We start from the raw sequence: 72,089 nt of genomic DNA on the forward strand, positions 1-72,089 counted from the left end.
GTTCATGGATATTTCAAATTCATCCACGTTGTGTTATGAGGTTCAATGATAAAACTACACTTATAAAGACAGACCTTATTACAAATAATAAAACAAAAAGTTAAACTGTACTTTATAAGCAATGATACCAGGGGAAATGTAACATCTGGGATAAAGAAATGACAGAATTACAAAAAAGCTTTTTCATATAATGTGTCAACTTCTCCCACATTCCCTTTTTAAGTACTTAAACTCTTTAATATTTTTTCGATATCAATATTGGTCTAATGTACAGAATAACTATAGATCATATATAATACTGACTAATTTAACTAAAAGCCAAAGTAAATCTTCACATAGAGAGATTTTTAATTAGATGTTTGGTTTATATGTTCATATTCTTCAGAGCTAATGTTCTGAACAGCATAAATATTCTCTCATGAGACTTCTCAATGGAAAGGATTAGAGCATGTTTTATAAATATCAGATCCCACAACAACCTTATGATAATATTTTTTGTGCCTTTGCAGATGAAGTAAATGCATATAAAGTATGTCACACAGGAAGTAAATGACACATGATATGGAATTCAGACTGCTAGACGCTGTCAGATTAGAATCTTTAAAAAAATGTGCAGAAACCCAATTCTTAGATATAGGAGAAAAAGAGAGTGCCAAAACAAGCAAATAAATTTGAAATACTATAAGTAAAAATGCTGGGAGGGTCTTTTTTTTCTTGAAATTCAATCAAGATTGTATGATTGCCTGCCAGAACATAATGTTTTCAGGTCAATAAAAGCAGAATAATTTCTCACATGAATGGAAAAATCAGAACAAGATAACAGGATAACAGCAACCTTCAAAAATATTTTTACCAGATATCTCATTTAGTCCCACGTTATGTTAGCTCTTCTAGTTTCTGCTGCTAATAATCACAGGATACTGACATGTGTACAACTAGTTTCTGCCAATCCAAGCAAACTGTAGTAAGCATGCTGTAATTTACAGTTCCAAGATGTTGACAGACTGGTTCACAAGCCAACAAAACATTACTTTCTTTTGCAGCTTCAAAGCCTGAAAGGAGGACACTGAGTTCTCTGAAAATCAGTGGGGTGCTGGAAAGCTAAGACATAAGCTAAGCTGCTTGTTACAAAGATGCTGGCCATCATTCCAGAGAGGATATCACAGATCTAACCCCAACAAAACATCTGGCAACAGGAATGTTTTCTACACAGGCTGTGAAAAAGTAGGCTGAGAAAATTTTTGTTGGGGGCCTCAGCCTGGCGTCCAGCTGTGTGTCATTTTTGTGCACTACTAGTTATATAAAACAGTAATATTTTATTTATGTATATGGACTATCTAATGCTATACCTTGTACAAGTGTTTTCTTGGTAAGTAAGTCTTTTTGAAATTTTGGTATTTTGAGACAGCGTTTAGAAAATTCTTCTGTAATTATACTTCTGTCAACTACATGAGGTAGAAATCCTAAAAATCTCTCCATTTGATATTGAAACTCTTATCTGGAAAATGCTGAATTTTTGCATGTGTAATCGTGTCTCAAATCCCAAAAAGGACAGATAATATGTTCATACTTTCAGATTACAAATCTTACTTTTTGAACCATGGAAAAACATTAGCTGTGATTCTAAGCCTCTAACCTCAGGACAACAGATGACAAAGCTAGGACATCACAGTGCAGCACTGACTGTCTAGTGACAGAAAATATCTGGCTCTAAAAGAAAATCCACAGTACAGTTATGTTTGCTTGGATGTTTTAAATACAAGGAATGATCTCTGTGGGTTCTGCTGTATCCTTCTATTCAAACAGAACAATGCCACTTGCTGCAGCAAGGCTGCTCTCCAGCTCCCACAGATCTGCTCAGCCCATCCATGGGCCCAGGGAGGTGCCCAGTGTCCGGGGCTGAGTCTGCCCCAGTGCCCCTAGCTGGGCCACTGGGAAGGCACTGCCTGACATGCCTTGCCCTGACAGACCCTGATGGAGACTCCCCACTCCCTGACAGACCACGGGGCCACCAGTCCTTGCAGTGGCCTGAGGGTCTCTCTGGGTGTTTCACAGTCTTAGACGCTTGGGCTGGTGGCTCTCTTTCCCGTCTGCAACTGTGGAAAGATGTCCTGCAGGTAACATGGTGAATGTGATGTGGTTTAAGCTCTGCATAGCATACTACAGTGACTTTCTTTCAAAAGGGGACAACCCTTCTTAAGTGGAAAGTATACAGAGAGATACAATACAGAAAATCATAACAGTTACCAGCCCAAGAGGTTGGTTTTCATTAATACAGTGTCTGGTTTTTATCACAGCTATTACATTAGCACCCCACAATCTACTTGCATCCTGTTGGCTCTACAAATAGAGCTCTGCAGATGTTTGCTATTATCCACAATTTAGAAACTATTTCACCAAAGAAAAGAAAAACCCTGGGAATTAATCACCCTCTTTGTCAAACAGCCCTTGAAGAAGCAAAAATGTCAGAACCATTGCAAAGAAATAAAAACGTGCCTGAATGTCCATCTGAAACAATATAACACTGTTCTTATAAAACAAAAATTAATTTCTCTTTTTTTTTTTTCCACCATGCAAGCATATTACATCCCCTACTACAGTATATCTATAAATTCCCCCCATTAGAAGAGGGAGAAAGAAAACACACAGATATTTGGTGGTATATGAACACATGCAGACCTACAGTAACAAATTAATCTGTTCAGATTCGAGAATGGTGGTGGTCATCATATGCATAGTGACATAGAAACATGAATGAACTAAATGGGATTATGTTTGTGTGGTTAATGAGATCTATAGGTATTAAAATTACAGTGGGCAGTATTAAGAAGTTATTTTACTTATATCTAATCTGATATAGCACCTTAGCCGGAAATTGCAAAGTCATTTTCCATCTTAACTGTAGAAAATTTTAACCATGGAGTTGCCAAAAAAAGACTAAGGAAGCTACAGAGCAATTTCTCCTGCAGATGTTGAGTAGTGTCTCATTGACAATGCTTTCTGCATATGTGAAATGCAGCCTAGTGAGGGGAAAAATCAGATTTTTCACAGTATCAGGATAACAACATATAAGAAAATATTTAAATAAATTTGACTTTTTTCTTTTATTTTATTTACAATTGTTTCCTTAAAAATATTTCAGTCTATTTGCCCTTTACACAACTGGAAAATTGTATCTACGCAATTTCTAGTCTGCATTCTTAACACACAGTTAGTTGTGAATAGTTACTGACTACTTTGTCTGGTAAGATCAAATAAAATTAAAATCCAAGTTCTAATACAAATGCTTGCTTATTAAATTTTATGTCAACAGCTCTGGTATTTGTGTAGATTTGCTACTGAAGAATAATTATGAAAATTAAATTGAGCACATAAAATAATTCAGAATGGTTAAAAGTATATTTTAAGAAAATTTATTAAAACTGAAAACTATTAATACCTCATTATTTATCCTATAGTGAATGCAATATTTAAGAATTGCATAATCAGAATCTACTAGCTACTATCTACTAAAGCTGCTTGATTGATTTCACAGACATAAGTAATTTCTTCAAATGAAAATTATGTAAAATAACATCATTATTATTATTAGCTGGACTCTGCACCAGCATAATGTCCATGTTACAGAGTAGGTGCAATAAGAATGAAGGTGTATCCAGCAAAATGCAGTATTTCAGACAAGAATATGTAGTTTTTATACTTCAAATGTGTTTGTTGCTAATTTTGAGATAAAATATAGGTAAGGTCTAAACATATGCTGTGACTATTTTCAAGGCAGTGTGGTTATCACAGGAGAAGAAACCTTTGGCATCATTTAAAGATTTTTCTCTTTCCTATAAGACACTCCTGGTTCCTACTAACAATGCAGTGTATTTCCCAAGCATTTAGTCAAATGGTTACTTCTTACAATTAGTGATTTTGCTAGTTTTGGCTTTTGACATGTTTTTTTCAAGACCCTGGGTTGTCTCTTAAAGCTGCAGTGCATAAACACCTCACATTCTTTTTATGTGCCTCAGTTACCCAATCTTTAAAACAGGAAAATGCTTTAAGATTTTCTGAGAATTTTGCTTTATAGAATCTTCATATTGTTACTTATATGGGAACAAAGGGGGAGGGAAGCAAGAAACTTGAAAAGCTGAAATATTTCCCTTCATCTAAAGAACTGGGTAAACCTGTACACTTTATTTTATCATCAGAGAGCAGGTATATCTTGATTAATCAAAACGTTATATGGAAGTCTTAAAAATAAAAAAAGACAGCCTTCAGCATGTCCAGACTATCTGTGGAGAGAACCCCTCTTCTGTAAAGGCTGTATCTCAACTATATCTACTTGTTACTGCACCACCATGTGTCAGCTGACTAGGACAGGATTTATCCCAGAAGTCCCTTTGGTGGCACTAGTCACAGTAATCCTCTCCACCAACCTCATTTGTCCCTGGGCCATGACTGGAATCTTTATGTAATGTGCAGCACACCAAATCCAGTCTATTTGCTTCTTGACCTCATGGCCATTACAGATCTGCTCTGGTGTGATGGGTGATGGGCACTGTCTGACACAGGGCACTGCCCAGGGAGGCACCAGCAGCAGTTGGCACAGAAGAGTGCACAGAAAAGGGGGGACAGATGCTCTGCTGAGAAGCGCCTTCCTGTGCTCGGCAGCATTGGTGACATCCCACAGGGCATAGTCCCCAAGCTCTGCTGGAGGAACTGCTCTGGCACAGCAGAGGCCTTGAACCAGCGTGAGCTCCAGAGGACCTGTAGCTCTGCAGGGATGTGGCTGCAGGGATGTCTGGGGCCTCTGGCTGAGGTTGGAGCAAGGAGAGCTGGGCTCCTTGCCAGCCTGCTCTTGTGACCAAGCAAAGTGGCTGCAGGAGGAGGTCACCAGACTGTGTAACATCAGAGATTATGAGAAATAGTTTGGTGTAAGGGCATGTGGAAGGGGAGAGCACCTGATTCACTAAAATCATCATCGGATCAAGAACCTTTTCAATGCATTGAGTATTCTTTACTTGATAATGACTAAAGGAGAAAACCATAAACAATAGTCCACGGAGACACAAACTTGGTCACAAAAGGGGTCAACAGAGACAATGCCAAGGACCAGCCTGGGACAGAGATCCTTTTCTGTCTTGGCACACTGGGATGGTCCTCAGTGGCTGGAAATGGTGGAGGTGATGGTCACTTATAACATCCCACAACAACAGGATCATCTCCAAGACCCTGCAGCTTCAAGAACCTTCAACAGTAACGAAAAGAGCGCAGGTAGACTCTGTGCTTATCAGCCTCCCATGAAGATGGAGGCTGGAAGCTGGTTACTTCTGGCACTCAGAGGACGGTTCCTGCTCCACTTTCAGATTTGCGACTTTCTGACATGCAATTGTCATCACTTACATGACACCACCCAACCAGACAGTCATCAGTATGACGAAGAAAAGCTATGTAACATTGTTCATCAGCAGGGAACCATAGCTTTAGTAACAATTTAGTTTCATCAAATACAGACAATAACTGAAAAGTCTGAAAGGGGAAAGATAACTATTTAATAGTGCTAAGAGGTAAGGAAACTTTTTTTTCTTTTTAACCAATAAAATCTATTACGAAAGCATCTGGTGTGGATTCAGACTGTATGAGGCATGTAAGTCGTTCACTCCCTACCTTGGGGGGACATTCCCTTATTAAGTGAGTGACAGTAATGGAAGCTTGCTCTCCAATCTGGATTCTGCACAGTTCCATCAAGTTAAAGAAGAACTTCTTGCCAAACAAATTGATGTAAATTCCAAAAGTATTATTTCTTTGTCTGCAACCATCTTTCTATTAAAGAAAAACAACACTTGCAAATACAGGCATTCAGTTTTCTAGGCCAGGTCTAAAAATTGTCAAGATGTACAAGTAATCCTTGTTTAAATTACTCTCAACCAAGTCTTCAAGAATTCACTAATTACTTCATCCATGCATAATTTCAACTTTTTGCCTGTCTCCTGACTCAAGTTACAAGGTTTTTATTTGCCAGGTAACATCTGCTGCACACCAAGAATACCTCTAAATTTATCTGACCACACTATTACTAATGTGCTTTGACTTAAATTACACCAGCAGCTATGTTAACTAACATTAATTTAAAGCATATTTTCTTTTGTTTTCTTCTTCTTGCCTCCTATATGCTGAATATTTTTGCTATAAAAAGATGTGGCTAAGTTAGGAAGAAAATACTGTTGAATAACTCTTTATATTTCCTCTGGATCTCCCTAAAATACTGTTAATGTGTTCTAGTTCCTATAGTCATAGTGTCGGGGAAGTATTCTGGCAGCCAGCATAAGACTGAAAATTAAAGTATAATAAAGCTAAATGCAAATCTTGCAGAGGACAGGTCTCTACAGTTTCATACATTTCTTTTACATTAATTATTCCTTGAAGTTTCAAAGTATATCAAATCAGCATGGCAACATACAGAAAATCACTGCACTAAGCACAACAGAAATTCAGATGTGAAAACCACTCCTCAAATGAAGTGTAAATGTAAGCATTGCAAAAAATTACTTCAAAATGTCTGCAAATATTACTTTAAATAAAAAATGACTGCATTAATTAAATGACTTCATGGGCGCAAGTCTGATAACTACTGAATGAAAAAAAAACAACTCAGAAAGATAATCACCAATGAAAATAATTGCAATGTCAATTTTGTTTCCTTACAGTAAAAGCTGTAAAATCACATTCTAAATTTGGATAATAATGTCCTTATGTTATTTGTATTCCTTGAAGTGAACGGAATGTATTTTAGGAGCAAAAATTCATTTTGACTCCCACCCACCCCCACCCTTACTAACATATAGATACCTAGTATTTAAAATTTACTTAGCAGAACATGCCCATATGGAAAAAGTGGATGGAGATTTTTATTTTTTTTTTACCTAAAACCGAAGCCTAGCTGCTGGTTCAGAAGGCTGTGGCTGGACAACAGCACCTGTCCACCTAGTTGCAGCAGGTTATGTCCGTGCCCAGCTGCATTACAAGAAGGTCAGGAATCTGCTGGAGCTGTCTGAACAGGTCCCTGCTGTGGGTGCATGTCAAGGGCTGCTGTGGCGGGACAGCTACAGTCATGGAAACTGGAAGAAGCTGCTGTATCACCAGAGGCATTGCATCAGGACCTGATCGCCACTGTCTGCCTGACAGTCTGGGAGTGGTTAAGAAGAGATCTAACGATAGTATCCTCTGTAACTACCTATTATGCTGTGTAATTGCCTGTAATCGTCTATTATTTAAAAAATGACGTATGCATGAAGTATTATTAAAACTTTTCTATGGTAGCATAGTCCTGTTCTTGCCAGTGTTTCTATTGTAGAAAGCATTTCCTTCATATACTGACATGTTGATCTGAACATTAAACTGGTTCTGACAGAACCTTTTGGTCATTATTTCAGTCTCTTAGAATAAGACAAATCAGAAACAGAATATATAAACTGAATACTGAAAACATGAAAACCAAATATCTATTATTCTAAAAAATAAATTCTGGAAGAAATATGTTTTTACTCCACTTAGTCTATAATATGCTCAAATCTCTCTTGCATACAGTTCTGACAGGGGAGATTCTAGAAAAATAATCATGATCAGCCATGAGAATCAACATCTAGTACATGTTGGATAATGTGTAAGTGTTCTCAATTTGATTTTCAAATTATATAGTACCATAACGGAGGAGGTTCTAAATAAGTGATATATAAATGATAAAGCAAATCCAGCAAATCCAGAAAAAAAAAAAGAAAAATGTTGTTTCTGTAAATACACCCAAAGACCACCAGGTGTCTCTGTAATAAAAGGAATGCATATAAATATACAAAAATAAAAATATAATGCTAAAGAAAAAAAAATTTAATCTTCAACACACACACACACACACACACACAACCCTCCACCCAAACAAACAAACAAACAAACTCAACAAAACCCCCCAAAAGAACCAACCAAACAAAAAAAGCCCCAGACTCTAAGGATCAGTTCAATTTTAAAAACTAAAGTTATATGGAAAGGCAAATTGTTAATGCAGGACCAGACAAGTCCTCCTGCCAGTGTCAACAGTATTAGTGCGATCAAAATTATGTTTTTAATTCAGATTCTACTTCATGTTGCACCTTGCAAAACCTGCAAGCATTCTCATGCAAGGCACGTAAAAAGTCCCCAAAGTGTACCAGATCATGTGTTCTTCTAATTAAACATGAATTTATTTCAGTATAAGTTTATTAGTACTTTGAATTTAATTATGATTCATGAAAAATGTGTTACTGGTTAGTTCATTTTATGGCACAGACTTAGATACTGACACAAATAAGCTGGTACAGACCCACTATCATAGGTGCAGTCACTATAGGAAGATACTAAATATCAGTACAGCTTATTCTTGTAGTAAAAGAGAAATAAAGAACACTGATATCAACTATTTATAGCAGCATATTGTGCATTAAAACATTCAATACTGAATGATGCAATTACTGATGATCTTGTTTGTGATAGTACTGGTATTACACATGAAGACAAAAACTTCTGTTGCTGGCATGTAGTTATACAAGTGCATAGATGTGTTTTCTAAAAATATAACAACAGGGTAAGTGTTTGTTCACAAATGTGCACTTATGTCTTTTGAATTAAAGTACATATCCTCCCTCCTTCTTCATTATGGTAGTCCATGTGGTTCATATGAAAAGCTATTTAAGTAATATTTATTCAGATTTTTGTTCTGCTTAACATGTCTTGACACCAGTTCTTAATTGTGAGCGCTGTTATTTTAACTTTTTGATAAAAGGTAAATACCAAGGAGGTGAATACTCTTGAAATACAGAACATCTGTTCCTTATGAAGTAATAGGAAATATATTTTTCTATACTTTCAAAAATCTCTTTTAATTTTGAAATTACTAAGCTAATTCTTGGACTACTTCTACTAAAATTAAAATATATATTTTCCCACACTTTCTCAGATTTCACACAACTGAAAGGAGAACATGAATTGCTGAAAAACTTTTTGTATAAAATCTTTGTGTAAATGTTCAGAAATGCCATTTTGATGTTTACAAATTTCATATAATAGCAAATATATTTAGTATATAAGATACAATGAAATAAAAATATACAGTAAAATTTATATAAAACAAATATTAATATATACCCCAAAATAGTCGCATCATTGAGGGATGCTACTGGCGGCAAAATTAGAAGGCATGTGAATTTCTTGGTTTGCCTTCTTCATTAGATAGAACCTGTTGTCTTTTCCACATCTCAGGTTCTTGACTTTTCTTAACTTCTCTTCTTCCCTTCCTATCATAAGCTCTTGGTGTGGGCCACATTATTAATTGACCACCAAACCTACCTCCAAAACTTTGTCCGTATCAGAACACTCTTCCTCTGTGCCTCCTTTTCTTGTCCAAGCTCTCATTTTGCTTTCTTTCCTCTTTTTCCCACATCTTTCTTCTTTCTTTCTACTCTTCCATCCCCTTTCTATATTTTTAATCTGATCCTTCCATACAACCTTTCATGCCTGGCTGGGCAGTGCTGGGAAGTCTCCTTTAGTATGGTGTCATGGATACATTATCCACTGTATAATAATAAAGATGTGTAAAAGAATTTTAATAATCTAAGTATTTTATTTATGAAAATGTGTATTGAAATCAACCTTGATATTCTGTTTACAAGGTAATGAATCTTAGACAGAAATTTATTTGAAAGAGATTATTTCTCTTAAAGCAAAAGTACACACGTTCCAGTAAAACTAAGTCTGCACTGTATAATTTAGATGGAGCTACAGGTAAACCATCCTTTTCCCTGCCCTTCATACAGGTCAAGAAGAGTGGACAGACTGCTCAAACAGATAAAAAATCTTGCAACAGCAAAATTGCACTGTAGAACCACCTTCAGCAGGCCATGGGGCAAAGCTTGGAACTTGTCTTTGTTGAATTTCCCTGTCTAACAGGTTGAAAAAAAAAACCTACTCTTTGGTACAGCAGGACCATTAAATCTTCCTACACTATATGGATTGGAAGGAATCTCTGAACCCTTGATGTTCAGTTTCCAATGTTTCATTGATTACTGATCTCCCTATAATTCCCACTTTTTCCTGCAGTACCTCTCAGGATTTCAATAGTATTGTGCATATACCAAATCATCCCTTTTCTACAGTAAGTTCTCCAGTGAATTTAGGAATTTAGTAATCTATTAACAGTAATACATTAATCCTGTATCTTTTTCAAATGAAATATTCATAGTAGAAATAAGAGAAACACAAAAACCCCTTGACATTTCTCTAGACCTCATCCATTATTATCCAGTTTATTTGTTTTGCATGTTATACGCTGTTCCTACAATACTTTTACTTGGCTGCAGAGCAAGAACTATCTTTTATATACATTTTATGCAGTAAAGTTTCATAAAAAACTGTATAAATAAATATAGCACAGTGTTGTGTATGTGGGTGTACATAAATTTAATTACAAAGAAGTAAATATAAAGTGACTCCTTCAATTTCAAGATAAAATATTTCAAGAATACAGGCTCGTACTCTATTGCAGAAGACAACCCTGGCTTGCCAAATGCAAAAGCTTAACAATCATATTCCATTATTTGCAAAGAGAATAAACTTCAAAGCTAACAAATAGGATCTAGAGGAATTTATTCAAATCCATACAAAACTATATAAAATGTTTATTTCACTTCAAAAGTTATTTGAAGCCAACTATGAGCTGTCTGAGTAAGAAAACAGGATTATACCAATTTAACAGTTACTTGGCTATCCCCATTTTCTCCAGTATGGATTTTCTACTAAAGGACTGATGGAGTAAATTGTTCTCATTGTCTCAGTCTAGACAGCAGCTAGATTAAGATCAAAAAGATGCCAGCTTTCATTTGATCAGGCGTACAGACGGTATTTAGCTAACTGTGGTATACAGAAAGTGAAATGCATGAAAAAGAAATTCTCTGCTTTCAATGAATAATTGTAACAGTTTATCCACTACAGATGTTAGGAACTTATTAGCTGGGGGGGGAGGGTGATTAGGGGGAAAAAAAAAGTGAAATATTCTGCATAATGCTGTATAATCCCTCAGTGAAATATGGGTAAGAAAAAATATGTCTACCATAGGCCAGAGTCAGATACCTTAGAATTCTAATGTGAGCTATGGCATATACTCTCAGGTCTTGACCTATTTCTCAGTCAATGGACTTATGGAAGTTAGCTTTTCCAATGAATGGACAACTCTGGGAATCATTTGATGAATCCAACATACTTTACCCACAAAACATTAATTGAAGAGGAGGTCTTTGCCAGACTAGGTATGGCCTAGTGAGGAAGGTAATGAACAGCCAGGAGGAGAACATGTATCCACATACATGTAAATACTAGCAGGTATGCACACACACACATGCATACAGAGGCAAATTCTGTTTCCAACAACGATCTCAAACATTTGCATGTACAGCTGAAGAAAGTAATTCTGCCATAGGGAGAAAGGTGTATATAAGAACTTAGACTGCAGGAGTCAAAACTGAGAAGGAACAGAACATAGAATCACAGAATGGTTGAGGTTAGGAGGGACATCTGGAGGTCATTTGGTCCAAAACCCCTGCTCAAACAGGACCATCCAGAGCTGTTTGCTTAGGACCACGTCCAGGTGGCTTATGAGGTGGAGGACTGGTAGGCAGTGCTCAGTCACCCTCACAGTGAAAAAGTGCTTCCTGATGTTCAGAGAGAACCTTCTGTGTTTCAGTTTATGCTCATTATCTTTTGTCCTGTCAGTGGGCACCACCGGAAAGAGCCTGGCTTTGTTCTGTTTGCATCCCCCTTCAGATGCTTATACACATTGATTAGGACCCCCCAAGCCTTCTCTTTTCCAGGCTGAGCAATCCCAGCCCTGCTTTCACTCAGCTTTTTAAAAAACCTTTCACAGCAGGATTCTTTGACCTTTCAGGACCTGCAGATCTGCACTGACAGAGAAACGACGTACTTGAAAACAGGAAAGACTGTAACAGATTTGTACGAGGGAAGCTAAAGAAAAAGTTACAGACACAGAGTAGCAGGGAACAAGTGTTTCACACACAAGCTGAAGGAGGGCTGCTGACACCGCAGCCAAGTGGTGCGGGATGAGCTCTACCCACGGCAGAGAGCGGGCAACATGACAGACGGCACACGTGTTCCTGCTCAAAGGAGGACGTGGTTTATTTTTTGCAAGGAACCAGAGCATTGATCCAACGGAACGAGTCTCCCCACCGGGGAGATGACAGCGTCCACCCGCGCCGCGTCCCGGCCCCGTGTCACGGTGTCACACTCGCCTCCCCGCTCGCTGCCTCCAAGGGCGCCCTTCGGCGGCGCGGAAACCCCCGGGCCGGGCCGGACCGTGGTGGTCACCGTGCCCTCAGCCAGACCCACCGCCCTCGCCTGCGTGAAGCGCCCCCAAAGCCGCCACCACCTCCCGCCCCTCGCCCGTGGCCTCCGCGCGTGCGCCGTGGGGAAAGGTCGGCGCTTCCCGTTCCGGCCGTGCCGCGGCTCCCGGAACATGGCAGCGGCGGCGGGCGCGCGGACGCGGGGCCTCCTCTGGGCGGCAGGTGATGGGCGGGAGGCAGCAGCTCCTCCGGGCTTGGGCGGGGGGGATAGAGGGAGGTAAAAGCGGTGAGGCTGGGAGCAGGGCGGCAGGGGCGAGGCGGGGCGAGGCGGGCTGGGCTGTGGGGAAGCGCTGGAGGCGAGAGGGGCCAGGGTCGAGGGAGGAGGGGCGGCTGTCAACGCGGTGAGCCTGTCACTTGGCGTGGGTGAGAGCCCCGGGGTGACTCGGACATCACTCACGGAACGCTTCTCCTTGCCTCGCAGTGGTGGCACATGTGGTGGCGTCAGGCGCGGGTTTTGTGAAGGATCTGGATGAGTCGTAAGTACTGGGGTGTCCTGCCCTATGGCCTAAATAGTGCTTGTGTTCTTGTGGGGAACATGACCCCAGACTTTGTGCATAGTGTGCTTGTCAAGAAAGCTGCACTGGAAAAGTTTGCCTTTTTCTTAGCAGTAATGGCAGAAAGACTGTGGCCCGAAGTATCATCGAATGTTCTGTGTTAGAGAGAACCCACAAGACTCTGAAGTCGAAATCCTGACCCTATGCGGGATAGCCCCGAAAATCACACCATGTGACTGAGTGTGTCCAAATGCTTCTTGAACTCTGTCAGGCTTGGTGCTGTCACCACTTCTCTGGAGAGCCTGTTCCAGTGCCCAACCACCCTCTGGGTGAAGAACCTCTTTCTAATATCCAATGTAAACATCCCTTAACACTACTTCAGACCATTCCCTCGAGTCACCTCAGACAGGAAATCAGTGTCTGCCCCTCTGCTTCCCCTCATGAAGAAGTTGTAGACCATGATGAGGCCTTCCCTCAATCTCACCTATTAAATAGGTTCAGTTAATGAACCTGAGGAACAATTTAATTTTTCAGGTGTTTTTAAAGCTGTTATTGCAGGTAGTATTGCCAGAAATGTTCTTGGAGTTCCTTGTTCTTTCTTGCTTTTTGGTAGTGTAAATACAGTGGTGTATTCGTGCCTGCCCCAAGTAAAAGCTGATTGTGTTTAACCAAGTTCTTCATTAGAGTTTGCTGCATGGCTGCCGCAGGGGGCTGGGAGAACGAGTATAAGTGCATTCATGCATGGCCAGAAACGGAAAAGAGAAGGAGGCTTGGAGGACTAGTTTGTGGCTGCCAGTTACATTCCAGTGTAAAAACATGCCTTTACAGCAGAATTAGCCCTGAGACTGGGTAGGAGTTGAAATGGGCAATCCTGCCATTAAGCTGGTTGTGTAGTGTCATTGGTCATGTACTGCCTTGCTTTAGCAGTTTGGTGGTTACGTAGGTGCTGTTGCCCCAAAAAATTACCTGACATAAATTACATGACTTGTATTTTCAAGGATTGAAGATGGGCTAAGTGAATGTATCTGTGCTCCTGCATCACATTCCCATATCATGTTTGTACAGGCGTGAATTTAAATGCATTTGCTGTTTTGGAGTGAGAAAACATAAATATGTGGTCACATAACTTTTTAAATAACCCATAAAAAAAATTCTGTTTTACAACACTTGGATTTTTCAACTACAAAACTACAGAGATACCTGTCTTTACAGCTGGGAGTAAGAATTGATGAGTTGTTCAGGACAGGGTTTTTTTTGTGTCTTTTTTTCTTTTTTAACTAATTGGCAAATGGTGAAAAAGATCAGGATAAGAATTTAAAAAAAAAACAAACCTGGAAGCAGTGACTGGTGAAATTTCAAATTTTCCATTTGATAGATACCTAAACTTAATGGACTTTTTGCTGTTGCTGAAAGTTTTGGGTTTTATTTGAATTCTGGTAGTTGTAAACAATGCCAACTAGTATAAGATGTGTGTCCCTTTCCCAAGTTTGCAGGATATGGGAAAAGAAGTCACAGAGCAGAACTAACAGAGGTACAAGGTAGTCAGTATCACCCAGCTGGGCTATGGAAGGGATGCAGAATAAAAGCTGTGGTACCTATTGGCTTGTGCTGCTGATCTGCTGCCTCAGATCAGTATTCATCTTGCAGTGTTTGTGTACTTCTTCTAGTGTGATAATGAAGCAGTTAAGTAAGCTAATTAAAAAGGGAAATATTTTTCTCTCTGTGAGGATGTACTGGTGGCTCAACGCAGGATCAGAAGCATAAGAAACGGTGCAAAGGGAGTAAGAAGCAAGACAGCAAGGAATAAACACAGCAGCTGTGTTGATCGAAGGCCCTCGTAACTGTGGGCTTGGTTTTCAGTTTTGCTTCATGCTGGTTTCTTTTAACTGTTCATGATTAAGTGAGGTGCTTGGTTTAAGTGGAGGTTGACAGAACATTTGATCATGTAGTTTGGAAGAGGTATGTATTTGAGACAAATAATTTTGATTCAAGGATGTGCAACACCTTTCCATCACTGTGATTGTGTCTCTGTCAGCTGACAGGGGATTGATTGCACAACTCATTTAAAAAGAGGCACTGAAATGTTACAACTGAAAATATATTTATAGGTCCTAGGAATAGCACCTTCATAGAATGCTTGAATACTCTTTCGTACAGAAACTTCTGTTTTTGTTCAGCAGTATATTGAACCTTCTTAATATTGTCTAGTAATTTAATCATTGACATTACCAAAACTACAGTGAGTTTTGATAGTTGGGTTTTTGTCACACTTGAAATTTTAGTTTCTGTAGCAGTTGATTAAATAGGTGCTTGTGAATGAAATTTATTATTGTAAAAACTATGGGTTTTTTTATGTTACCTTAGGCCAAAGTTATTAGATTCCATTGGAATATTCAGCTTCCAGACGTTTCCTTTCTTTTCCTTTTTTCATTACTGTCTACTGGTTTTGTAAGATTTTAGTCTACCTTTCTCAGTGCTGTAATGTTCTTTGCAATCTCCTGTAACAGTTGTACTGTGGCAGAGGGAGAACAATTAATTGTAAATTCTTCTTTTACAAAGCAAAAGTGATATTCTAAATTAAAGCACAGCCAGGATCTTATGATTCAGTAGCTGCTTTCTGCCTCTTGCATCATAACCAATTATTTAACATTGTAATTGGAAGTTAGCTGTAGCTCTGTTAGAGTTCTCAAGAGATGCCAGACTCTAACTGTTTTTTTTCATTAGCTCTATAGCATTTAGGGTGGTGAAGTAAATTTTTAGTGAGTTGCTCAACTAAGCAATTTTGTGACTTAAAAATGCTGCTTTCCTAGAGCAGTTTTATGTTAGTTGCTGCAAATACCTTTCCTGCTGTACAGGTATTGCAACCTTGTTATGCCATCAATAAAAAAGGCTGGAATTTACCAGTGAAATGCTGCATTTCTAAGTTTCAAGCACTCAGCATTGTAATTAGATTGTATTCATGACTTCTGAATTATTTCTTTCAAACAGCAAGCCACCATCAGCATTAGTATTTCTTCAAGACCATTATGGATTATTACAGGTTCAGCTTTAAATGAAATATAATAAATATTCTCTGATTCTGCTTACTGCCTATGAGCCATTTATAGGCATGCTGTGTATTGGGAATTGGTGAGTTGGGCTATAACTTCTGTTAATCGGATTTTAAAGTGTAGATCACACACTACATAATTACATAAAAATATTCATTTCTTTTCACAATAGGAGTGTTGCAGTAAGAATGTTGTATCACGTATGTTATAGCATGTGACATTAATCCCAGTCCTAGTCGCTTTTATGAAGCCTGTCTTACAGAAATAAACCTTACGTTGAATTTCTGGCTTAATTATTTATCTACATAGAAATCGTTAAGTAATGCAATAATTCGTATTATCATGTAGTGACAACAGTTGAGTGAATTGTGTAAGCAACTTTGATTTATCATGTTCTATTGTTATTTTAGAGGTTTTAGCATTTAGTGACAGATTTACAGTTAATAAAGCTAGTCAATTCACTTAAATGTCATTTGTCTGGCATTAAAAATATTCAGTAGTACTTCTGTATCTCTGGTTTTTATCAATCACTTGAACATTTTTATTCCAGTTAGTTGGTTTCTTGTGTGCAATTTCAATAAAACCATAAACTGACACACCTATAGTAGATTGTTAAAGGAGGTTGAACTAAAATTGCTTTGTGTGTTAATATTAGAAATAATTTATTTAGTTTACATTTAGTAAAGCTAAGATTAACATTGTAAACCAATGCTTTAAGAGTCTGTATTAGTTGACTTGTAAAAATACAACAGTGTACAATATTTAATATCACTAAGACAACTGCAAAATACTTCTTCCCCTTAAAATACATATGATAATCAAATATCTTTTGTACATATTCTTATTTCTTGTTGTTTTTTTTCTTTTTTTTTGTTTTTGTTGTTGTTTGTTTGTTTGTTTGTTTTGTCTTGGGAAGTAATCATAGGAACCTATATCTGTGTGTGTAGTAGCATGTGCAGGGGCATTGTTAATACTAGAAAATCTTATCTCCTCTGTTTCTTCACACCCAAAGAAAGAATCTTAATTGTGGATTTTGCCTGTTTCGCACGTGCACTTCAGTGTTTTATTTTCAGATTTGTTGATTTTGGTTTTTTCCCTTTTTAGGTTTAAAGAAAACCGTAAAGATGATATTTGGCTCGTAGATGTGAGTATATGAGAAAAATGGGAAGATCTGCTAGTGGAAATCAAAAGATAGGATGTACAATGCTACACTTTGTAGTAAGGCTGCTTCATCATTTGGAAAATTGTTTGTGCATGATGCAGAAAAATTTCATGACAGTAATTCTGACAGGATGGAACAGCAATCTATATTGTTCAGGGTGAACCAGGAATAGGCTGAATATTGCATGCAGATAGGCTTCATCCTATATTTTGCAGTCCTTAGAAAAAGAAAGCAGGTTACCTAACACAATCAGGAGGTGATAACCTCTTTTCAAAATTGTTATGGTTCCGTTCTCTAATTATACCAGCTAACTGGTGTTCTAGACATTTATTAGCACTGCAAAATCAAATACATGAAAGGCTTCATTTACTTTTCTAACTTATTTGGAGAGTTTTGGTGCTCCTTATTTCAGGGACAAGGAATTGCTAAAAAGATTGAGCTTGTTTGTGGATGAGGTAAAATTCCTTTTATCTCACCTAAATATGTACTGTAATGCTCAAAATTGTATTATTTAGATTTGTTATTTTTGAGTGGGGAAAAACTAAATATGCTGATTCAGAGTTATCAGTAAAGTATAACAAAACAAAATTCAACTTTGTCTGGTTGTAACCTGATCTTGTTATACCAAAACATCGATATCTTCCCTATTAATTTCACTGAGGTGTTGCAGCAAGATATAGGCAGAAAGGTGAAATAAAGTCTCAGCTCTGCTTGGTCCTGAGAAAATGGGATCAATTTTTCACTGTACTTCTATAAAAGTAGTTGCTGAAGAACCTAAATCCAGAGGACAGCTTGGGGAAGTAGGCATAGTATCTATTGCCCTTCCCCTATTGACAGATATCGACATATTCCTGGATAGATTGTTTACATGTTCTTTTATCTTTCAAAAAAAAGAGGAAAATATTCCAAAAGATTTTTAAAAATGTTACCACACCGTCTATTTTTAAATAAGAAATCATGTAATAGTGCGACAATTTAATGTATTCTTTTAAAACTTGTGTTTTCATCTTAAAAGTAGGACCAAATCATAAATGCTGCATGTCATGCTAGCCTTGTAATTAACTTGCAATTTTATTAAGACATAAGGAGAACCATGACTGGAAAATAAGCCTTGCTAATGATTTGAGGGTTAGTTGTAGAATCAACTTCTACTAACTTATTTTTTTTTAATAAAATATTTTTGCTTCTCAGTTTTATGCACCTTGGTGTGGCCACTGCAAGAAACTAGAGCCTGTGTGGAATGAAGTGGGCATAGAAATGAGAAACATGGGCTCTCCAGTAAAAGTTGGGAAGATGGATGCAACTTCCTTTTCTAGTAAGTATGGTTTGGTTTGGAGTAATTTCATTGTAGACTCTGTTTTGAGACTGTTAGTTTTTTTCATTAAGTTATTCTTCTGTTCTGTATCATAGCACAAGTATGCAAACAGTCATTGGAGAACAATTTCCCGATCTTTTTCTTTCTAAAAGTGACAACTTGCTGTAGTATGCAGTTTTTTTCACATTCGTTTCTGCTTGTGTAGGGAATTCTTCCTGACAAATGGAAGGTAAAAGCTTTTCAAAGATCTGCTTTTGATACGCCTCTTAGAGTACTTATATAAGCATTTTATGTGCTGCGTCTCTTGGCAGCATCCAGTTTTAAGTTCCTTGTATTACTGTTGGAGAAGTGCTTTGTGTTCTTGCTGTTATTCTTTTCAGGTAATCGGTCCTTAAGCTGTTACAGAAAACCTGCTGAAATCTTTGAATTTACTCTTGAGCCAATTTCTTCCCATCTTTCTCCGTAAATGTCTTCTTGAAGAACCAAATTTAGCTCTAAGGTTTTCTTTTTTGCTTTTCCTATGTATTGACCTTCTCAGAGAAAACCCAAAACTTTAGGTATTCAGAGAAGTGGTTTGGGTAGATGTGAGAGGATTGTTGAATGCATAACAGTATTTTATTTGTTTTCATATGCTTGTTTATTGTCATTTCACTTGAATCTGTGTTGAACCAGGAGGATATTTAAGAGGGAAGGCATAGGGAGGAGTGGGGCCCAATGGAGATCTATATGTAATAAAATTTTGTAAATACATGTAACATTTTTAATTAATCCCCATTAAATCTGGTTATTCAGCTTTGTTGTACTTGCCTAAAATATTATGCAGAATACTTTTTTTGAGTGATATTCCAGTTTTTCTGTGCTTACCTGTAGCAGAGTTTGGTTGTATGAGATCAAAATGATTTTGTCTCAAACACCAATTTATTGTATGTAGCTTTTTCTGTAAAACCATAGAAATTTTGTTACATCTTAAAGATACTTATTTGCTATAGTAAGTCTGGAGCATTAGAAATTTCAAGTTCATTTCATGGATCTCTAGCTTTCCAGTCATCTCTATAAAATTCTAAATCATATAAATTGTATGAACTCTTACCTTGAAATATTTGCATCTGTCATCCTGATGCTAAATTCTCATATTTTATACCTAGAACAGAATTGGCACATTGTTTTAGTTCTATAATTCAGTTTTGCACATATAAAAATTACTGAAAGCTGCAAGGGTTCCTTTGTGCCCTGGAAAAGTCTTTCTACTCAGACCAATTTTATAAAATAGAGTGTCCAATAAATCTCTTGAAATAGTTTTGCACTTTTATTTTGAAAGTGGAAATTTTATGACATCTGGATATGAAAACTCAAGTCAGTTCTGCTTGATATCTTTCCAATCTAAAGATTCTATGAAATCAAAGTAATTCAGTCTTGAGAATATCAGAAGGAAATGCAGCTGGAACTTGTGGACATGTAACCAGAAAGGAACATGAATGGTTGGCTCTGCATAGTTTGTGTTCCTAGTTGAAATAGGAAGTAGTGTGAAAAATCTGAACTATGGGTAGCTTGTTGTCAGAGAGCTGAAATCACAGATGAGCATATAAATCAGTAAGTGTTGCCTCAGGTGGCTCTGCGTTATGAGGACACAGGAGTTTTATCAAGAGAGGTCACCTGTTGTGTTATCAGTTGAATTTTCAGGGGGGTTTGCCTCAAAGTCAACTGAATGTGATCAGAGTAGAAACACATCACGCCTCAGGCTGGCACAACTGCTGCTGTTTGCCTGTACTGCATTCTTTATATCAAGAAGTGGAGGTGATGGTGTAAATAGTATGTCACTTCCAGGATGTTGAGAGAGTTTTGGTAATCTCCAAGGCTGGGAGAGTTAAAAATAATGTATTGTCTGTTTTCTAGTTCTCCTGTCCATGCATGAGAGCTGTAGAAGGAGAAATAAACTCTGTTGTCAGCTCTTGTGATTGAATGTTCTAATATACATTTTAATGCATTTTAAGTCTATGTAGTAGAGCTGTGAGAGGAAAGGATCAGAATAAAATTGATCCTAGTACCCGTATTTCTTAGAACAGTCATCTTTGACTAAGATGCCTGTAGGTGAGCTGCTAGTTTTATTTGTAGTGCTGTGCAGTAAGGTACTGATCCAGCCAAACAACCCTAGGGTCACAGTTCCTAAACTGTTATTGAGAGCCCTGCACACAAGTCCTCCCACATCTGCTTGCTCTGACATATGGTTGGTAGCTTTAGAATGTTTGTTATAGGTATTGACTCTTCATGCTTTTTGAGTGCAGGAATTGTTACTCAACAGGGAATTGCACAAGTGTTGTCAGAATTTTATACTTAATTTTAGCCTTTTTTGAAGACTACTTAGTTTAACTTTTGGAAAACACTGAATTGACTGAAAAGTATAGTTTAAGATGGTAGTTGCAAATTGTACTTGTATAATAGATGGTAGCAAAAGAGAAGGTTTTAAACAAACCTGAGGTGGGGGAAAAAGTTCTGCAGTTGTTTTGCTTTTCACCACTTTAGTAAGCAGCAGGTAAATAACTGATTGCTTAGAAAGTGTCTGTGTCTGGTGAGGTTCATTTATGTCTGCAGAATGCAGATGTAAAACCTTTTGTAACTACTGCAGTATGATACTGCACTTCTGTTGTTAGGCATTACTGTAGCATATAACTATATGTCACATGTCTTGTATTTCTTTCAAGCATTACTATTTACTATTGTACATCCTTGATGCTTAATTCTTGCCTCTAGTATTTTCAGTCAATTGTGTATGTATTTTAAAATGCATGGTACCTTTTGGTTAGAACAGGTCAAGCATGTCTATTTAGAGGATTCTCATGGCATTTGAGTTGTGGCACGTGAATTGAGAGCCTATGCTGGGACCCTTCAGCACTTCTTTAAGAGGTCCAAAATTTAGTAGCTTAATAACAGCAGCTCCTTGAAAGCAAGTAAAATAATTCATATTAAACTAAGTGTGAGTTCTTTCATTTGTTATTGTGGCTTGAATATAGTAAACTATGTTTAAAGATTAAGGTAGGAGAGCAAGAAAGTCTTGGTTCACTTTGGCATTAACATATTTCTTTCAGGTATTGCATCTGAATTTGGTGTACGAGGCTATCCAACAATTAAGCTGTAAGTTGATGCTTCCTATTGAATTTCTAACACTGATTTGATGACACTAAAGAAAACATAGCCTTGTTCATTTAAAAATCTCAAATAAACCAATCACAAAAACCCTGTAAAACCCAAACCAAGAAAAACCCCCAAAAAAACACTCTACCATCTCATGGTGGCATTGTCTTTGATTTCTACTGGACTGTTTTGCTGTGAAATTCAGTCATATCCATCATCTTATTTAGAAACAGAATTCTTAATAGACAGGTTAACAAATTGGACTTCATTTAACTGCTGTTTTCTATGCAGTTATGTAGAAGTGTGTGTACATAAATATGTCTTTCAAATATATATACACACAACTATTACAAAAAGGAATTCCTTCCTCCACTTGATTTGACATCTTTAGAGTGATTCAGGCAGTAAGTGCATAGCTGAGTCTTCCTGTTAACTTCTTGTAAGCTGCTGATTGCATTTTCTTATTTTCAATTACCTCTCTCTTCTCTCCCGTGTACCTTAAAAACCTTATGTAAATGACAGTAGTAGTTACTGTGTAGGCTGAAGGGTGAGAAAAGTTGTTTAACAAGAGAAGTATATGTAGATTTTTTTTTTCACCTGATTTAAAAAAGGCAGTGGAGGACAAAAATTATAGGAAAATATCAATCCATAATGATATTCTATATACTTGCTTATAACACATGTAGTTTATAGTCCAGTACAAGGTCATATTAAATATTAAGACACAGTAATTTTGGGTCCTTTTTACTGTGAACAGACTGGGGGTTTTAGCAGGTTATTTTTTAAGCAAATAATACTCATAATATGTAATAATGAATCTTGTCAAAGTGACAAGAAGGCAACAAGAGATATTTAGCTTATTAATCTTTAAGGATGAAAAATTTTATTGGCATACAGAGGCATTGAAAACTCACTTTATCATTTCTTCTTTCCTGTGAGTTTCCTAAACCTATTTGGATTTAAAGAAAGCCTCTTAGAATTAGTGAAACTTACTGGAATACTCTAATAATGCAAGTGTGCTACGTCCCCTGTCAGCAGAGTACCATAAGCTGACCAACACTTCATGTAAGCTTAATTTAATACATACATTCAGAAGGTTTGGCAGGTTATTTGATACCTTTCAATTATAAAAAAAAAAAACAAAACAAAAAACAAGTTTATATGTTTGTCTTTTATAAAGACTAATACCTCAGTAGTATAAATGTTGAGTGTTTGGGGTTTGATTTGGGTGTGGGGTGGGATTTTTTTATACAGTCATATGCAAATGTTTTAAGTTATCTGTGTGCTTACAGAGTAAATGACTGCTGTACACTAGAAAAATAAATGTAAAAGAATGCCAATTATTTCAGAAAGTCAATAAATCAGATACTGTGTAAATAATTTTTTACTGCATAATTGCGTTGTATTGCATTATTGGGTTTTATATTTTGCTGACCACTTCTTTTGCTTCTCACTCATTAAAAGGTGACTGTAATAAACCTGTGAAGATTGAGTAATTCTGTATGTACAAATGTAGTTTAGGTCATTTCAGTTCTGTTCTTTTTTTGTCTTTCCCATTTATCTAGCTTAAAAGGTGACTTGGCATACAACTATAGAGGACCTAGAACCAAAGATGATATAGTTGAATTTGCTAATAGAGTGGCAGGGTAAGTATACTCTTCTGTGAAACTGGTTCTGCTGACTTAAAACTTGAGCCAAGACTTAAATCTGTTTAAAAAAGAACAAGATACTGACACAAAGTTAAAAACTATATGTGCTATTGATGCCTGTCACTATATGTGTCACTGCATGTGAGGCTGGTGGTGAGTGGCATGGAGAGAGTACAGAGACTGGCTAGCCACAATACCTTCTTTACAGTGCAAGAACTAAGGGCTTTTCAGAGTACTGGAAACTATGAACAAATGAAACTCAGGGAAGTCAGAAACAAGAATGCCAATCTAAATGTTGGCTGACAGGCATCATTACTAAGGCAGTAGATGTTTCATGCTCCGAAGTTGTGCTTCTGAAAAGTATGCCATAGGCACCATAAGGAAATACTTTGGCAGGATTGTTCATAACAATTTCCGTTGGCTCTTTTTTTCTTCCCTGCAGTGGCCTCAAAATGTTATTGACAAGTAAACTTTGGGGAGAAAAAAAGTCACATTTCTTTCCTCCATTCTAAAAAATAATTAAGAAGCTTTGATATAGGAACAATAATATTCATTGTTGTTCGGAAGTCTGTAGTTTAGGAATATTGAGGGATCAGAATTTTTTAAGATTTAAGACCACATTTCATAACTGCCATGCTTAAATTCAGAATTTTATCTCTCAAATGACTGAGACCTTGTTGTGGCCTTTCACTAAGAGGTCTTATAAGAAAGAAGAAGAGAGACTTTTTATCAGGGTCTGTACTAACAGGATAAGGGGCAATGGTTTTAAACAGAAAGGGGATAGATTTAGATTAAATATCAGGAAGAAATTCTTTACTGTAGGGGTGGTAAGATGTAATTCTTTACTGTAAGGATGCCCCATCCTGGGAAGTGTTCAAGGCCAGGCTGGGTGGGGCTTTGAGCAACCTGGTCTAGTGGAAGGTGTCCCAGCCCATGGTGGGAGGATGGGACCAGATGATCTTTAAGGTCACTTCCAGTCCAGCTCAGTCTCTGATTCTGTGACCATTAAATGGCATGCATGTTTCCATTGTAGCAACATCTTGTACTAAAATATGAGTTTTAAATTTAAGTATGCTATTTGAGGAACATAACACGTTATTTTAGGGGGAATTTTTCTTTTTTTCTTTTCCCTTTTAGTTGAAAATAAAATAATAAATTGAAAAATTGAATTAATGTTCATTGTGTAATTTAATTTAAAAAAAACACAAAAAACTGTATGACTTTTCTTGTGGATTTTTATTTGTTTGGGTTTTGCAGGTTGCAAAAACTAAGGTTTTTCTTTCTTGTTTTTATTTCCCTCCCAGACCTCTTATCAGGCCACTTCCTAGCCAGCATATGTTTGAGCATGTGCAAAAGAGACATCGTGTACTTTTTGTGTATGTTGGTGGTGAATCTCCTTTAAAGGTTTGAAGCTTGATTAAGTAAAGTTACTTCTTTTGGCTATTCACAGAGTAATTTAAAATATCTTTTAAAAGACTGAAGTGTATGCTTGTAACAAATTCATGTGGTCTTTCTACATTTATTTGTTTTTACAATCTTATATCATAACCCATATTTTCTAATTTCTCTTTGAAGATGAGGTATGTCACAAAGCTTTTATTTGACCCATACTAAAAGTTCAGAAATTAAAAAACATTGTTTGTATTTTTTCAGGAAAAATACATTGAAGTTGCTTCAGAACTAATAGTTTATACGTACTTTTTTTCTGCCTCAGAAGATGTAGTACCTGAGGTAAGCTGTTTCCATGCCTACTATTTTCACAGAAGTGGTGTTGTTCTCATATATGTAATTTTACTGTTTCAATGGCACAGAGATGGCTTCTTACAGTATATTTGGCTTTGATAGATTCCAAAGTAATTACACTGAAACGTATAATTTTTGAGTCTATATGAGGAAAGAATACAAACCACGTTTCAAGTCTGTCACTGCTTTGTTTTGGCCAAATTAATTGTTCAGTCACATTAATAAAATTAATCAGAAGATATGTGGAACTCAATTTGGACCATTCAACCTGCTCAAGAAAGTAGATACTTGGACTTTTAGCCAATGTACAACTCTTGTTACTTCAGACAGTCCTTTCACCAACCACTTTTAAAACTAATTTGGGGGTCTTTGCCATGAAGTACTTCTGATACCTTAGTAATCAGAGAAGTAAGTGAAGAGGTAAGTTATTTTTGTCCTGTACAATACAGGTGATCAAAACATTAGTCTGCCCGGGGATCAATGGATCCAGTCTACTGGCTGCAGAATTCTCATGTGGCTCTTTGGAGGAGTCTGTAACAAGGAAAATATTGACAGTTAGTCACAAGGGTGGAAAAAATTGGTATTACTGTTGTTAGTTTAATCATTGTTGCTTACCTGTTGAAGCAAAATCAAGAGGCTGTTTCATTTATTGGTATCTCCAAGTGGGACCTAAGTCTACTCCATGCCTGATAAAACGTGACTTGGAAGTTAGTTTGGGATTAGCAGGGTGAGAATAGCATAATTTGTTGGCTTTTTTTTTTCTTTAGCAGCTGCATTTTTGAACATCATAAGTAGAACATACTCATTTTAAATAGTGGATTGTTAGATTTCCAGAAGCCTTGTATCAAAGGCCACCTTAATTTGAATATTGCTATTTGCACTTCAGCCCCACCTGAGCAAGAAAAGTACTGTTCAGTTGTGCAGTGGAAAGAGTGTATGTAAAAGGCTCAAAGTCTTTGAGATTCTGTGATCTCACTGATGTAAGCAGTGAGCTTTTTTTTTTCATGGAAGGTAATTTCCCCATTGTCATTAAGATGAAGTAGTAATATTCTATGGAGAGAAGCAAAAGTGTTATGAAATTACTGAGTGCTAGAGTTGTAATGAGCCTTTGCATAATGCTGTTCACTGTTAGGCTTTGTTTTGTCACCTTGGGTAATATTGTTCCAAGCTTCAGGTGTCTTTTGCGAGCCGTAATCTGTACACAGATTGATTTGTCCTTTAAAGATGTAAAACTGTGTTTAAAATAAGAGAACAAAAGCATCACTTAGAATTTTCTTATTACTCATTTGTATCAATTGTATCAAAACCTACTGCTTTTGCATTTATTTCCAAGACAGATAATGCAGAATCATTATAGAAGGCATGTTGTTTGGAAATGATGCAGTTCTTACCTTTCCCAAACACATCAGTAGACAATTCAGCCAACATAATTAAAAGTATGCTCATGATATAGTCCTTTTTTAACCACAAGTGCCATTAGAATTTTGACTTTGAATGGTAGCAAGCAGTCAGGAGTAGTATATCTTCTATGGTAGTTCATTGAAAATGTGAGCTGAATGAGATTCTTTAAGTTCCAAGAGAAAGGTTTCTACACCTCTTTTTTTAGTATGTTGCTGACTATCCTAAATATCATGTTTAACATGGTAATGCAGGCTTTCATTGTTCCTTTTGCCTAAATTAGGTCTGTATGTAGCCTTGTCTTCTGAAACTGTTTCTTTATATTCCCATCAGTCTGATCCACAAGAAATAGCCCAGATTTAGTGGGACATGTTATCAGTATTACTATTTTACTGTACATTTAGAAGAAATAGCAGTATGACAGGTATGCTGACAACAGCACCGATTGGGAACAGAGGCCATAATTGATAAAACCCTGAAGTTTACAATCTCCTATCTAAAGTTCATGTGCAACTCATAAAATATTCTTCATGCTACTGGAGATACTAGTAAAAAATCCTGTTTCATTTACGCTTCGTGAGATCTACCTCTCAAAACTACACTGATGTTGTGTTACTTTTAATATGCAGAAGCTGATAAATTTATTTTGGTAAATTTAGACAGAAAATATTTAAATGTACTTAGATATTTTCCCAAGGACTGCGTTTCCATATTTTCAGATTTTTTAGTTTGTCTGTTTAAACATCTTTTAATCTTTCATGGATTAATTGAAAACCAACTCTTTCAGTATGTGACATTGCCTGAATTACCTGCTGTTATGGTCTTCAAAGATGGAACTTACTTTGTTTATGATGGTAAGTAAAAGTGGACATTACCCTAAGAAAAGATATTTAAAGTATATATGGAGAAACTGGAAGAGGTGGGATTTTTTTGAAGTTTATGTTGGGGTTCTGGGAGATTCTCCAGTTTTAGAATAAGTAGCAACTCCTTCAGGAAGGAGAAGAGGAAAAAATAATTAGTTCTTATGCCACAAAATGAAAGGCATTTGTTTTAGGAATACTGAAGTAGAAGTGATGATATTTGCTTTGTGTTATAAGTAAGATGTAGCTTCCAATATTATTATTTGCTGGCATTAATGTACTTATAAAAGTTACTCCTTCTCTCACTGTTGTAATTCATCATACACAAAATAGAAGAAAACTTACTGAAGAGGAATCACACATACGATGAATTTACAGTTTCGAACAGTTAATGAGATTTATTGTAAGTTGAAAATGTATCACTCAGAAGATTAATCTGCAGTTTTCATTTCTGAAAATAGGTAGTACCACAGCAAAATACTCCAGATTGGCCATCAAGGATATTCTTTGTGACTTCACAGAAGGGATGTGCTTGTCTTCCTCTTCAATCTGTTGCCTCCAGATAAAAATTCACCCTCTAGCCTCCTTGATTTGCATTTAAATTTTTTTACGTTTTTTGCAATCCTGGAGAAAGAAAGCTTGTAAGAGAAACACTTCTGAATTGCCTTTTTCTGTGTTACCTGCTTGCTTTTTCCATACCTTTTAAAACAAATGCATAACGCATAACGAAACAGGCTTCTAATTTACTTCGTAAAAATTTTACTGTCTCAGAATGTACCAGAAACATTATTTTAAGTCAAACAAATTGTGAAGATGCAGTTTAAGAGACTGAATAAGGTTATTATGTCCAACTGTTATGACTGACCTTACCATAAGAAAAAGTCCTAGCAAAATCCAGTTCAATGCTCTCAGCTTGTCTGGTATTTTGGTTTGGGTTTTTTTTTTTTCTTCCCCTTAGTAGGGGAAATTGATGCAGACCTATGGGAAGCATTATCCTTGGAATTGTTTGCTACTATCTTATGGCAAATAATTGTTAACCTGAAGTTATTGATAAATCACTCTATATAATATGAATTTGTTTATTGTACGCATAATATGCAACATTATGTTTATATATGTTTTTCTTTTTTACTTGTGAATAAGATCTAATTGGTGGTCTGTGTTAGAACTGGATTCTTTATGGATTAAAATATTTAGCATGTGAAACTAGCCTTCAGTATAACTGATTCTGAGTCATACATGACTGTTTATTCCTTTACATTCACAGTGCTGTTGATGCATCTGCTTTTTCTTGACTTCTTTGTTTCATTTAAGGAGTCTCACAAATACTGCTTTCTGTAATTTTACCTCTGTTTACTTAGTTTGAAACTTGATGACAAGCACACATACACCTTTAAAAACAGAGTTTGAAATTGTTCCTTTCTGCACTGTGTCACAACTTTTAATATAGTATTGTTTATCATTGAGTTTGGGGGGAAAAAAATCAACTTTTCACACTTTTCTCTAACACATTTTTTCTTCAACAATTGAAAATTGCTTTACAAGTTTTAAAACCGAAATGTCCAGAAACATGTGATAACTTAAGAAGAATAAAAGGAGAAAAAATAGCGTTTGCCTCTATAGTACTTAAGTAGTAAATATGACGACCTTCCTTATGAAAAAAAAGCATTCTTTTTTTTTTTTTTTGGTTAGAGTATGAAGATGGTGATTTGTCATCTTGGATAAATAGAGAAAGGTTTCAAGGCTACCTTAATGTTGATGGCTTTACGCTGTATGAACTTGGAGATACAGGTGAGATGCTGCTACCACCAATCCCTTTGACATCTTGTGTGTAAGAAAAATTAAAAGAGTAGTAAGAATGTGTTTTTTAAATCTCAGAAATTAATCAGTCTCAGAGTTCAAGTTGGTAGTGCCAGACTTTTGTTGGTGTTGGTGTTGTGTTGACTAGAGGTTTCATCCACAGCCTTGTCCTACACTAGTCCTTTCCTCACAACATAGAAGTTTGTATGTCTAATCCTGTGGTATTCAGAAAAATTAGTAGAACTTTTAAATTAAGAGCACCTTAGGTTTTGTGTAAGTTGTATACAAACTCTTGGAATACCTGCAGGGAATTTTATGACATATGGACAGGTTTAGATGTCTTACATCTAATGGATTTAGATATCTTTAAAACATATGAAGGGAGTGGAGCGTGTGCTAAAATGGACTTGTCCCAGAAAACTTCAGCTTTTCTCTAGTAAAATTTTTTGCAGGCCAATATTTTGCAGCCAAGTGACTTCTGGAATAGGCAGATAATCTGTACTGCTCTTAAGATATACATACTCTGAAATATCATAAAAAATGCTGTAAGTGTTGATTTTTCCAGGCCAGGGTATCTTATCATCTACATTCCCTTTCAAAGTATTTATATTCAATCAGCATTGAGTTCTTCCAGGTTTTAAAGATTATGAAATATCTAGATTCTCACATATAAAGCTAATATTGTTACACCTACATTTTAAACAGTTATTTACAGAGGTGCTGTTACAAGTTTTTTAAATGTAGTATATTTGTTCCTGTTACATTTTTGTCTAAGAGTTCCTCAAATTACAAAAAGGAAGAATGTTGACTTTATTAATCCAATGGAACCATCATTTACTTTAAAGAAACTGATGTACTTGGAATTTATTTATGTTATCTTTTTCAGTCTAAAAGGTAGTTGACTCCTAGTGTATTGACTAGGTAGTGCCTTACATGGCAAGGAAAGAAATGGGGAAAAGTGAGAATTGAGGTATGGAAGAAGTGGGATGGGGAGAAGCTGTTGCTGTTTCACAAGAAAGCCTGGGAATGAATCATAGTTCTTGCTCTTAAGACTCTTCAGCATTACTTGAAAAAAAGTGACTTTCTATTTTTGAGGAGAATGCTCCCTTTGGCATGATGATAGGTAGGAACAGAGCAATAGGTTGTCTTGGGAGGTGGAGGGGGTTTGAGTGAATCATGACATCTGAAGAGAATTAACAGGTCTGCACTCTGTAGGCTTTAGTTAATCTGGCTGATGACTACACTGTTAGCTGATCTGCTTTCCTAGCAGGAAATGCTTGATCTGGAGAACCTTTGGCCAGCTTTGTAAACGTACTTTGATCTGATTCACCGTCAGAATCTTTGGGTTTTGGGTTTTTTTTTCTGTTAATCAGAAAAACTTCACAAAGTAAATCTGAGAAATCGATATATTTTGGTGTTGGCCTTTAAGCTCCTCTGACAGAGGTCTGTGGACTAAATTGTTTTTATGATGTAATGAATTCTGGGCTGTGACAGTAAATTTTCCAAATTTTTTTTTTTCCATAATACTCCAACTTTTTAATAGTGTGAAAAGTAGTCATTACTAAATCCATACAATAGTGATTCAGTGACTTAGAATCAACTTGTAATATTATTATTACTATTATGTAATAAAGGTCTCCGTAGTCTCATATTTAGGTATATGCACATATGCAGCCTGAGTAGGTTATTAATTTTTATCTGTGTTTCTTCCCTTTTAACTTCTTTCTAAGGATAGGCTTTTCATAGAATGCTAGTGGTGTGGCATTAAGCCACATCTTCATTTATTTTCAGTAACTTTTAGAAAACCACATTTTGGACAGCTCGAAGAGGCTCTTTGGCTTTGAGATTGGTTTATACTTAAAAACTAATTCCTGTCCCTGGATAGTATCTACTGTTCTAGGTTGGCATATTTTCCATCTGAGAATGTATGTTTCTTTTTAAGTGGTTTCAAGAATTTTATTCCTTATTTTAGGAAAACTTGTGGCTATTGCAGTCATTGATGATAAAAACTCTTCAGTGGAACATACCAGGTACAGAACTGAGTATGGGTGACACTATGGGAGAAATGTGCTGGTATGACAACTTTAGAAGTTTCTTAATTATTAAGAAATACTGCGTTAAATGCGTGGGTTTAACTTGCACGTGTTCTCTAATTTCTGACTTAATGTCCTGAATTTACTTAATTTATGGCTCAGTTGAAGCACATATGAGTTCAATGAGATGATGGGAGTTCCTGACTCACTCTTCTGCCCTTTGTTAATGAGATCACAGGAGCCAACGATGATCTCACAGCTTTTAAAAGCTATTGTGTCACCTTTAGATGAGAGTACTTGAGTTCAGATGACTTTGAGATGAACTTAGTAAGTTTAAACAAGTGACTGTACTTCAGCTCACTGGCATTAAAAATTAGTGTAGTGATGCTTACATATTAGTTGTTTGTGGAACATTTAAAAAGGGATTGGAGTTTGAGACTGAGAGGAACAAGACCTTCCTCTGTCCATTTCTGGTTGCATATGTAATTAGACTAAGAAAATGCTGTTCAAGTACTGTGTATGGGATTTTAAACCTTTAGGAACCAAGCACGATGAGCCAGGTGTTTTTTGGTAATCCTCATTGCTGATGAGGTCCAATTTGCTGTTTTCTGGGGAAATCTCCGTGTTTATTGTTTGTAGTTTGAAAGAGTATATCCTGGATTATCAATGTTATTTCTTTTTGCCTCCAGACTAAAGTCCATTATTCAGGAAGTCGCTAGAGATTACCGGGATCACTTTCACAGGTAGGCACACATGGTACTCACTCTGACATCTTAAATGAACTGTCTTCTAGATCATCACTTTTTTGAATTACGTTGCTGAGTGTCTTCGGTTATAGGAAAAATACTTAAAGATAAACTTTTGGTGAAATCCACTATTTTGCTTTCTTTTTCATCATTGCTTTTTTCACTATTTCTCTTACAGGGATTTCCAGTTTGGCCATATGGATGGAAATGATTACATTAATAGTTTACTAATGGAGTAAGTAAATTCTTATTTGAATTTTCTTTCTTCTCTTGTATTCGTTACTGAATATATTTAATTAAAAATAATCTTATGAAGAATTCCTGGCTTTCATGGCTCAAAAAAAAATCAGTGTCCTGAGAATTCAGCATGAAACGTAGTAGCGGTTTTATGTCAAATTAAACTGCATAATTTAATATTAGAAGTTCCGCTTACTGATAATACTGATTGACAAAGCTTATCTTTTAGGTCTGCTTTGTTAAGTTAGTAACTGTTAGAATTGTGGGATTTTCACTCTTGATGCATTTTTAAGACATGCATAGAAATATGCTTCTGTAGAGAAGCAGTATAAAATGCATGGAAGATGCTGTCTGCTCTTGATATGTACATGGCAGATTTTGAAATATATAAGTGGTTTAACAAGATGCTTGACAGTTGCCCTTGTTATGATCCGTGTCTAAAAAAATGCATAATTAGAGAGTTAAGTTTCTTGGCATTTACCATTGACTATTTGTTCTCCTCTGGCATTTGGAGTGAAAGAAGGGAAAAACCAGAGGTCTGTATGCCAGCTCTGTAAGTTTTCCAAATCCCTTTCTTGGGTATCAAAGCGTTAATAAAGCATATGTTCTTGCCCCTAAAGGTTCTAGGAGGTTAATGGGGACCCAGGAGTCATAAGATCTGTATTTCTGTAGGATGTCTGTAGATTAAGACCTGAATAAAATTCATTTAAAAACAACTGTCTCTCAGTTGAAGTCAAGTAATGTGATTGAGCTTTATAGTTGCCAAAACTTAGACCTTCCTCACTTCATTAATTGCCTCTCCTGTGCAGGCTCTTACATCTGACTGTCTGCTGAGCTGTTTCAGCTTGTTTATCTGGCAGAAAAATGGTTTTTGTCTAGCCACGTAGGGAAGTTATTTTGCTGATTCAACAAAACCCTTAAACCTCTTCTGCTCTGCTGAGTACCAGAACTGATGTGCAGAGAAGTAGGGGGGAGGGAGGTGAGATCTCTGGGAGGAAGGAAATAAGGGGAATGAAGACAGAACTGCCACTTAGAGTGGCAGTGATCTAGTGGCAAGGTCTGTTCACCTGGGTTGTTTAACCGAATCTGCAAAAGGCCTGACTTTATAATTTGTAGTATATGGAAAGTTGTTGCTCAAGTATTCACCGGCTTTTAACTGTTTTCTAGACAGAGTGTATACATTTCAAGCGTAAGTGGAAAGCAGCAAAAGAAAGCAGCAAATTATGTTCAGTGTTACAAGTACCTGCTCTTCCTGTGGATGCGTGAATAATTCAAGTAGAACCATATTGCAAGTGCTCTGGTTTGTCACCAGATGGCAGCAAGTGGGAATAGAAAAAGCCTCCTGAATAGTGAGAAATGTATCACAGAATAGTTTTTTACTGTGCCAGGTGGACATAGGAACAAATTCTGTTTCTTCACAAAGGACAAAATATTGTGTGATTTGTAGGGATAGAATTAGTAGACCCTGATAGAAGTAAATTTATGAACTTGGCTATAACTGCACGAGGAGACATTATAGTTCTTCTGTCTTTTCACCAGTGTATGAACATCCTTTTGTTGGGTTAGAAAAGGTATGATTAAAACTACACACAAAAGAAGAAAACAGAATATTACTTTACTGAAAGCGAAGTAAGCTAAGGTGTCATGGGGAGTATCAACTAGAGGTGTATGTAGAGTATTAATTCCTCAGTTCTTGGAAGAGACACATTAAATGTGCTTTTATGAATCTCTGTATAGCATATAGAATCTGTATATGGAGGTTGTGTTTCAGCTACTCTACAGTAAACTCCAAGAACATCAGTTACCAGACTGTTAAATGCAATAGAAACACTGGGTACTTTTTTGTTTGGTGGTTTTTTTTGTCTGTTTGTTTGGGGGTTTTTTTGTTGTTTGTTTGTTTTGTTTTGAGGTTAGTTTTTTTTGATGAATCTTTCTGCATCCCAGTAATAAAACTTGTTCTCTTTTGGCTGGGACGATGTATTTTGGCAGAAGTTGCTGGCTTGTTACTAGGCACTTGCTAAAACACCCAACTTGATTTGAGTGCCTTCAACATTTATTTCTTGGGTTTTTCTAATAAATACAGATTAAAAATGTCAAGGGAAAATTATACTTAGAGAATCTTATGTTGCAAGTTGTCTCTGGGGAAAAAATTTTGGTTGGTTGGGCTTTTAAAGTTCCATTTAAAGGATGACATTATTTTGTTATTTCTGTAGTTGCCCTTACATTTTCTGAGGTACCAGCATGCTTTCAACTTGAGTACTGGGAACACAGTCTTGAAGTATTCAGCTTTCTAGAAGTTTAGAAAGTTTTCATGTTTAAGTATTAAACTGTTTCACTTTTAGGTTTGCATGTTAAATTAAATTAAAAACAAACAAACAAACATCTAAAATGTGAGAAAAAATTTAGGATAATTTCAGTGACTTCAAAGAAAAATAGCAATCTTGAGTAAATGCTAAACAATATTTTCATAGATAATTTATTATGGATTGATAGTCATGGTTAAAGCTGAAATTGTCATCAATACTACATGGATTACAAATGTACATGGATGGGACACTATTAAAGAAGAGTGAAAATATAGAAAAACAAGGTTTGCATTGCTTCTGCTGTGAAGCAGAGCCACCTAGTATTTGAATTAATTATTGACAGAATTGTAGAAAATTGACAAAGACTACAGGAGATTTTTAAGTTTAATTAATGTATTTTAAATCTTTCTTGTTGTACACTATACTTGTGCAGTGCTAAAATGTCCTAAACCTGATGTAATTTTGAAGTTAGTGCTACATTGAACGGAAGATTAAACTGGGCTGTGTCCAGAGTTAATTTCTAACCTTTTTTCTTTTTTCTTCTTTCCAATTCTGTGATCCTAGGCAGTGCTTATGCATGTGGTTAACTGCTGAGTAATAATTCTTTAAAGACTCTGTAGCTCATCTGCCATATCTAAAAGAGATGTAGAAAAACTTTGGTTGGTGTGTCTTATTCTTTTGACTTGACAGGCAGAGATTGATCAACAGAGCTGATCAGTTAGACCATGGTTGTATGGGATTAAATTTTTGAATTATACTTCTGCCTTTGTGTGCTAAAACACATTAATACATTTCATATACAAGGCTACTATCTGTGATCTCTTACTAACTAGAAAGTTTTAAGGTACCTGATTTGCAGTCACTATGGGTACGTAAATTGCAAAAGGTTTCAATAGTGTCACTGACACAGATGTGAAGGAAAAAAATATTAATGAGAAACATAACCATTCAGGTGATTCTCTTCTCCCTTCCCTCTTGCCTTTAAGGAATATTATAAAGAACACACGAGAAAGTGAAGATTCATGGATATCCTTTTAAATTATTGTAGCGATTACTTGAATTCCAATATTTTACATGGGAGTTCTTTAAATGTATAAACTGTCTGTTTTATGTTTCCAGTGACTTGACAATCCCTACTATTGTTGTATTGAATACCTCCAATCAGCAGTATTTTCTACCAGATAGGCACATTGAGAGCACAGAAGACATGGTTCAGTTTATTAACAATATCTTGGATGGTACAGCTGAAGTAAGTCTTCATTGTGACTTGGAATATGTTGGTTGATGTTTATTTCCTTAGATGCTAAAGTAGGGAAAAGATTTGGTTACTCTGTCATGTGTTTTATCTTCCTGTCCTATCTGTCTTATTGTCTTGTGTGCTGGCAGTGAGTATATGATTTTGAATTCTGGAGTTGTGCTGTTGCTTACTGTTCTGACTGCAAAACCTCTTGCAGAAAACAAGGTTTATTCTGTTTATAGCATAATGTTGGTTGGCTTTCTGGTGCACTGGTAAATGGAGATCTCATTATTAATCTCCTGGTTTGCATTAAATGCATTTGTTTAAAATTTTTATTATAGTGCATAATTCAACCATACTCTTTCTTTTGGATGGTAAATCAATAAATCCAATAGGTGGAAGAATGATAAGTTCTGATTCAAAAAGCAGTGGTATACTTGCTTTTCATGTTAGAAATGGACACAAGCTTACCCATGTCTGCTCTAAAACTAAAATCAAGCTGTCTTTTGTTAAAACAACAAAGTAAATAAATCCATCTCGAATTGATGGCTTGGATAATTTCTTAGTATTTATCCCCTCAGTATACTTTGTTAGAAGGCTATGTTATGTGGATGAGAAAAGATCATGGATCAGAGCTTTCATTTGTGCTTGTGGGGGTGGAAGGCTTTCCCACAAAGGGGAGCAGTGCTAACAAATAATTTGGCTGCCTCCCAGGAGAAGCCTGTGTTGGTTTAAGCCCCAACTTGCTGCAGAATGCTTACTGTGCTAGCTGAATCCTGCTTTCCATTACATCAGCAGTTTTAGGTCATTGGGTGGTAATGGCTAGTAATGCTGAAGATCATTTCAGTCATATGGGGTACCTTGGTTTATTTAATCTGACAAATTGATGTAGTAACATAATGTAGGTGGAGTTACTTGTTCATAACTTCACTGACCATGCTTCCAATTGCATTGTGAGGGGTATTACTATAACTTATTTGATAGTTCTTTGTTCTTTAGTTCTCACTTTTTTAAGTGCATTGAATTATGTTATTAACATGCTAGACTCTATTTAAATATATCCTTTTGGTTGAAACAACAAATGAAATTGATTTCTGGCTGGTTTTTAATTTTGAGGAAATTAATTTGTGATACCTCAGTTTGCTGCTATTTTGTCACTTAGGTCTTTCTGTTTTTTGTTTGCAGTATTCCAGCTAGAATGATTAAAGGTCGATCTAAATTCACATCTCTATACAAGACAAAAATATAGGATGTGCCTTCATTTAAGCTGTCTAAGGTATCTACAGACATAAAATGGCACTACATTGGCTATGTTCTTTGCCCAAGAAATTGTACGGCTGTTGAGGAATGACAGTCTTCAAAGTATGCTGGTGAACTGCTAATAGGAAGCAGACTTTATGAGCCACAGAGAAATTTCTGAGAAATCTAACATTTCACTTCCTTGGGAAGTGTTGGATTATTCACCTTGACTTTCTTGGTATTTTCTGTAAGCCCTATAGGTAACCTTTTGTGACTCTGTTTGATCTTTGTGGACTTTTTTGCTATTTGAGGGGTTTTGAAAAGTCAGATCAGGTGCTGATCAGTTAACTTGCAAAATGGGGTTTATTTCTCTGGCAACTCAACAGGTGAAAACTAGTCCTGTTCAACAGACAGATTGCCCTTAGATTCGTGTAGTTATTTTGAACACTGCTAAATTAGGTGGCAGTGTAGGTATAGTCTGTCATTACTTGACACAAGTTTTATTTATTGCACCTTCATATCTTCTTTTTGCTTAGTCCTTAGCTTTTTCTAACTGTGCTGTCAAAAATCCATAAATGGATATCCGGTAGCTGCAGGAAAGTTCAGAAGATCTCTGCAGTTTTATTGATGTTATATCAGGACAGTTGCTAATTTTTGTTAGTGTTTCTCTGTGGTAGGAGTGAGTGCCAGCCTACTATTCAAGTTGGCACTGATTGTTTAAAACTGTTGTGAGAGACTTTTTCGTGAGACTATTGAATAATAGTTATCGAAGTTTGACAAGCTGGAGTGTCTGGGCATCATGAGATGTAAGAATAATTACTTTTCATTTCCTTCTAAAGGGACTTAAGATTGCAAGGTCTGAAGAATGAACTTTTGGAATCATAACTGAAAAGTGTCAGCAGTTTTGACTTGGTTGCGTTTGAAATTTCAGGCACAGGGTGGTGATGGACTTCTGCAACGAATCAAGAGAATAATCTATGATGCCAAGTCTACTATAATGGTAAGTTTTATTTTTTCATTAAATTAGATGGTACCCTTGTCAATCACAATACAAATATTTTCAGAGGGTTAAAAAATATTTTTATATAAGTTGGTTTATATTATATATATTGCGTATATATTATAGGTATATATAAATTAGAGGTAAGCCAAATTAACTTCTTGAATAAATATTTTAATACTGTATTTTATAATTTTTCAACATAAGTTGATTTCTTAGTTTTTCACTCCTTTTCTATATGTCTGACAAGTCTTTTAAGGGATAGAACAGGGAAAATTCAAAATCTTTTCCTTGACCTTTTGACATGCTTTCCTAAACTGGTAGCACTTCCATGTTCTGAGGAACGTTACGGTTTTGTTATAATTAGTTATGACATAAAGGGATTAAATACTACTCTTTGTGTAGGTTTAAAGCAAATATTTGTATCATCTTTCTTATAAGCTAATAATGCTTAACAAAGTTTTGTTAGCTGGAGAAGTACACAAATCCATTTCTTCACTTGTCCTACACAGGCAAATAAACCTGTGCTGTGAATTTAAATCGAAACTTACGTGTTTCTATATGAGTGGCTTCTACTTCTGTGAAAGTGCAACTTTTAACCATAAATTTCTGCAACCATAAGTACTTGTTCCCATGCCATTAAGCTACTCTTCAACAGGAAGCTGTCTAGTAACAGAACATTTCTGCAGATCCCTTATTACTTAAATTTTTGAGAAGGAGGCACAAATAGTAGCTGAATCTGGTTCCTTGAAAGTGTTTTTGTAACGCTGTTAGAACAATTGTTTCTGAAGCTTTAAACAGTGAATAGGATATGCTGTTGGCCTGTTAACATTAACTACCCCAATGCAATATTGTAATATTTGAATTTTTAAGTATTTTTTTATAAACTTATAGTAGGTATTGTTGCAATTGAGGACTCTTTGTCATTTTTGCAGAAGAAAGCAAAACAAAATCCAAAAAAACCCCAAAGCAATAGCAATACAAAAACCAAACCCCAAACCAAGCAAGCAGAAAACCCAAAAAACCTTACCCATCTCCCTGAAAAACCACTGAATCTCATTTTGGATATTTTTGAATAAACGCACAGAGTGATAAGAGAAGTAATGCAGTAACTTTATGTTATTCACTGAAAGTCTTTTCTACTTCAAATTTCTATTTCAACAGTCTGTGTTCAAGAGTTCACCACTGCTGGGATGCTTTCTCTTTGGGCTGCCCCTGGGGGTCATCAGCATTATGTGTTATGGAATCTGCACAGCTGATACAGATGGAGAGGTATTTGAGCATGAGGGAGCTAAAAAGGAAAGTGGCGATCGGGAGCTCACAGACGAAGGCAGTGAGGAAGAACAAGAGGAGGAAAAGAATGGAAAATACACAGAACTTTCAGATGGAGAGCTTAAACAGAAAGACATAATGGAAAAGAAAAAAGACTAACTTGTTTAGCAGAAGAATTCTCTAGAATTTCCAAACAGATTTATTTATTGAAGGTTTTCATTTATTGATGATCTTCATGAAAGAGGACCGTTTTGTCTGCATTATGGTAGTTTTGACTTGCATGTATTCAAATTTTCTCAAAAATTGACAGAAAAAAAAATGGATGTTCTCTTAATTGTCCTTATTAGATCAACAAAGAGCAATGTAAACTGAAGAAATCTGCAGGTACAATTCTATACCATTTTTGGAAGAGTTTTGAATTGCTCATTTCCAGAACAGTGAGATCATGTTACTGGACCTTACTGTATGTGATGAACTGCTACTAGTATAGCCCAGCTAAGCACTCATTCACATAAAATTAGGGCTGAAAACTAAGAAAAATGAAGAGAGCTGTGAAGTCTTTCAGAGCCTGATAGCTAAAGACAAGTTGTGATTTTTCTAAGAAGTCACATCTTCTACCTGTTGCACATTATTATGAAAAAAAAAAACCAAGAAGATTTTCTATTTTCTCCAATTAAATGTAAATTGTTATGGAGACTGTTCTACCATGGAATAATATAATTATTGGCAGTCAAGAATGTTTACTTGATATAGGATGTGGGAGTTATGTTCTAAGTGAAGTGTTTACTAGTGCTCTAGCAGTTAAAAATATTGGAAAACTGTTACAAACTTTCTAGAACATGATTGCCTGTTGTTTTCTATGAGTGCTTGCACGGACTTATAGTGCGACAGGTCTTTAAGTTTCCTAAATCTGCAGCATAACTTGATAAAAGAAGATGTAAATATAAAGACCCTCTGATGATTTTGTGTAGCTCTCTAATGGCAACCTTTTTGAATGGTGTAAATTTGTTTCACAGTGTTTAATTGAGATTGTTATATATCTTTTGAGGTAGTTGGTTTTGTTTGAGACTGTTACTTGCTCTGAAGGAGGGAGTTATTAGAGCATAATATTAACATTCAAATAGATTGATCAGTATAATGCATTTTTCTTACCTTTTTCATCATAAAATTCAGTTTTAATACAACGCTGTGACTGTGAAAAGGACTAATTTGTGTCCAGGGTTAAAATCTCCAAGGGGAAGCTATAAAGTAGCCTTTGGCATCAGTATCTTAGAGAATCACAGAACTTATTGAACTATTCCTTGCTGGGTTTTTTTTCTTTTTGTTCCTGTTTTGTTTAAGGCTATTTTACTGTATAATACAAATTATGTCTTTCTCATAAGGCAGCTTGATCACATAAGAAATTACTATGCTCTAGCACTAAATTAAGGAATTTCAAATAAAAAACATGAGTAAGCTTAAATAGACAGGTTCTGTGTTTGAGTAAATTTGGTGATGCTATACAATGGTAACCAGGGAAAACATTGTATTCTTTTTCTCTGTAGGAAAGAAACTTGTTTCTTCTCTTTTAGTAGCTTGGTAACAGCTGACTTCATGTTGCAATACAGAGTAGATCCCTGACTTGAAAGATTTTGGTTATCAATCAGTATAAACAACGTGTAAAGAGATTAGGAACTTTTTCAGAAAACTTCTGTCTGGCTTTGAATCCAAACTTTTTCCTTTTGGGTGGAGAGATAAAAAATGAATTTATAGAATACTGAGTAGCATGTGTCAGATACTTTTTTTCCCCATTTTTTGTTTTCTCCGTTTTCCTTCTATGAATTGCCTTTTTTTTTTTTTTTCCATTTTTGTCATTTTAGCTGATTGTACATAGTGACTTGAATTTTCTTGGTTTTTATTGGTGTTTAATTTTTTTGGCAGAGTCTTTGAGGTGTAGTTTTAGTACAGACGTGAAGAATGAGATGCTTAAAAATGTGTTTAGCAAGTTTTTTTAACATGATATGGAGGTCCTGAGTTGTTTATTAAAAAAGTTTTTAAAAAAATAAAAAATCACTTACAGTAAAACCTGTAAATTTCTTCGGACTTCAGCATAACTCAGTGCTGATAGTCAAAATATAGGACTATTAAGGCAGTAATATGGTTTTTTGTTTTGTCTTGTCGTTAAGATTTCAGGACAGATCAATTACATATTTAATTTTGGCTCAAGCTGGAAACCTGCAGCTTTTGACTTAAAAAAAACCTGAAGTGGTCACTGGAACGCTGCTGTTCCTTCTATGGAGTGTAAAAAAAAAATTAAAAAATATTTGAGTTCTGCTGCACTCCTAAGAGCTGTTTCAACTATGAGCCTTTTTTTTTTTTTTTGGTGGTTATTTTTTGTTTGTGTTTATAATCAGTAGTAGCCAGTTAACTTGCTGAGAAATCTTGTGAGATGTGGACCTGAGTAAGGAAAATACTGTGGAAGAAACAGATCACACTGGGATCTGTTAAAATTGTAGCACTTAGTAGTCAGAGTTAGGAGTAAAGCCTGTGTCTTAGTTACTTCTGAAGTCTAATATCCGTCAGATGGGTACTGAACTATTGAAAATTAAACTTGAAATGTACTGCTGTTTTCACTGAATCCGTCTCCCAAGTATATTGAGCAAGTCACAGGGAGAAGAAAAGCATACAAGTCATATAGTGGGTGTCAGAAGTGATGTGAGATTAAGGCATTTGCTGTGGTCACACAAGTAATCTAGAGTGCTGTCTGAGGGAGGGCATTTTATTTTTCTTCTGCAGTCTCTAAAGGTTTCCTAAAACAACTTCACTGTAATAACTTGGGATTCATGAAGTAATGCTGCTTTTCTAAGTCAAGTGTAAGCCTTTTCTTTTTCTGTAATAAAAAACATTTAAAACAGCTTGTTTCCTTTGCTTAATTTACCGTGTGTTAGGAGCTTAGATTTACACGTTGTGTCGGAGGGTGCTTGTTGAAAGAGTACTTTAGGCCTTCAGTAACATGGTGCAGAATTGTAGCTGGTATTTTGCAGTAGGAGTTAATATTTACTTATCTTTGATTTAGTGAGCACTCTAGCAATATGAAACAAATGCTTTTATCCAAAAGAAATTTTAAAATACCATACTTAAAAGACTTTCTACAGAAACAGAGGGATGCTGAGGCAGTCTATCCCAAGCTAGGCTGTTCTAGCTTACGTCTCCTGGAAGCACTTGAGTAGTCTTGACACTCAGACATGCACAGTCTCATGCTGCTTTGTTATTTACCTGGGCTGTTTTAACAGCTTTTGTCCACACTGTGGTGCTCCCTGCTTAACGGATGGAAAGACTGCACTATCGTGCGTCTGATGTGCTGAAGATGGCACAAAAGTGCTTAATTCTCTTGAACTATTTAGGTAAAAGTTTTAGCTTGCTCTGTTTTGGTCTGGAACTAATGTACCCTGTTCCTCTTTTGTCAGCGTGTTTGGAGAAGTGATTGTATTTGGAAGAGTGGGAGGCTGGAGAGTTGTTCTGATGACAGCCAAAAGCTCAAGTCAGAGAAGAGGGTGCAAAATGAGAAAGTATTTCTCTTAAACTGTTAAAATCTCATGAGACTACAGATGTTTCAGGTTTTATTATGCTGTGACAGACTGGTACTGGCTCTCAAATCTTCTCAGGGAGCAAAGCAGCTTCTGCTGTTCTCTTCTCATCACTGAGCACATCCCTAACAGATCGAATCATACGAAGTTGTTACACCTTATATTGCTGTAACCCACAAAGACAATTTTGACAATATTGTGCTGAATGCTTTGTTGGACTCTTGGGAGATTTTTGTAAACTGCCTAGGCAGCGCACATGTTCTCGTAACAATTGTCTTTGATTTCTGAAATTTTAACCATTTTAAAGGATTACCGTGACAATCCCATACACAGTTTACTGACATAAAGCACAGTTTAGCAGCTGATGTGAACTCTCCTGTGGTTGGCAAATCTCCTTCTGCTTACATGCTAAGGAGTATAAACATGTTTGCAGTTGTTTAGCAAGGATAAATAGACTACAAGTATTTTATATAAATAAGGGGCAAAGAAACCTTTAAGATGACTACTAATGAGAGGAACAGTATTGTTTTTTAGCTCAGTTGCAAAGTTGGCATTGTCTTCATCTGGGTTGAGGACTGTCCTGACCAGACAGGTGGGTGGTTTTAGGTTGTCTTGAGTTAAGAGAAGCTTTGATAAGCTCTTTGGCTGACACATGAAGGGGATGAAAATGCATAGACAGGAGGAATGAGAATGGGAGAAAGGGATGGAGCAGGGCCATGTATTTTCATATCAATGTCTTATGCTTTGAATGAATGAGCTACATTTAACATACATGTGGGAGTTTGTCCTTCCAAAAGAAATCTTATCTTCTCCATTAACTTTACAGAGAACCTTTGGCTGGACAAGTTTGCCTGGTATACAGTGACTAGCATTACTACCAAATCAAGGTTATTTATGAGTGTTTATGCTGTTTCTCAGCAGAAATGTACACTCCAAGTCACTCAAAATAGCATACTTTAATGGTCATCATTTGTTCAAAACAAAAACCAAAACCCAACTCTCTTTCATCTTAGGTTGCTACACTGCTACTTTAAAGGAATGACAATTTGGAGTGTACTTAAAATTTTGCTTAGGTGGCAGATTGTAGTTTTAATGCTTTCAGGAATTAAAGATCTAATCGATAATGTAGGGTTTGTATTTTCATCTTAAAAAGTGTTGGTTTATTTTTTTTTTTAATTAAAATACCACGTATATTTCAACAGTTGCTGCAATTTTCTTCTTTTTACCTGAATAGTAAATGTTAACTCGTAATCCAAAGCAGACAATGTACTGTTCATAGATTGTGAAAGCTTTAAGTGGCTCAATACTAAAAGAAAACAAAAAAACTTGGGGACCTTGGTACCTAAATTTTTATTCCCTTCCTGAAGTAATTCTTTTTTTCTTTTATCATTGAGTTATTTTGACTTAGAACTGACATTTTTAAACGAAATACTGAAGGAATGCATTTTTTTAGTCTTCATGGCTCATTTATGAAATCTCAAAATGCTTCAATCCCATTCCAAACTGCCACAGGCTACAAGAGATAGTGCAATATGTTGTGGTGTTGACTTGAGATTTATCTGATATGACTGTGAGGTAGGAAGTATCAAAAATCCTTTTGGACTGGGTTGAAGGAGAAGAGGAGGTAATTTTTAAAAGGTAAATAGAAGTATTGCTCTCTGTTGAGTGCCTCTGACAGACACATGTCCCAGCATATGAGAAGTACTCTTTCGAATGGATCTTTAAGCAACTGGGAGCTTCTTGCATCACATTCTTATGATTTAAAATAGAAGATTTCTAGAAGAGGGAGGGTAAGTAATACTTGATTTCTAGAACAGGATTTAAATGCATCTATGAATCTGGAACATAGTATATTTGTATTTTTACACGTTGCATCATGTGTTTTTATAATTTAAGTGGTCTGTCTTAGAGAGGAAAGCCTTCAATGCATTCATGTGATTCTGTTTCCAGAGAGCAACTGGAATTCAAGCATGATTCAGAAGCACAGGGTTCTTTCAGTGTGCAGTAACTGCATCAACTTCAGAAATCTAAATGCTAAGATATACTAAAAATAAGACTTTGAGTTGCTCACTTCGCTTTGCAAAGGCTCAAGCCATGTATAGAAAATTAGTCCAACTCAAGCATTATGTGTTATCTGATGGCAAATGATTATCTATGACTTAAACAACCTTGAGAAAAGAAGTTGCAAGCCTTCTTTTAGTTTCGTAAATAGTGGTTATGAGGTGGGAGGAATTTTTCATACTGACATCCTTAACTGTTGCATCTAAAAGGTGTGATCTTGGCTAGAAACGTGCAGCGAGGCCTATAGGGGAATGAAGTTTGCAGTGAGGGCTAAAGGTATGATAATCTTAAAGTAAGACCGTTCCTCATGTTAAGCTACAGTGGAGACCAGGAAAGAGTTGTAAAGTAAAAGCATAATAAAATAGTGAAGCTGGTAATATTCACATTCAAATAATATGCTACTTTATCATACCAGTCATCTTAAAAAAGTGTTAAAAAGCCTGAGGTTGTATCAGGATACGATGCACGTTGTTGGTAAGAAAAAGGGAAGTTTCCTTAGCACTTCTTTTCACTTCTTCCCTTGAGAAGAAAAAAACACCTCAGTGCAGATCCTTGGTGTGAACTAGCACTGCTGAGCTCCAGCAGTAGTTGCTTTTCCCACATGATTTCCCAGAAGCAGGAGCTCTACTGCATATAGCAGTGGCTCTGGAAGCCTGTGTCACACACATGTGGGTTAGCCCCACAGTGGTTTTCAGAAAGAATTAGAAGTTGGCCACAATGAACATGAGCTGGAAAAGTGGTGGTAGCGGGGAGTTCAGGAGCCCCAGCTTTGACACACGGGGCATGTGCTGCTGTGGACAGCCATCTGAAGGCACAGGGGAAAGGACGCTCTAAAGACTTCAAAAGGTCATCATTGCATTGCAGTGATGATGTATCATAAGGTGAGGAAGAATAGATGGGGTACAGAGGTGAGCAGACACAAAAGCCTGTGGGGTATTTCCTCTCTTCAGGCCCATGCATTGCTTGTTTGAAGCTGGGACAAGGCCACTCAGTTTTGGGGACAGCAAGCTCATTCTCACAGATGTAGGTTGGTCTGTGCCTTTTGGTTCTTGGGCATTGGACTTGCCCTGTCATGTTTAAATTAGAGTGTAGACATGCCATGGAGCATTAAGTTCAGTTCCTGGCCATCTTCTTTTGACATGGAGTGCAGTTTTAGGAGAGTTACTTAGGCCATAGTTTCATTATACTGCAACTTTAATGACAGAGCTGGCTTAAGGAGTTTCTATCCTCATGCCTTTCTAGGCTGTCCTTCAAATTATGGCCAGGCAAACTGTTGGAAAAGCAGTGCTGTGAGTGGAGGAATGAACTGATCCAGGTGAATAAACTCCTTGGACAGAACATTGTGCCAGAGTATGAGAGAGCAACAAGGCTTTGGAGGCAGCAGCAGAGTGAGAAACTTTTTTATGGTATTTCATGACAAGCTGGCTGTGCTCACTTAGATATTTATTTTGCCCTTTGCTTACTGCCTCCAGAAAACAAAGGTGATTGGCTGAGTGCTTACTTGAAGAGTGAAGAAACAGTGGGTTGCTATCCCAAGATCCCACTTTCAGTAGTGCAGTAATATTGCTTATAATTCTCTTAACATCTCCTTTCTAGGAGACAGTTAAAAAGGAAAAAGATCAGAAGCCTTATTAGGTTCGGCAGAATGCATCTTGCATGGGATATAACTGGGTAAGAGTGGGAAGGATGACACCTCAGAGTGTAACTGTGGGTAATCACTGTCATAGTGATAGGATGACTCACTAGGTTATACATTTGTAGATAAATTCTGTTTTACAGTTCTGCATGTGCATTTAAGACCACATAATGCCTGAAATCTGAGTCCAGACTCAGCAATCCTTTTCATTTGTGCGTAACTACTTATGCAAATAACTAAGAGAAACAGGAGCTACATTATAGAAAGGGACAGGATTTTCATACTTGCATTTTAGGAGAAAAAATTGTTTCATGTGTAGAGAAAACAGCTAAAGGAATTTTAGACTAATCCATCTGGCATGTAGCAATTGCAAATTTTTTGGTATAATTTTCCATGTGAGAATCTTAAGAGCTTTATGAGGTGGATAGATTTAAGAACTGTTTCAAGAGAAGGTCAAATGAAAATCTCACATGTCTGAAATGCTTACTTTTGGAAGCACTTTTCCCAAGTTAGATGAGAACAAGGTTGTAACCTTGGAGAATCAGAGAAGGCAGTACCAAATGCTATATATATTATGTTCCCAGTAACTTGACAGAAAAGCAAAAGGCACCTTTAGCTAGCAGTGGCCAGACATGCGCTGACAACTAGCAACATCACTGACCACTCCTTGTGACTGAAAAGACCACTTTCTTCAACTGGTTGGTCACTTGTCTGTCATATCTAATAACTTATTCTGGTTTGTTTGCCTTCTGTTTCCTATTCCTCTAATTTTCATTATCTCCTTTTCTATTTTGTCCTCTAACTCTTTTACCATCACAGTTTCCCCTGCCCTTTTCCAAGTTGTTTTTTTTATTCTCCTTTCTTTTCCTCCCTGCATATTAGCAGCAATAAATATACAGAAAAAAAAGATAATTATGAAAGAATCTGTAGTTAGAAATCTTCATTCAGGCTACTGTGTGGCCTCCCAGGTTGTTTCATAATGATGTTTCCTTAGTGGCCCAACATGCTCAGTATTCTAGTATTTTACCTAGGTTGCTCATTAATTTTGACTGGCTGCATTGAAATTAATAGGCTATTTTATTATTAAAATAAGATGAAAATTTGTTCCAGGTAACTTACAGATTTGAGATTTAACAGATTTGTATGCAGTACAGAAAACATCTTGTCTTTGAACCTTCCACTTGGGAGTTGCCTCATTTCACTCCTATGTTTAGAAAACTGGAGAATTTTAGATTTACCCCTTTTGGATTTTTGCTACACTTAATGAAGAATTTAAGGCTTCCTTTCAGTGATAAAAATACAGATAAGCATTTGCTGATTAGTTTTGTCGACCTCAGATGATAAACATGGTCTTGCAAACTGCTGCTTTCTCCCTAGCTAATTAATAATTTCCATGATTACTGTAGATACAAACTTATTTGCTGCTCTTGTTGTTCATCTAGTTAATCTTTGGATTAGCAATTGATGTCTAGTTAATTAGAATATAGCTGCAGAACATATGTTTTTCACATTGAAAAGCAGTGATTTTTTTTTCAGAGTCTTTTTCTTTCCTCCTTTTCTCCTGTTTAATAGTTTTGGTGCAATCTAGAGAAAGCAGGTAATGTGACCTAAAAGTGAGTAATTTTAATGCAATGGCACAATGTCTGTGGGAAACACAATGGTTACTGTTGAAGAGAAGTTGATATGTTTGTTCTTTTGGCAAAACTATTTTTGACCAAGTAAAACTAATGTTCTTTGTTTTTCCAGACTGCCATAATGGCACTCTGATTCTCATCTAGCCAAGGTGTATTGATGGACACCTCTTTCTCCTTCCTCTTCTTTGTTAATGTAAATATAAACAAAATAAATGAAAACAAACTGTTGGGTCCCCGTGCAACTGATAAGCCACATGGGTAGTTCTCATAATGAAAATATCTCATTTTGGTTGTTTTAGACATGACCAGTGCTTCTGTAATACTCACAAGAATAATTCCCAATTAGTCCAAATAGTTTATGCTCAAGTAGAACTATGAGATCTCTATGGATTTTTCAAACCTTTCTACCACTGTAGTTTATTACCTTTTTGCAAGGTAATTTTTTGTGAATTGCTTGTTTGCTAATGGTATTATATTAACAAACTGCTAGTTGTGCAAGCTCTAAATTTCAGTGCAACTTGCAGAAATGAAACAGGAAAAATGATTCAGCAAACTCTCTTTTGTAGTATACAACCCCTAAACATCACAAATTAAAAGTTAATTTGCCTGTATTCATTAAATCTTAGTATTAAGACTTCTAGCCAGTATAATTTCTAGTACCTGTGTCTGCTGCAATGAGCTGAAATGTTCCATTTTTATATGGTTCTGTTTAGGCTATCCCACACCTCAGGTCTCTCAGAGAAAATTGTATTATTGACTTGGTCCTGCATCACTGTAGTTGAGGTCTGTTAAATTGTGGTTCATTGAAATATTTGAGCCATGGTCTCTGAAGATGAATGACTAATATGTAACTTAAACAGAAGTTGATCTACAGATTGTTCAAAGCAAAATAACCTCCCTTTCAACTCTTTAAAGCACAGCTGTTAGAAACAGAATTTTAATTTGCTTTGCTTTCATTGCTTTTGCAACAATCAGGTTGTTCAGCACCTTAATGCTTTTTTACAGTAACTTGCTGCATAATGGTAAATAATCTAAATTTATAATTTTATAGACTCCATATATCTACACGGTTGCTCTGAGATGTCTTTTTATGTGGACAATGTAAGCATTGTAACAATTGAACTCTCTCTAAAACTGAAAATCTTAATGAGAGACAAAATATAAAACTTCAAAATAAATTCACCATTAATAAAAAATTTCATACCTAGATCACACAGGTAAATGGTACCTAGGTGTTACTAGATCACACAGGTAAAACTGCTAGTATACTTACTTAAATTAGTATTTATATCTTTTTAGTTTAATAAATTCACATGAGGGCAATATTAAGGGATTGTTTAATTATTCTTTAAGTCTTCTGAGATTCGAGAAAAAATTCATACTGATGAATAAAAGGAGAAAAAGGTTATAACTGTCATTTGTATCATTCAATTTTTTAACAGCATGGGATTCAATTACTGTGAAAGTTAGTAGAGAAAATATAGATTTTTTTTTTTCCCCTGAAAAATAGATTTAGAATGCCATGGGCAGTCTGTTCCACAGAAAATTAAAAGAACATCTCTGTAGTTAACACTTTGCATTTTTCAACAAAAATTAAGACAGTTCTGGACAACTGATTGTGAGAACAGACCATAGAATTTAATTGGGATTTCAAGTCTTAATCTTCCAGCAGTTCCTTTCCGTTAATATGGTAATATTAGTAAATACTAAGTCTCTGAATCTGTGTGTTAATGTGGGATCTTAATAATTAAGAACCTAATCCAGTCTTCCTGGTGCAAGGCTGCTGAAATATAATTGTATATTTAGAAATAATTAAATTTTAAAAAAAAGCATAGCAACAAAAATGTCTAAAAATAATGTTTTCAAGTCTTTTCCTTTAATATTTTCTCTTTGCAAGTCTTCTAGCATGTTTCATGCATGATCCCCACCACTCAGAATGTGCTTTGTGACTCATTAGGTACAATTGACCAATAAAACCCAGAAGTGGATTTTAATGCTTTATGTTTGAAAATAATTGGTCAACATACTTTAAAATTCTAACATATACATTTGAGAGAAAGATGACTGTCAGTTAAAAAGCCCTATTACTCAAAAGAGAGACTACATTGCTACAATGAACCACAGGTTTGATTCAGCTGTAAAAAAATAAATCCATGGATTCAATGTTTAAGTTAGTCTTCAGTTAAAGTTGTAATATTAGTTGTAGAGCTAAATTATCTGCAAACTGTCGTGTGGTTTTTATGAACAAGTTTTCCTAAATGCTTTGATTACCCACTTGAGCTGTCTTTTGAGCAATCCAAAATAATAACTTTCTGTAGAAAGGTAATGCACCTAAAATGGTGAATTTGCTTGAAAATTACTCTGCTGTGCTGTTCCAAGTGGGCTTACAAAATGTCAAGGATAATGCTATTTCCTAATAACAAAAAAAAAAAAAAGAGAAGCCAACCCTAATTTTTTTTCTGAAGCATCTGACTTGAAACTCTACACATTTGTTTTTATTGTTATGACCCAATCAGGAATATGCTATTTTCTTCATGCTGGGATTTTTTTTTTAATTAACTGCTTAATCTATTTAAATTTCTCTTTTCTTAAAGGAAAGTCAGGTTAATAATATGTCTAATAAGGAATAATACAATTTTTCTGTTATGTTCTGTCATTTTTAACTTTTTTTTTCTCCAAGAATTTCTCTATGTATTTTTTAAAATAAAGAGTGTCAGAAGGTCACCTTCTGAGTGTTTCAGAAGGTTATGTTTAACATATATATAGCCAAACTTTTGTAAGTTTTATATCATCCTGATGGATTGTCAGAACAGACACTTTTGAAAGGTCAGCACAATAGCAGGATACAGATTTAAATATCTATTTTTCATGGTATAGACAAGGATTGATATATAAACAAGATAAATTTGTATCAATAAGCACTGAAGTGCAGGAAAGAATTATCTAATTTTCAGAAGATTATAAATGACAATATAAAAATAAATGACTTATAAACAAATGAGGACAGTTCATAACTTTGTCATAGTTTATCCCAAATCATAAATACTAATTGAATGTGTATGGGAAAAGTCATATATTTTGGTCAGGGGTATAGTCAGACTTCAGAGCATGTATTGGATTTACTTATTTAAAAGATCTAATAAACCTCTGTTTTTCAATGTGGAAAATCTGTTGCAGTTTTTAACACAAAAAGGAAAAAAAATGGCAACGCCGTACATTCAGTATTAGAAAAGACTGGTAAAGTGTGTATATATCCTAATATAATATGCAATTTACAATACACATTTCTCTATTAAAAAAATGGTTACAGAAAATACTGTCATAATGGCAAACCAGCTCTGAGATCCAGATCAGCCCTGATGTTTTCCTTGATTGGAAGCTCTTTGATGTCGTAATGAAAGCAGTGGAATTTCAGTACAAATGTGTAACCTGTTCTGCAAGTGTGATTTGTTGACCATGGTAAATGACAAATGTTAGATAGACATACTGCTTGGGGTGCTGCTAGGCCTGTCCTTTCTGCGCATGAGGCCTTTATAATGTGTTTGCCATTACTTACGCACAGCTAAATGGTAATATCCCTATAATTACAGTTTTGTATGTCAAACATCAAACATCTGAAAAAATATATATCTCTGGTTATTGTGTTGGGATTAAATCATGAGCTGTGTGTTATTAGCTTGCTTGTAGTGCTTAATGCAGATTGTAACTAAGGTGTTTGTAAATCTTACATAATGTTCAAACACATTATTGTTCTAATCTTGTGTCCTATCTTTTATCATATTTTACCGGGGGTTTGTTTAAATTATATTGCTGTGGAGAGTTATCAGTTTTAATTTTTTTTTATATCCTGAGCATGATTAGCAGCCATCACACTTTAGGAATTTCTTCAATGTGGGCAATAACATGCTTCAGGAATATGTACAAACCTGCTTCATCATGGTGAGGTTGATGAAATGTAAAGTGTTGCTTTGTGTCTTAACATGCCTGTGGTTTGTATGCAGTATAGTGGTTAAGAAATGCAAAACCTGATGTATTACTGCTTGGAGGAAGAAAAACAAATACTAGGAAGGGGAATAATTTTGAATAGATTTGATGACATTTACTTGTAAAAAAAAAAAAATAAGATCGGTCGGAGTATTTGTAAAAGAGGGAAGCATTTTTTAATTAAATTATAATCTCTCTGTCCTGCTTTCCTGTCATCTTCACAATTTTTTTATCAAGTTTTCTTTCTGTTCTGTTGTGTCCTACGTTCTAAAAATTATTTTTCTGAACAAGCTGAAAATTAGATGAGAAAAATGGTTTTCATTGGAATGGGCTCACTCGTTGAGGGAGAAATTCACAGAAGTTTGCTGCATTTGAGATTAGAGAGAAAAAGGAAAAGGAGGTGCTTATTTAATTAACATTGTGATTTTTCATCTAAATGGTGGAGAGGAGAAAACTTTGCCGTAAGGGCTTTAGAATTAGATCACATATGATTTGGGAGATAAGAGTTATAGTCACACCTACACTGTTAGGTTTGAAGCAGCTTTTCCTGTATCTCTGGAAGTTGGTTCTCCTAAGTCCCAAGAAAATGTTATGGTTACTGGTGCATTGGTCATATAACAGACTAGTGTGTATCACTCGAAAAACTGCAAAGAAGGTACATTTGTAATATTAATTGAAAAATAATAAAAATAATACCAGGTGTTGGTAATAATTACTTTGTTAAATATTTATTTGATGCTGAGACATTAAACCAAAACCAACTCGAGATTCTTGTTCACTAGGTACTTGTTACCTGTGTACATAACAGTAATGATTCCTGTTTCCAGTGAAATGGAGCAGTGATGCAGCCCAGGAGGGCTTTTACATTCCTCCTGGCAACCCGTTTGCACTAGTATGTGAGTAGTAAAACTTGGTCTGACTAGAAAAAAGGAAGCTGGTGGTTATTCTAAGTTAGTTTCAGAGAGGTATATGCCAGTGCTCGTAGGTGTTGCTTTGAATTATTACGGTAGTCATAGATACACTGCTACTTTTTGTATGAAATGGTTTTGACTCTCTTTGCCCCACATAATAGGAATAGTCTGTCTAATATAAAGATGTTTTCCTAGGTCAATAAAGAGGGGAAAACATGGGAGATTTGTCTTGAAGTGTTACCAGTAAAAAAATAACAAGATGAATTACCTGTACTTATTTTCTTCTCCAAAGTAGCACAAAGAAGTTGAACTTTGGCATCATCATGCTTTCTCTTCCAAAGGAAGATGACAGAGTTTGGAGCTGCGCACGAGGCTGATGACAATCAGTACTCACACTCTTTGCCATTTTCCTTTTAATGATTTACTATTTGGATGATCATTAGCTGGAAAGAAAAAATGTTTCCATAAGCGTACAAGGCATTCGGGCTCATATCCCTAATTACTATTCTTTGGAAAGATGACAGCATATTTCACTGTAATTATTGCTCAGCTGGATGTGTGCTTATGAAAAAGAACTCATTTCAGATTATTGTATGGCATTCTCTAATGTGTGCTGTTTGAAACCAGCAAAGAATAGACTTGATATTCTTATTGATTTCTAAGTGTAGCAAAGTTATTTGCAATAGATCTTGTGAATATTCAGTGTCTTTGAACAGAAACTGAGAAACTCAATGTTAAAAAAAAAACTTTAAAACATAACTGAGCGTAGGATTAGACCAAGATATTACTGAAGGCAGCTGGATTAGTTTAAAATGCAGCAAATCAAGGTTGTGGCTACTGAAACTTCACCATGGAGAGAATCCATTTTTGTAGGTAGCCCAAAGCATTTTAGTACGTCCTTAAAATACAGTCATATTTAAAAGCTGACTAGAAAAACTGGAAGGTGCTGCTTGAAATATGTGCTATCTGGGTGTGTAGATGTCTCCCTGCTTATTTTCATGATGCAATTAAGTTGTCATTGCACTACTTTTTTTACTGCATTAATGAAGTTCTGATAGTGAAGTGCCAAGAATAAAGGTGTGACATGGATTTTATTTCTGGGTATCAGCTGAAATGTGGAAAGTTTGTGCAATTAAGAATGTATTTCAACAACTAAAAACTGAAAGTAGAATCTTAATCTGGATTTTCTACTAAAAATAATTCAATAGCTGAAAAATTCATCATCACGAAACTTTACTCAGATGTATTAGGAGAAATTGCCCATGTATAATGGAGAACAGTACAAAGCCAATCATTTCTGAATTAGTGGTCATCTTTGTATAAAAGGATGCACATTCAGTCCTAAGCTATTTTTTTTTTCTACATGTGAAGGACTTTTATTAAGAATTGCAAAAACAAGTTGTCCGTGCCACTTTTCATGACAAACGCAAAGCATGGTGAGATGTGACTAACACTTTACACTTGTTGTAACTTAGTACATTAACTTACTTAAAATTCAGTCTGGTGAGCACAATAACATTATATACTGCATCCTGCTAAAAACAAACAACCAGAAGAGCAGTCTTCTTTTGAACTCTGTGATGTCTTTTGATAATACAAACTCATACTGAATCAAGAATAAGTACATAATGTTTTGCCAAAACACTTGTTCTGTGTGTGCTACAGCTTACTGAATAAAAGCTATATATTGAATCTAAATTAAGCTAAGGTAGTTTCTTATGAAAACTTTTTTCCTTTTTTTTTTTTCCATTTTGAAGATGGTAGCACCTATATAGCTTTCACAGAACATGTTAATGGGTATATTGCTTAGTAAAACTTATTAAATATAAATGTAAGTGTGTATCGGAAACTATTGTAGAAAAGATAAAATATTTTGAAATGATCGTGTTAAAAATGTGATTGTGGCTACTATATGTTAAGGTGCTAAATGACACATCAGGGATCTTCTTGCCAAAAGGTAGAGATCTGAAACCAAGCCACGAATGTTTATGGAAATGAAAGAAAGCCTACTGACTCAAGAACTTCTAGTAAAGGGAGAAAAGGGCCTCAAAGAAATGTGTTGGCATTTATACCTGTGTCTGTATGGCTGGGTTTGTAAAAGAGTTGGAAGTATTTGCTGCATCATTCTAAAGTTATGTTTGTATGCCATGCTTGTACAGGAGCTGAAAGTGTTTACTGCTTTATACTGAGAGACATCAGCTGTGTTCATGCCAGTTCTGACTTATGTTTTGACCTCCTTTCATACATTGCCATTAGTGGTTGAGTTGACCTGCCTGTCCCTTATGACAAAATAACAAACTAGAGGTAAAAATCTGTTGCAGGAGCAGAGTTTGAATTGGATGAACAATCGGAAGTGCAATGGAGCCTATAATGCATCTAAAACAAATACATAAAAATACTTCCATCACAGGGGGAGACTAGCTGTTGCTTTGTCTTGTGCTACTGCCTGTCTCCATCTGAACCAGCACTTCCAGCTCCCTACCCCTCTGACACTTTTCGTTCTGTGTCTTGTGCTGCATTTATACTGTTGAAAACAGAGCTCCATGTTTCACTGAAATCAATTGCTAATCCCCTACAATTGGGAAGATTTTGAAAGCTGAGGCATGTACCATTAGAGCAGTATCATTGACTAGTGTTCTAGCAAATGTGTTAGTTTGTCTGCCCAAACCTGCTGTCTAATTATGCCTGAATGAGCAGAGAGACCACCAGCTGTCAGGCCTGATAACCTAAAAAAAATTAAAAAAGGAAAATAATTTGCAAATGACTTGGAATGTGTTTGTTTCTTTCCTTAAAAAAGAAAAAGAAAGGAAAAAAAAGAAAAAGTGATACTGAAGCCTATAAATGAGTTACTAGGCTATTTCTCATTGAAGAAACTGTGTGTCTGTATATGTTTAAAAAAAACAATAAATATTGGGGTTTGCATTTCTGATACATGACTCCTTCCTTACTCTCACACATTTCTGTCTTCTTTATATACCAGGTTGTGTATATGTCAGATATCTACCAAAGAAATCTGAAAGGGCTAAGAATTTTATGTGTGTCCCTGTAGTTTTAACTTATGTATCGTCGACCCACAATGTTTAAAGTAAAAAAAAATATCACTGCATATTTTTAAGTTCAAAATAAGCAATGAACGGAAAATTTTGGAAATCTTGAAAAAATTACATCACTCAGGTACTTAACTATTTTGTCAGAACAAATATTTACTCATCTCTACTTTTAACATTAGATAGTTCCAGGTGAAAACAAGAGCTTTTTATGTTGTTAATAGCGGTACCTGAGACTTACTTTTTTGCTGGGATGAAGATCTGTATTTTAGACCTGTGCCTCAAGATGTTGAGCTCTACCCCTATATAACAAAATTCTAAATGAACAACTACAATAAAGCACTAGAGGAGAAAATGGATATTTACAAACAGCAAACAAGCTTCATTAAAAGTTGAAGCTTTAAATGAAAGAACAGAATAGGAGCCAACTTGCTTTCTTCCAGGGTGTCTCAAACCTTCTGTGATCCAACGCAGTAAATGTCACTCTTGCTTTTATTCTTTCAACTTCCACTGCTCAGACTAAGACTTTTCCAATTAGCATTGGCTGTACAGGTAAAAGATCCATGGTATCTGCTCTATTGCTAGGGCAGTTAGACTGGTGGGTTATAACCACAGGCTGGGTGATTTATAGGTTTCTCTGTGTGGGAAAGTTGCTGCTCAGTGAGCTGAGGTTTGAATTTACAGCAGTCCTACCTTATTCCACTTCCGTTTTTAAATATAGTTGGAAACTAGCTCATTGGAAAGTGAACTTGGAATAGGTTACCTGGCAAATTACTCAGCTATAAATTCTAGCTTCAGTTTGTGAAAAGGGGTTGGGGGTTTGGTTTTGTTTGGGTTTTTTTTGGTAAACAAGTCAAATTTTTCTTTTTATTGTAACATACTAATTGAAATTTATGTAGTGTTTATGGTTTTATTCTATTAAGTTAACCCAGTCACTGTTGCTACTGTTATTAAGGTACATGAGAAAAACAGCCAATTAAAAAAAAAAATGCTACAGTAGTGCTATAGAGCAAAGGTGAAGTACAGAAGTAAGGCCTACAGTATGACTCAGGTCTAGGTTCTATTCTGTATGATGCCAATATGCCTTAAACACAAATGATGTTGCTTGCTGTCATGAGGTTCATATCCTATAATTGTTTGACCTTTCTGCATCCTGCATATACTGCAACATTCTAGGTGTGTGTGTTTCTCATCAGTGCTGTGGATATTGAAAAAAACCATCTTATTAAATGGAGCAAAAAACCGGCTTACACAATTAATGGAAACCCAGAAAAAGGCTGAGATGAGAGCAAGTAGCTCCATCAGAACTCAAAGCAAGTCCTATGGTCCATCTTGGATGGGAGCTGCCTTGAAGGAGTTTTTGGTTTCTTTGTATGAAGACTGGTGGTTTCGTTGTGTCAGAAACCACCTATAATTATTTAATGCTACTAATTTCCTCCAGCTTCTAGAAAGACAAAGCTGCCATGTACTTCTAAAAAGACACAGACTTCTCGTTTAAGATTTCATTTGAAGCATTTCTAGGTCCTAATTCATCTGTAAATATGGTGTTGTAATGCTTGCTTACACTTAACAGAGTAGCTGCCAGTGCTTTCAGGCTCTTTAATGAAAGGCACCTTCATTGCAAATTAATTTATGAATTTTAAGAAACTCTTGGGTGTGTACTGTGACAGAGTTCATGTTTGCCAGCCTGTAGCCCTTGTAATATGAGGCTTCAAAAGGTCAGATGTGGATTCCTAACAAATGTGTTTATTTTAGAGTTAACCTATGGCATCCAATTTTTTTCTTCTTTATCCCCTTTCCTTGTTAGACATGAATATTCTTGAACTCTCAGGAGCGGATAGTGATGCCACTTAATGATTTCAAATATGCTGCCTTGACAGGTATCTTTTTATTCCATCACTCATTGCTGTAAGATCAACCCCAGGTCCAGTGATCAAAGGAATACAATTATATGACCAAGTGCAAAAAGTGAACTTCAAGGCTGCTGACACATGTTTAAGTTGAAAAATATTTTTTAGGAATTGCAGTTACCTCATCTTTCCAGTAGATGACACTTTCACCAAAACACTTTAATCTCAATTCACATATTTTCTGATTCCTTCCTTTTCTCCTTGTCAAGCTGTCATTTTGAGTTCCTTTTCCTTGAAAGGATTCCTTGCATGGATACTTGATTACAGAAACTTCTCTTTGTTCACAAATGTCTTAGTGATGCAGTAGAACTGCATCAGTGCCATTCACAGATGTTCTTTCTGTGATTGTAATACCCTGTTCCTCAGTCCTTGCCCTGTCCTGGTGGCTCAATGGGCAATTGAGAGCTATGGAGATTTCAGAGCCTTAGCAGGCACACCACTTGACTTTGTAAATGCTCATCATACATCAGTCTATTGCAACGTAAGTAATATTTAAAAAAAAAAACCAAATATACTGTAAAAAATAAATGTAATCTGTACTATTGTGTGCACTATATAGTCCAAAGTCAAGGTCTTTAAAGGAACTTAATATCCTAAATGGCTTAATTTCTGGAAGTGCCTAGATCCTCATAATTGTGCTATCCTGCAGAATTTTCGGGCCTGCATCAGGCATATCGTCTGCTCTGTACATTTCAAGGAATGTTGAAGGTGTAAGATACTGTAGTTAACGTGGAGAATGGCTTGAGTGAACGATGAGTAAAGTGTTAAGGAAAAACACGGAGGCAGAGGGGAAAGAGCCTTCAGCTGGGACCAAGGGACTAACTATTAGCCTCTGCTTGGCATACCTCGCTGTCAGACAGCTGTTTTTATCCAGGAGGAGACACTTTGGATAGATGGCAGCAACCTGCCTTGGAGGTCAGCAATTGGGATGCATCAGTTATTTAGAGAGGCCATAAGCTGAGAGGCAAAACCTTTCTTTGAACCATTATCTCCATTTCCTGTCTGTGCTCAGTCTCCTGTGCCTCTTTTGGTGGTGGCCCTGTTGAATGGACACCCTGAATCCAACTGATATGATGCAGGGCTTAGTAGACAAGAGGGGTAAGAATAGACTGAGTGCACCAAGAGAGCTAGTATGCTATGATTTTCTACCTTGTTAAAGATTCTTACTTTAGGTACATGTGACTTGGGCTTGAGTAGAGGATCAACCAGTCTGATAGCTGTGAGCTGGCAGCAGCAATTGGATGGCTCGGCAAAAACTGATAGGCAGGAACTTGGGGATCTGGGAGGCTTTGCTTTGGGGCTGGGCATCTATATAATGATCCTGCAGAGACAGATAGGCACCAAAGCAGCTTCAAGGACCTAAGCAAGCATACTTACTAAGGCCAGTGACTCATATATATACAGAAAGTGTTCTGCTCCTGATTCAGGTCTTTATTATTTTACACTCTTAATTAAGTCTCTTTGAACCCACAGGTGCAGCCACTTACTGATGCTTACTTGTGTTCTTGTATTTGTCACAGGCTTTCCTTTACCAAGGTATTTTAGCCAGAAGATTGAACTAAACATCTTTGAGGGGATTTTAATGTGTTCTTGGAAACTGTGACCAACTTGGGAACTTTTCTGTTCTGGTCTCTGGATATCAGCGTGCACACCTGTTTGTAGGCAGGTCTCTGATGGCTGACTTGACCACAACCATTTCCATTTTGAAGGTTGACTGAAAGTTGATTATGTCTGTATGGCAACTAAATTGTTTCTTATGAAAAAGTATTTGTTTTAAATTTTCATTTTTCAATGAGTGGAATTTTAATAGTGAAATGGCAAATACTAAGAAAAAAGATTTCAGATATATGAAAGATGAAATTCTTAGGATTCATACTTTTTCATGTCTGCCTGCTGACTAGCCAAATGTTTACAATTTTCAAAATATGAGCACATTGAATAGTATATTCACTTTCATATGCATCCTACAAATCTTTTAATCACTCTCTTCCAAACACATAGTTGATGTGCTGATTTTTTTCTTTGCTTTAATTTCTGTGAAGTTATTTCACAATACTTGAGTTGTTAAGTTACGCTTACTAAGTTATTTCAGTGTTAGTTAAGCTGTTTCATTTCACGATTTCTTAAAACACTGTCTAGCATCCAGACAGTTACGCAAATCCCTGAACTTCAGTCATTGTGTCTGAATCTTTCTATATCAATGAATGATTTTTTGGTTCTAAGCTTGTTTGGTTTCTCTGTTTTTTTTGGTGGGGTGTTTTTGAGGGTTTTTTTTTGGGGGTTGGTTGGGGTTTTGTTTTAGTTTTTTTTCAAGGTTGGGTTGGGTTGTTGGTGGTTTTTTTGTTTGGTTTTGGTTTTGGTTTGGTTTTGGTTTTTTTAATCCAAAGCAGAATAACTTTGGGGAATTTAAATGGTATCTTATGCAGTAAAGCTTGGCATAGAGGAATAAGAAGGATAAGAGCAAACTGTAGCACATGTTCATTCTGATTTTGCCAGAAGAAATTTCAATCCGGGTCAACTATTTACAGGTCAATGTCCTCATCATCGAGTGTGCAAAGAAAACACTGTTGTGGTTGTGTTGTTTTATTTTATTAAATATGCTTGTAACCTAAATAAAATAGTGCAATCTTTGTGCCAAAATATTTAAATGTTTTTTGTTCACAGAAATTATTGAATATGGTTTTCATAAATTCATGGGAAGGGAGGTGGAGTAAGCTAAGAAGCTGCAAAACTGTGTGCTAGAAAATAAATACTCAGAAAGTATAAATTATTTATGTAATTTTTATATTACATTTTGCCATCAACTTCAAAAACACTTAATGCATACCCTCTGTATATTTTACAATTCAGCTGGAAAAGTTCGTAACTCATAATTTTGCTCCAACCTTCACTCAGAGGGAACGCTATGCAGACCTTCTGAAAGCTGAGCTTTCTTCTTATATTATATAATAAAAATGTCCACTCTGGACCATATTCTGAGAGCAGAAATTCAACTTAAGTCTAGTGTTCTTTATTGTTTCTCTCTAGGTGTCTGAAGATGTCTAACCAGAAGGGAGAAGTAGGTGTTAGGATTTATGGGAACTTTGGATGGCTAAAAATAATGACTTACTCTAAAATGCGTTTAGATTCATCTTGGTCTTAAAATATTTTTGAGACAAGGCAAGTTGTAGGACATTGAGAGTACTATGCTATAGGTGAGGTACCAAGATCTTTTCCTCCCTTCAGCCAGCCACAGGACTCGCCCTAATAATGCTGGAAGTTAAAATGAATCATTTATGAGCATCAGTAGACACATGGGTGGGGCCTCTTTTTAAACTGGTATTTTGTTGATGCAACATGTGTGACGGCCTCTTAGTTCTGAATATAAATGTTACCGAGAGGAAATTAGGTTGGTTTGCAGAGGAGATCTGTCAGACCTTGCAGTGCACCTTGCTGAGGACCAGCACCTCCACCAGTACTGTGCTCAGATAATAGTACATGTAGAAGAAAAATGGAAGGTGAGTGTCTTGAAACTTTACTATCCTTTGAGTCAGGACTGAAAGCATAAATAATTAAATGATCAGGTGTACAGACATAAAAAACTGCACATATTTTTTTATAAGGCATCAAGTCTAGGGATTACTCGTATGTTTGAATGTTCTTTTTTGGAGTCAGTGAGAAAGGAAAAAAAACTTTTGAAAGAAACTTTTATAAAGGAAAACAGAGCTATGGAGATTTGGTGAAGCAACAGCCAATTTTGAGAACAAGATATAGCATGGAAAAGAATTTTGTTTCCAACATAGAAAGTACTAGTTTTCAGTATTCTCATGCTAGAAGAAATTATTTCACAATGAATACCTGTCCTGATTGAAGGCAAAATGTGAATTGTTAGAGAAAACTCAGTGAGCGGTAGTGACAGCTGGGTTTCTACCAGAGGCAGAAAACCAGGAAGAGATGTGAAATTGAATTACCTTGAATATTTTTTTCTGAGCTGCCTTTGCTTAAGAAAGCAATCACTAGCTCCTTTGTGATCCAGTTGTGATACTTAAATCTGATAAGTAAACTGTGGGCTGACTTTAGAGAGCTTGCTTGGGAAAGATGTAATATCTCCACTCCCTGATGTTCCGGTTCAGCTGGATTAATGAGTGGATGAAGAGTAGTTGTCTTGGTTTACAAATGCCTCCAGAGGCCAGGAAAGGATCAAGTTCTTTCAGTGCTCTTATCCACAGGAATTCGTCGTGTGTGCCATAAGCACTTTCTGTTTTGCCAGACCACTTTATGTTATGGTGGACAACTCTCATTAAGATATGAGATTTTCAGTTCAATTCTTTTGCTCTTTCTTGTCAGCAGATATGATGTATTCATGAGCAATAATGATGTAATCCACTGCTGTATTTTTGGTTGTTGTTGCTAATATGCATGGTTTTGACATGGTAGTACCCAGGTCTGCATTTGTTGCTGATCTCTGTTGAAGAGTTTAATGACCAATTCATCACCACATTTAAATATTAGATGAGAAATGAGATATTATTATTCAAGGCAACAAATCAGAAAAAACTGTGCTTCTTTTTCTTTTTTTTTTCCCCCTTTCCTACCCACCCTCCCCTCTCTATTAGTTTTAATTGTTATTTAATTCAGGATGTGATCCTGGAAAACTCCAGGGTTTTGTGTTAAAAGTGTCCTGGTCCCATGGGCTTCACTATGAATCTCCTTTTATGTGGATACACCTTTGGTTCTAGGAAAAATTAGTTTCCCTTAAACACTGACTCAGTATTCAACTTGGTGCCAAAAAGTTAGAGAAGTTGCATTGTTAGATTTTTCTGTAGGCTTAGCAGGACCAAACTTAATCCTCTAGAATTATAATAATATACCAACTTGGTACTTCAGTAAGCCCAATTTCCAAAACTGCTGAGAATCTGTGGCTCCCATTGTCTTCAATTACAGTGAAGCACTTTTGAAAATAAAAAGTTGTATGCAAATAAGCAAAGATGAATGTTGCCACCCATCCTTCTGGCACCCGTGTCATAATTACTCCTATGAAATGACTGATATGCAAGGAGAATGCCTAAGGGGGAATCAGCCAAGATTTTTGTCAAGCTAATCATAGCACTTGGGGTAGACTGTCAGCATTTTTTAAATGTCACAATTTGTGAATATTTTGTTCTGCATTAGGTTCCTCAAAGAGATCTGCAAAGTTTTTATGACTTTGGGAGTGCAGACTGAGACATTTGCATGGATATTTAACATTATTTATAATTTTATGTAGATATTTATATGTATCTATTTTTTCATAAATCATTTAGAGTGCCACTTTCAAATACCTGCATTCGTAATCAAGTCTTTAAATTATTCTATTTACTTTATTATTGTACTTCTTGTATAAAGAACCTTATCAAATGATAACGTGCAAAACATTTACTGTCTTGCTGTTGTTGAAAAGTAACTACCTGTACACAGTGTGTTGTAATGTGGAGAGTATATTACTATGCAAAATCAATTTTTCAAATAGAGATACTAATATCATCCCTCAACATCAAGTATTTATAATACAAGCAGGCACTATATAAAAGAAGTGAAACTTGTAGCACAGCTTTAAAAATCAAAGAGTTAGACAAGTTTTCACCTTCAAGCTAGGAAAGTGGTGAACTTGTAAGGGTACTTTTATGTCTCAGTTTCAGAGTTGCTGAATTTCGAATGAAGTCTTGAATGAATTTTTTGAAAGAATTATCTCTGTGTTTAATCATTATCTCCTCTTCCACCTAAGCTTAACCACAGACAAAGACGAGAACTTAATTATGTGGGTTTTTTTCCTTTGTGTTCCTTTCTCTGTCCTGCAGTCATTGAGCTGGGAGATGTCGACTTGAACTGTCCTTCCAACTGTCAAATACATAATACCCATTTCTTCGGAACTGACAGACAGATAATAAGGAGAGGGCAAGCCTTCAGTTTTTATGCCCATTTCCAAAATCGGGAATGGGATGACTCTATGGACCAGGCTGTTTTCACCGTGGAGACAGGTAGTCACTCCCAAACACTTTGTAGTCTTTCATAGCTCTTAGCTGGTTTGTAATATTTCCCATAATCTTCAGTGACAACTATTATCTACTCATTCATCTTCCATGTGAAGAGACTGCCTTCCCCTAAACCAGGCAGTTCTTCTAATATGTAAAGTTTTCTCACTCTGCTGCAGAAGTGACAAGTGAAAAGAAATCCACCCTTGGGAGCTTCGCCTTGCAAATGATGGCTAAGCAAATTACTAGCCTTTTACATGTACTTTGTTTAGTCTGATGGAAGTTGTTTTTATTTTCCTGAAAAGGCCTCAGACCCTGTGAATCAAATGAGACAAAACGCACCTTCCCAATGGGCAGATGTCTAGATCAAACCTGCTGGAGTGCTTCCTACAAAATTCATCAGCCAAAATGCATCAGTATCAGCGTGTTTCCTCCCTCTAATGTCTGCATTGGCCGTTATATTCTCAATATGCAAATCACATCTTGTGGTCACACATATCAGCGATGTCTTGGAGATTTTTATGTCCTTTTTAACCCTTGGTGTGCAGGTAAGGACTCTAGTGATTAGCAGATAGTTTTAAGGAAATTGCTAGTGATGAGTAAAAATGTTGAACATATTTATTATTTAACTGGTAAGTAAAGCATGGAGTCACAGAAATAATAAGAAACAGAGAGGAATTTTTGTGGGTTTTTTTATTTTATTTTTTTTTTCTTCCAAGTTCAAGATTGTCTCAAGCCAGTGTTTTGATTCGTTTTCTTAATGGTGGCAGGGGTGAGGTGGAATGTTTTCCTGCAATTTTTACAACATCTTGACAGGATAGAAAGCACTGGGGACAAACTGAAATACAGGAAATTTTCTCTATTCACCAGGAAACACATTTTTACTGTGAGGGTGACTGAGCACTGGCACTGATCGCCCAGAGAAATTTTGGAGTCTCCATCCTTGGAGATATTCAAATGCTGTTTTCCTGGGAAACTGGCTGGAAGTTGGGCCAGATGACCTCCAGAACTCCCTTCCAAACTCAACCATTTTGTAATTCTGTGAATTCTGTGTTATCAGCGTGAAATAACATAGCATAAATACAAATTAAATTCTGTAGATCTGGCCCTGGTAACAAGCAATTCTGGACTCTGTAGGACCTTTTCAAAATCATTATATGACAAATATTCACATTGTCTGTGCTGATTTAATCAAAATGAGCTACACGACTCTACATGTTCAGTGTTTGACTTGTAGAACAGCTTAGTGTGAAGATAAATTGCAAGCTCTTCCATTACGTTGTACTGTAGCAGGGAGAGACTTAATAAAGATTGTATCTAGTTGTAAGTAGGAATGAATTATCTGTGAACGTTTAAAGAGCCCTCAACCTTGTACATGCTTAAAAGTAAAAATCAAAAATTGGTAGGAATAGAAAGAAGGATCCAATGAAGCAGAAGATACGGAAGTACTAGAAACATATGTTTTGTCTGAATTATAGCTCTGCATTTTTTCCAGATGACCCTGTATATATGGACAATCAGGCCCATAGAGAAGAATATGTTCTGAATGAGCATGGAATACTGTATGAAGGAGTTCACAAGCATATTACTTCTCGACCATGGCACTTTGGACAGGTACTTTTTGAAGACTTGTTCAGAAATAGATGTCATCCATATACTGATAAGTGATGCATTATCTGTATTTTTTCAGAAACTTATACTATATTTGTAGTGCAAAGGTTTTTAGGATCAGTCCATCCTATGCATACATAAAACAAAACGTCTGAAAATCTCATTGTAGCCCAAGTAATTGGAAGGAAGTTTTCTGTAGTAAAATTAAGGAAACTGCAGAATGTTCAGGGAACAGGTGAAACAAATATTGTGCTTCTAAAGGAAAATTATTCTAGTGATCAAAAAATAAGTAAAAATGACATATTTTTCCCTTTTGTTTTCCTTTGGGCAGATAGACAAAACCATTCAGACCACTAGGGGCTGTGCTTGATTAAAAAAAAAAAAAAAAAAAAAAAAAAAAGAGATGAAAGGGCAGAAGGAGAGAGAGAGCAACTCATATAAGTAGAAAGACTGGATTATTGACAAGAAAGATAATTTATCAATGACATAATACTACGATGCCTATGTTAACCTCTCTTTTCTCAGTTTGAAGATGGGATACTGGATATTTGCTTGAAGATCTTAGATATGGGTGCAAGTTACCATCATGGCTCTGATCGTGACCACTGTTGGCGCAATGATCCTGTGCATGTTAGCATGGTGGTAAATCATATGGTAAGACTCTAGTGGTGTGAGACCTTTGAATACATCAGGTCATGCTTCATTATATTATGGAAGGACAAACTGCACTGTAATCTGTGCTCAGATTCACAAGAAATATAAATTTGTAACACTAATCTCTGATGATTTTGAGGCATGCTTAGGATGTGAAGATGTAGTCAGCTCTTTGAAAAGATTGTTTTTCTTTTCTCTTTCTAGATAAGCAGCCATACCACTAACAGTATCATGAAGATTCCAGAAAACAATGATTACCTGAAAGGAACAAAGCCATTTTCCTGGAATGGAAGTGTCCCTATTCTTCAGCAGTGGTACAATGGCAGATGCAGGCCTGTCAGATATGGGTACTGTGGGTCTCTTGCTTCAGTAATGTGCACAGGTATGATGTTTCAGTCTGCCCATATCTAGTTTAATCAAAACAGAGGAGAGAAAACAAGGATCAAAAACCTCTGACTCTAAAAACTACTTGAAGAATATTACTTGTAAGCATTTTACTGGGAAAATAAATCGAATATTTTTATCATGCTCCTAATATAGTGTTTATTATCAACCTATTGCTTTCCTATACAGGCTGAAGAACAAGAAAAGCAGTTCTGTCTTTTCTACGACTTTTATACTATGCAGTTATCAATACTGCAACTTTTACTAAAACACACAGCAAATGTAGCATCTTGAATCATAGAATAGTTGGAGTTGAAAGGGACCTTTAAAGGTCATCTAGTCCAACTACCACCATGGAGCCAAAATTTATGCTTTGGGTTAAGTTTGAAAGATGAGAAAAACACTAAGTTATGAACAGGAAGAAGTTCTCTAGCAATGTCTTCTCCAAAACACAAAAACATCAGGCTATTTTCTCCTTTTACTGCAAAGAATAATAGTGGATTAAACAGTACAGGCAAAAGATTTGAGTTCCAAAATTATACCATTTATTTACTGAACCAGCTTGTACATTGAAGACAGATAAATTGAAATGCCATAGATTTGTACCACATTGTTTACAAGAAAAAAATGGTGTTTTGTTAATGCAGAATCAGGTTAATGATTTCTGAACTTAAAACAGATCTGGTTTGGGTTTTGTTTGGGCTTTTTTGTGTTTTGGGTTTTTTTGTTTGTTTGTTTGTTTTGTTTGTTTGTTTTTTGGGGTTTTTTTTTGTTGTTTTTTTTTTTTTTGGGGGGGGGTTTGTGGTTTTTTGGGGGTTTTTTTGGGTTTTTTTTGGTTTTTTAGGTTGGAAGAGTAACAAGCCGTTCCTTTTTGCTAGGCTTTTTTCAGACTACTTTGCAAGAACTAAAAACAAGTTTTGAAGACAGAATCACTGCATCCTAAATGCTGCCTCTAATCCATTTTGTTTCTATAATTGCAAAGTAGGATATACAATAATTATTTATAAAATGGGTGAAGGATTTGCCTAACTAATTGTGATTTATAATGACTCAATCATATTTTTTTTCTTTCAGTGATGAGGTGTTTGGGAATTCCAAGCCGTGTTGTAACGAATTTCTGTTTTCCATGCTCAACTGAGAATCCCCTTGGTATCAATGAGATTTTTGACTGTACTGGCAAAAACCTGTGTGGCAAAGACAAGCTATGGTAAATAAGAAAAATATAAAACTCTTTTGCTCTTTTAAAAAAATTTAATGATAGAAAAACTGGGATATCTAGCAGATCAATGTATCTCTTTGGTTTCTCTCTTTCTCTGGTGTAGTAAGGCTGTTCAGTTTTCTAATAATACATTTCAAAAACTTGAAATTACTAAAGAGGCAGTCCACTTAATGTATATTTTCAAAAAAGAAAAAAGCAAAGCTTCTTGTGAGAATCCATGCTGGTTGTTTATTCTCAGCTGAAATATAAGGCTATCAAACTTAGTAACTGTAAAAGTATGAGGTAGATCATGGGAAATTTTTTTTGTGTCCAAATCTCATCTGTGAGACCTTTTAATGAATTTTCTACCATATCACATGTCACAAAGGTGAGGTCAAACTGAAATACTAGGGTAATGAGGATCCGATTTTAGCATAAAATACTTAAGGGTTTATATTTTGTTAAGCTATTAAAAATATAACTAAGTATATGATTTTAATCTAAAGAATCAGGAGGAAAGCGTTAGGAAAAGAAACTGTTTAAACAAAAGAACTGTGTTGGCATGTTATCAGCTAAAAGAAGCACATCTTACAATCAGGTCTGTGGGGTTCTGAAGCAAATTTCCAGTCTGAGCAAACAAAACCACTCCTATCCCCAAACATCATTAACAGTGTTAAGACATAGAAAGACTTCTGTTGATTAAAATATTATCTCTGGTATGGTTCTTCTCTATTGTAAGGCATTAAACGTGATAATCCAAGAAATGTCTTCCTTCATCCTACAGGCGATATCACTGCTGGAATGAATCTTGGATGGCTCGCAGAGACATAAATCAGTGTTGTGGTGATTGGCAGTGTCTAGATCCAACACCCTTGGAAACTGGCAGAGGTAACTGTTTACCATAGTTGTAATCATTTTCCTCGTGTTATGTTGTTGAGTTTCTGTAGTCAGGTTACAATGTGTTATAACACTTTTGTTCTGTGGCCAAGGTTCAGCTTGCAGTGGTCCTACGTGGGTTCGAAGCATCAGGGAAGGGGAACTGGACTTGGATTATGATGGTCATCATATGTTTTCTCGAGTAAATTCGAACTATGTTGGCTGGCTTTCCCAAAACAATGGCAAAAGAACAAAATTTTTCTGTGACACTTGGCCATGTGGACAGCGTCTAATCACCAAGAGTATTGGCAGTGAGCAATTTGAAGATATCACTGGAGCTTACAAGTATGAACTAGGTATGATGAAAGTATATTAAATGGGCTAGAGGGAATTTTATATGCTAATCATATAAAAATATCAATGTAATTTCTCCTGTGTTAAAATGTGTAGAATAATCTGAAATTTTCTTTTTTTCTTTTTTTGAGAAGGAGGAAGGTTCTTTTCTGTTCAAAGATCTTGATTCTTAAACTTAAGTGTGTTTAGATGATTCAAACAAAGCACATAGTAATTAGATGCATTTAGGATAGGATAGGATGTTTCAGTTGGAAGGACCTACAATGATCATCTCATCCAACTGCCTCACACTTCAGGACTGACTAAAAATTAAAACATACTATTAAGGGCATTGTCCATATGCCTCTTTTTAAGGTGCTGACAACCATGGGACATAACTCACCCCTCTAGGAAGTCTATTTTAGCGTTTGACCAGTCTCTCAATAAAGAAATACTTCTTAATGTGTAGTCTAAACCTTTCCTGGCATGGTTTTAAACCATTCCCATACTTCCTGTCACTGGACACTGGGATAAAGAGCTCGGCACCTTCCTTTCCGCTTCTCCTTATCAGGAAGCTGCAGAGGACAATGAGATAAGCCCTCAGTCTCCTTTTCTCCAAACTAGACAAACCCTAAGCCCTTAGCTGCTCTAAGGACATACCTTCCAGCCCTTTGAATGACACCATTCATATGTACATATTTTTGTCTCACCTGTACAGTAGTTTAAAATATTACCAGACTTGAGAGAATCTAAAAAACCCCCACAAATTCTTCTAAACCTAGGATTAATGTCTTGTTGCTTCTTGTACCAGGTCTGTCAGAAAATATGCCTACTTACTAAATTCACATATTATTAAAATATTCTGCTGTTCTTACTTTGCGCTATGGATTACTGATTTTCATATTCCAGTAGAAGGGAGGATTTCAATAGGCAGAATTGCCTAAAGGAATGAAGGGTGCGTCACAGCTGATTGTACAATTGCAGGCTCTGTGGGTTTCTTTTTTTTTTTTTTGGTTACTTGGTTGGGGATTTTTTAGTGTGTGTTTTTTATGTGTTTGCATGTTTTTATTTTGTTTTCTTTTTAATAGGAACAAAAAAGAAAAAAAGTGATAATTTCTTTTTTTTAATGGTGTATTTTGCCTTTTGGGAGACCTGGTAGGATTCCATATTCACCCTTATCCTTATAAAGAATTATATTTTTAGTTTTACTAACCACACATTTTAAGATTTACATGACCATCTTTAAATTTAACTACTTAAAAGTAAAATAATTTTTTTAAACTTTTATTTCATGAGACATTTATTTTCTTCTGTGCATTCAGACTGCTGTATCTCGTGTTTCATTATCTGGTGGATTTGTGCTACACCAACTGGGTATTTTAGGTTCCAAGAAGAAGCAGCAATAAATTTAATTATCTTTATTATTTGGGTAGAATAATAATAGGCTTCATGTACCTCCAGCATATTCATTATCATGTCTTCTTCAACAGGTTCTGTGAAAAACAAAGAAGCCTATTACCGGGCTTACAGAAGAATTCACCCAGGGTACTGTAACGCTTCCAACTGTCATATTGACAGAGAGTTATCATCTCTGAAAAACCCATTTTTGAGTGACTCTGGTATCAACATGAGGTTAAAGATGGCTAACTGCCCAATGTATGGTGAAGATGTCCAGCTGCACTGGCTGCTTGAAAATTTGCGTAATGAAAACAAAACCCTGAAGTTTAATTTGTGCGCACAAATTATAACCTATAGTGGTTGCCCAATGGATCAGTTTTGGAAAGACAGTGTGAATGTCACACTGGGTCCAAGAGAAGGTAAGAAGGTGAAATTGTCTCATACCCTATTTTTTTCAGGAGATTGCTGATTTAGGATTTGTGGAGACTTCTTAATAGAGGTGAAGTGAAGGGAAGGGAAATGTATACAGTGTTAAATACTGACAGCTGAATTCCCTGTAGGGTGATCACTCAAAAATTAACACAGCATCAATACTACATGTAGAGTGACAGGTACACTGTAGTCTTTCCTTAATTTTTCAAATCTTACAGATTCTTTAAAGAATTGTTTCCAATAAAATTTCAATTCTGGTCTCTATACTCAATACAAAGATTAAGTTGCAGTTTTCTGTCAGAAAAGCATTATTTTCTTTGGCCAGAAGATATTAGCCAGTGTAAAAGTCTCGCTTAGAGTACCTAGACATACCATATGTTGGGAAGTGCAAAGGTGTAGCAGAACATAAACACCGGTTTCCATGGTTAATATATTTTTTTCTGGAAAAAAACCACATCATTATAAGACAAAATTTTACACTGATATTAAAATTCTATTTTACTAAGCTTTAATTTACCTACGTTTGAATTATTCCTTGAAGATTGCACTGGAATGAAAGTTTCCAAATTTTGAGTAATAATAATAATAATAATAATAATAATAATAATAATAATAAACTAATCTCCTTGTAAAAAAATTAATTTGTTTTACAGTAAAAAAAATTCCACTGTGTATATCGTATAGTCAATATGGACCTTACCTGTGTGATCACAACATTATGAAAGTAGTTGCTGTCTCAGATCCAGAGTGTGGAGAAGTTCTGATGGTGAGCAGGGATATCGTGATCAACAGACCACCTGTTATTGTAAAGGTAAAGAACTCCAATTATGGAATTTGTGATCTAAGGATCAGACTTAAGGATTCTTATTGGCTATCTCCTAGGTACAAGGGCAACGATCTTGAAATACTTCACATTTTTCTTTTTTTTTACTATATGTTTTATTTTAACAAGGTCAACATGATTTTTAAAGTATAACAGTTGGCTTAAATTATAGAGATCATAGAAGTAAATCAGAGAGAAACATGTATGAATAACACCTTTTTTTTTTTTTTTATTCCTTACATTTATTTACTTCAGTGTTAATTTTCTAAGGGTTACAAAACAAAAAATGTGTTTATTTTCTGACTAGCTACTGAGCCAGCCCAGACTAAAGGTACCATGTACTGCAGAGATCTCCTTCTGCAATCCTCTCCAGGAAGATATGAAGAACTGTGTAATGACATTAGAAGGCTGTGGTTTATTCAAAGAGCCAATGACAATTGAGTAAGATCATCAGTTATTTAAATGGGGATAATATTGGGGGGTGACTAAGGTGTGCAAGATCATAGCAGGTTTCAAAGAAGACATTAGTTCTGATTTTTTGGTGTT

The 72,089-nt window shown here is 36.0% G+C and overlaps 1 protein-coding gene and 1 long non-coding RNA gene across 4 annotated transcripts in view; one reads left to right on the plus strand and one right to left on the minus strand.

Moving 5' to 3' along the window:
- Positions 1-12,498: 12,498 nt before the first annotated feature.
- On the plus strand, positions 12,499-41,988 carry TMX3 (thioredoxin related transmembrane protein 3). Of its 3 annotated transcripts, XM_027723115.2 has the most exons (16): positions 12,499-12,587; positions 12,847-12,901; positions 17,074-17,113; positions 18,323-18,446; positions 21,530-21,575; positions 23,141-23,221; positions 24,529-24,628; positions 24,878-24,955; positions 27,153-27,219; positions 28,918-29,016; positions 30,998-31,055; positions 31,748-31,801; positions 31,983-32,039; positions 35,467-35,596; positions 37,755-37,823; positions 38,988-41,988. In XM_027723115.2, the coding sequence occupies exons 1-16, from the start codon at positions 12,539-12,541 to the stop codon at positions 39,252-39,254; spliced, it is 1,374 nt and encodes a 457-aa protein (XP_027578916.1). In that variant the 5' UTR covers positions 12,499-12,538; the 3' UTR covers positions 39,255-41,988. The 3 variants fall into 3 exon arrangements, with proteins under 3 accessions (XP_027578916.1, XP_027578917.1, XP_039244131.1); XM_027723116.2 differs by lacking the exons at positions 37,755-37,823; positions 38,988-41,988 and adding an exon at positions 37,663-37,747; XM_039388197.1 differs by lacking the exons at positions 28,918-29,016; positions 30,998-31,055; positions 31,748-31,801; ... (2 more) ...; positions 37,755-37,823; positions 38,988-41,988 and adding an exon at positions 27,687-28,886.
- A 28,305-nt stretch (positions 41,989-70,293) lies between these two features.
- LOC120324641 overlaps positions 70,294-72,089 on the minus strand; it is a 3,874-nt gene continuing 2,078 nt past the window's right edge. The window contains exons 2-4 of the long non-coding RNA XR_005566103.1: positions 71,421-71,517; positions 71,093-71,160; positions 70,294-70,383 (exon numbers count right to left, since the gene is read on the minus strand). This is a non-coding gene — a long non-coding RNA (uncharacterized LOC120324641). The remainder of the gene's footprint in view (positions 70,384-71,092; positions 71,161-71,420; positions 71,518-72,089) is intronic.

Source organism: Pipra filicauda, unplaced genomic scaffold (assembly GCF_003945595.2).
Source record: "Pipra filicauda isolate LSUMZ 115617 unplaced genomic scaffold, ASM394559v2 scaffold61_size3293851_pilon, whole genome shotgun sequence".
NCBI classification, from domain to species: Eukaryota; Metazoa; Chordata; class Aves; order Passeriformes; family Pipridae; genus Pipra; species Pipra filicauda.

Bases quoted from the DNA above. Each gene is read 5' to 3' on its own strand.
- TMX3 (XM_027723115.2), top strand. From the start codon at position 12,539: ATGGCAGCGGCGGCGGGCGCGCGGACGCGGGGCCTCCTCTGGGCGGCA. The intron at 27,220-28,917 runs GTAAGTAAAAGT...TTTTTTGGTTAG, and splicing joins AACTTACTTTGTTTATGATG to AGTATGAAGATGGTGATTTG. The intron at 29,017-30,997 runs GTGAGATGCTGC...TCCTTATTTTAG, and splicing joins GTATGAACTTGGAGATACAG to GAAAACTTGTGGCTATTGCA.